Source organism: Chelon labrosus (genome assembly GCF_963514085.1).
Source record: "Chelon labrosus genome assembly, chromosome: 1".
NCBI lineage: Eukaryota > Metazoa > Chordata > Actinopteri > Mugiliformes > Mugilidae > Chelon > Chelon labrosus.
In genome coordinates this window covers 8,913,521-8,985,310 of record NC_140337.1, presented here as the reverse complement: position 1 = coordinate 8,985,310, position 71,790 = coordinate 8,913,521, and the positions used below count along the sequence as shown (strand labels likewise).

Here is a 71,790-nt window from a genome sequence, read left to right as displayed (position 1 = left end):
AGCAGAGTGGATGAGCATTGCCCGCTGACCCAACATGTATTTATGCCACTATTCAGAGAGAACAGCGAGGTTTCCCCTGCGTCTTACCTGTGGGTTTCATGTAATAAGCCTCTATGTCAGCCATGTCCGTGTGCAGAGCACAGTCCAGATAACCCTGGATAACTTTCCTGCTGTAGTAGTAGCGCGCACCCATGAGAATGAAGGGCGCACAGCAGGTCAGCGTGACGGATTTGGTCACGAAAAAGCACATTACTATGGAGAAATGGAAGAAAAATAAACGAAACCTGTCAGAAAAGAGAATCACATGTTTGATTTTGGCGGAATTTGACCCCACACAGACACAGAAGAAAAAAAAAAGAGCAGACAATAAGACATTTGTAGGCATCATACATCAACATTTTGATCAGGAGAGATTAGTTCTCACACAAGCCCCGCATTCTTCAGGCTGCAATGTAAGGCACATAAGAAGCTGCAGGGGCAGAACCATTTTTTTCCCCCCACTATGTTTTCAGAGGGCAGCACATTAGAGAATTCATCAAACCAGTGCAATCCATGATGGAGTTATTAGTCACATGTAACGCTGGGGGGCGCAAAGGGAATCGGTAACAAGCGGGATGGATGGTGCGCAAAGCATGTTGCGTGGCATGCGATAGTTAGTTTACTCCTGTGCACCGCGGTGTATACTACAAAACATTAGACGTTAAATGGGTAATTAGTCCTCAGTCAAATCTGAATTAATGATAATAATGGATTAAAATGCGTCATGGGTTCATTTGTGTGTCCTGCTTGTGTGATTTCAACGTGCGTAACGTTGGTGCGACGCACGAGGCTTTGATCGGCGCCGGCAACGTCAACAAAAGCCAAACGAGAGACCAGTGCGCGACTGTGGCGCATAGGCAGCTGTGCAGAGGCGGAGGGTGCGTGTGCGCGCCGCAGGGGTGGAAGGACTTTTTATAATGTGTGCGTCGGGCCGGTGCTTTTTTTTTTTTTCGGGGGAGCGTGCGCGCACCCCCCGTGGGCCGATCCTCAAAATTCATTCTGTCATTCATTCACGGCACCGGCATGTCATCACATCATCATCATCATCATCATCATGAGCGGCAGCGGTAGCAGCACCAGGGCCCGCCGGTTCTACACATGCACCATGCGCCTGCCATGCCTTTTGTTGCGTGATGAGCAACATGCCGGTGCGCCGGCGGATAAGGGAGCCGCGCTGCAACAGATTTCGACTTAGCTGTACCTCGTCTACAGGGTCAGATAGTGCAGAGGGAACGTTAGATTTTTATTTTTTTTTGTGGGATTTAAGACAAGTTTCTCAGATAAATCACTTTACGGTGAAGACATCAAAAGAAAGCGCAACATTAGCCCACAAAAGAATTCATTTAGAAGTTTTTCATTTGGAAATTTGAGCTGAAACGTACAGTAAACGACACGATGCAAAGTCATGAGGGTACTTACCTGTCAGAAGAGCATATATAAACTGGGTCTTCGGCTGCTGCCTGAGCCCCCTAAACGCCGTGTTGGGTATCCTCTCCATGATACCATCGTAAAAGATGCGCCGCACCTCCTCCTGATCCCCGCGCTCGAACTCTCGGATAAAAACCGCATCTTTCCTCACATCCTTGGCTTCCGCGGGGTTTAGAGCCGCGCTGGACGGAGGGGAGCTCCACATGATCGCCTCTTTTTTGGTCCCAGGTATAGCATCGTGTTCGTCCGCAACAATTTTAGTCTCGCAAACCATTTTGGGAGACGAAAAATGCATGCAACTGGCCGCGATAAAAACTACAGCAGTTCGGAAAAAAAACTGGGGGGGAGGGGGGGCGGGGAAGGGTGAAGAGTGAAAATGGATGATGCGTGAGATTTCCTTAAAAAACAGCGAAACGATGAGGGGGGATAAGACGAAAGGGGGATGTTCTGCTGCAACCCTGAGCGTTTCTGAAGACCAAGACTCGCCGGTGTGATTCAGGCAGTATTTATAAGCGAGCAGGGCGGGTAGATTTCGGGTTCAGGGGTTGGGGTGGTCCTCTCGCTGCGCAGATTGGTGGAAGCGCTGCGTCGTTAGATGCTGGCGGACGAGGGAGGAGGGAGAGACAGACTCACTGTTCCCTCTCTGCGTCTGAACCGGCTTATGTATGTGTGCCGGCGGAGTGTGTATTTTGAGAAAGTGGGCCCCGTGAGGAGGGGTGCGATGGCGAGTTTGCGTAGAGAGGTTGTTTCTGAGCAGGTTTGCCTCCGCGGTGTCTTTACAGTGATGAGGATCCCCGGGTTGTTGAGACACTGTGGCTAGGGGGACGCAGTGTGCAGGACAAAGGCGCAAGGTAAAGCGAGGTGCGTCAAACTGGAGGAAACCTTAGCATCAGGGCAGGTCATCAGAAAACCTTTCTTACAGTGTGTGTGTGTGTGTGATCGCGAGCAGCGAGTTTAACCATTAGGAATGATTCAAGTCGAGGGGAAACAGTTTGGCAGAGCTCATAAATCAAACTAATCGCGGACGTGTGCGTTGTTGCGCACATAAATGGCTCTGCGTGGATGGGAAGGACGCTGATATTGAAGCCTGCAGTCATATGCTTGATGATTCGACAATAAAACGACCCCGCGGAGACTTAAACTCAGCCGCTGCGGTCGCTGACGTCTGGGCAGCGGCTGCACAGTTCAGACCGGGCCGGGGCTGCGCGCAGCCTCCTCTGCCGGTTGACTGACAGCTCTGCTGCACTGCAGTGATTCCTCTCACGGCTTCCCTCCGCTTTGTCGCCCGGCTCCTGTCATACATCACCTCCCGACATGGAGATTAAATCTCGCCTTACTGCGCACTTGAAGCCTCCCATTAGCCTATCTGCTGACGACTTGTCGCGCACCGAGCAAAGGCGTCGACAACACCGGCTATTACGCACGGCCGGTGCCAGCGGTAGATGATGATGCTCGATCCGGTCCTTTGTTGTCGCCCCTACACTCCCCGTGTGTGGGGCTGTTATCACCCCAAATAACAAAAACGTTTCCATTATTTACACTTTTATCTATGCAGCTTATTAAATGAGTTCCATAATGTTCTAAGTTTCACCCTCATCAAATAAAAGGAAAAGATGGTCATAATGGATACATGTGGGTGCCATATATGGAGCTGGAAACCATATACATATTAATATAAAATGTTTTAAAGAAGTCTAAACATTTAAAAACGTTTTTTTTTTTAATTTTTATTTTTTTTTTGGTTTCTCTCTCAGCTCTTTGTAGAAATGTAGAACCACTCAGAGCCGCAGCCGCATATGTAAAGCAGAACCAGTTTGAACTGGATCATCAGAGGCAACCTGCTATTGATAAGGCTGCATCCACCCCCACTCCATCCTCCTCAAGGTATCCCCCCCTCCTCCCAGCCAGAGCAGCGGCGGAGGAGGAGGAGGATGAGGAGGAGGAGGAGGAGGAGGAGGGCAGACATCCTGCGGAGTCACAAAGTCCTCGCTGCTCATTCCGGACGTTTGCGCTACAGAAATGCGGTAGAAAGAGGATTTTTCTACACACCGACACCTCCTCTGCAGCGGTTTCTCACTGCTACCGACCGTCTGGAGGATGTAACGAGCATGCGCAGTGTCTCTTTTAGGTTGACTGTAGCCGGTGCTGCTTTCAAAGGCTGTGGGTAATGTGACAACGAAATGCACTTGTGAGCAAAATGATAACAAACAATTACACATATGCCAATCCTAAACTTAATATCAGTGTATCTCCAGATGTTTCACTTTGTTTCCTCAGCTTTGCAGCACAGTGCGGTAGCAAGTTAGGGCCATACATTTAAAGATGAAACCTCCAATAAAACATCTTTTTTTAATGTTCTAGAGTCTGTTTTCTGTTTCTTCCACATCTCCACAGTAAAAACACAGTTGAGATTGATTATTTGTGTGTGTGTGTCCCGAGACTGTCCTCCTCGAAAAAACGACCACATAAGTCGTGTGTACAAGCGGCGTTTTACGACCAGGTTTTACGTTTCAAAATTTAGCGACCTCTAGCGGTCGAGTAAATATCGCCACTCCGCACATGAAGTTTAACGGGGGAGGAGTTTCATCATTTCGCGATTGAACGTAGCATCGGTAAGTCCGACAAGTTTGTATATTTAATTTTATTTGCTGATGTTTTATATGAAAGTAATCTATTACTTGCAATTCATATGTAGCCGAGTTTATTTAGTTTAAAGTTTTAGTTACAGATCAGTTGTGAATGATATTAAAGACATGATTTTAATAATAAAACGATAACGTTAGCTAACATGCTAATGTTCTAGCTAGTTTAAATAATCCCTGAACGACCCTGAATCTCAAATAATACTCAAACTTGTAGGTGAAGGTGAATATGAAAGCACATTGCAGGTGCAGCACTGGCTGGATTTACAGACTCGAGTTGTTATTGCTGATTTAATAGCCACCATGCCTATCAGTGGTCAAGGACCAGTTTTTGACAGTTCCTAAACTATCTAGTTTGTTTGATGAATGTTCTTTTGTTTTAGCTTTTTGTACACACAACTTATTCCCCTTAGACCTTTTTGTGATAATTCACTTTGCATTTAGCTAAATGTTCATTTCAGTGGCAACAAATTGAAGGCATGATTGCACAACTAATCCTAGTTCATCCGTTTTGTTAATTTTATTACTGTTTTTCAGGTCTTGTGAACATCAAACGTCAGTAACAGTATAATCCAACGGTTCTTATAAGAACCAGTTTCTTATTCCTTCTTTTACTGGTTTCCTTTTCTCTCGCAGCTTTTGCTTTGTCTTATAGTGTCTCTGTCTTTCCCTCGTCATCTTTCTACTTTGACTCTTTCCATCCTTCTTTCCTTTCTTCTTCCTTTCGTCTCTCCAAAATGGCATCTGAGAACTTCAGACAGTGGCTGGATGCAGGGAAACAGTTGGCAGATGAGTTGGAAGCAAAAAAAGTATATATTTTTCTCTGTTATTGCACTTACCTAAATTTTTCAGAAAACACTTTTGTACACACCTGAAAAGGATGTGTGTGCCCCAGTAAAGGCAAATATATCTTTTTTTCATTCTTTTTTTTCTTTTTTTTTTACTTTCAGCCATCAAAGAAGAGGAAACAGAAGAGGACTGGAGGCTCCACTGTCTCCTGGAGGACGAGAGACCATAATGGGTACATTGTACCAAAATACATCCCAAAGAATCGATCTGGTCAGCAAAATATTATAGTTATTATTCTAAGTTGATGCTGTTGGTCAGCAGTAATGTTTCTTACGTCATTGTTTGCAGTTAAACCCACTCACACTCTGGAGGTGCCAGAAGGTGAGGCCTCGCAGATGGATGAAATTCCTCAGGAGGTCCCAAATCTTGGTATGCATATTGAAATCTGACAGCTCAAATAAAGTCAGTGTTAATCTTTGAATTTGGAAAATGTCAAGTATGTTTAGGCATCTGAATATTGTATTTACTGTAGCAGCCATGTATATGATGCATTTGAAATGACATTCCTTTTTGTTTTGTTAAAAAAACACTATTATGACTGTCTTTGACATTTTTGTATACTTTGTCAATTTAGATCAACATCTTCAAACACTGAGAGACCTGCTGTGTTCGGTCACCGTCCCTGCATCAGAGGAAGTGGAGGAGACAACCAGCATGTCTGTGTGGACCAGGAGGCAGCTGACCACAGAGAGAAGATTCAAGGCTGCAGTGCCAGAGCTCCTGAGTTGTATGCTGGCTGCAGAAAGCGTTCCCCAGCATTGCTGTCAACAGTGCAAAATGGTCAATGCTGTGGTCAGGTGCTTGGACTGTGTTCCCTCCGGAGTTCAGTTTCTCTGCGCAGGATGTGACTCGGTGGTCCACAACACACTTATATTTCATGACAGAGAAGTCATGATTGATAATTTTTATAAACACATTCCTCCCACATCCTCAGTGAAGATGGATGAAAGAGGTCATTATGAACTGGTTGAACAAGGTGTGTTCAAAAAATGTAGCTTTCTGTTTTTGTTATGTGTCCATAAAGTGCACTACATATACAGTGGCATAATATGAGCTATGTCTGAAGTTTTCTATAACTGTTAAAGTGTTTTATTATCTGACTGCAGGTATTCATTTCTGAACTTTTCATTACTACAGTATGTCTGCTGCCTATACCTCCACCAACACAAATCTGCTCCTGTGGCCAAGACCAAGATTATACCATCATGCCAGGAAAGCAGACTGTCTTGGTGACTATCAATGGTATATTGTCACTTCATTCTACTGTTTGTGTCCCATCACAAGGCAATAATGGCTCACTATTATCACTTTGTCCTGTTTTGTACGGATACTTGTGAAACGGTATATGTATTTTGTTTTCAGGTCCATACAACCTTTGTCTGCCTGCTGTGTGTTGCCCACGTTGTTCCTGCAAGTGGACCCCAGGGATCAGTGACCTGATTAGTAGCCGATACTGGCCAGCAACAGCAAGCTGCCAAATGCTGTTCAAATTTGATGTCTTTACATCATTTCAAGAGATGAAGTTGGCCAGCCCAGCTACGTCCCAAAAAGCATTTATCCGAATGCTTGAACATCGGGCCCATCGCACGGGACGGGTAAGAACTCTTGTCATTCGAAATCTTGAATTCCAAACTGCGAAGTTTTTAATTAACCAAAATAATACCATCCTTATTTTCAGAATGGAAGTATATGTAGTGATACATTCCACAGGGTGTATCGTGAATTTTCCTTCTGCAACTGGAAAAAAGAGCATTTGTGCCTGGTTGAGCCCTTCAAGTGCCCTGCATGCACACCAGACATGCTTGCTGTATCTGCAGATGGTAACAGAAAGCACTACCGCTTCAAGAAATCCAAAGGGTTAGCGGACTAATTTTCTAATTTTATTAACTGATATATTAATTATAATGAACCTCATTGCTAAGAAACGTATCTTTCCATGTATATACAATTCATATTCCATTCATGGTATCTAAAAAAAAATTCTAATTTGAAAATGTTTCTGGACAATCAGAAAACAATGTGGTTTGTAATTACATAATTGCATTATTGTAATTCATAATTATAATCCTAATTTATAACACATTTGAAGTAACAGTGTATAAAAGCCTTAAATGTTCAACATAACCAAACATTAGTTAATACTGTCAGCCCACATTTGAAATAGTGTTTTTTACAATTGGTCAGATATGTTATCGTTCTGTTCAAAACAGCTTGTGATATCACAGTTCCATGACAACAATCCATTAAATTGTTCAGGAACCTTTTGTCTCAGTTCCATAGCCGTAATCCATGCCCAACAACTTCAGTAATGTGATTTATTTTTACCTCTACAGTAAAGCAATACTTAACTACTCATTTAATGTGAACTACCAGCATTAAATTCCACAGGTGACATAAGGGCTGTAATAAATCAAGGACATTTTTTGTAATTTAACAGGACTGATGAGCAATCTCTCTTTGATGGCCTGTTCATCGCACAAGATGCCAAAGTGTCTGCCTTTGTTGATCAGATAAGAAGCCAAATGACAATTGTAAGGTTTTATCCAAACATGTACCCCTTCATTGTTTTTTTTTTTTACTTGTCTCCAGGCTACACGTAACAGATTGTGTCTCCTTTCAGAGGACTGGTCATGATGTCTGTGGGCCGGCAACATTTACAGCAGGGCGGGAAACCTCACAGAAGTCCAAGGCCAAGGTGGACGAGGAGGGCCTGGAAATTGCTGTTTGCAGACACGGACTCTTGCTACAAGGCTTAAATCACTACCGTGGTGAAATATATGCTTACCCATTGTTCCTGCATAAAGAGCTGGCTGAAGCTGCAAACATAACGTTTTTTTGTATGGACCTCACTTGCAGGTAATCTTAACCCTTGCCAAGTCATGCCTGAAGTTTTTACTGGTATTTTACATTGTATTAATTTGTTATAGTTAGGGACAACAGGCCTATAATCATACCTCTGAGACATTATGGCTGTAGAAAGTTGATATGACTCATGTGGTATCACCTCTATGTCCAGCAGATATAAGGCATTATTAGCATTAGCATTCATTTTGCTCTTTGGTTGATAACAGAGATTTTACTGTTGTCTTCCCCTGATTTGTCTCCTAATCATTATGTCATTATGCTCCCCAATGGTTTTCTCATTACAGGTATTGGCCATATTTGCAGAAGATGGCAGAGAAGTTGCCTGAGCTTCAACCACTAACAGTGATGAGGCCTTTTCTCTCTGTAATGCATGCCAAGGCTCACACTGGCAAATGTGAGGTACAGTGAGCAAGTTAAAAGTTTGTGTCATAAGAAGATTGACCACGTTAGTGAAATCACTTCATATGTTGTGACCATGTTACAGCCTTGTCAAAGTTCCTGGAGTGTTTTCTTCTTGGTTCAGTTTCTTTTCACACAGGAAAAATTCTAAGCCTGCCAAAATTCATTACTATAATCATGTGAGGACATTCAGTCCACATATTGGTCAGATATATCTTGGGCATAGGCAAGAAGTCAATATAGGAAGTCTATAACTAGTGCATATATTTGTGTGTATGTTTGTTTTATTTTCGAGCAGGTGAGGTGGGGTGGCAGAAACCAGGAAGGTGCAGGGAATACTGTTGGTGAGGAGGTGGAGCAAGTAAACAGCTTTCTGTCAAGGGCAGCTCTGACCACTAAATATATGACCAAGACAGGTTGGTTAAAAAAATGGCATGCTTTGACACAGCACCAGATGATAACATTGGTTTGAATTGACATATTCTCTGTTTTATTTGTACAGGCAGAGCAGATATGTTAACAATTCTTGCCATGGGATGGAACAGCAGGAAGGTGGAGAGTCTCCACAAGACATTGGCAAAGCGATTTGTCAAAGTAAGAAGTCTACACTGTATTTTAATGTTTAAATGGATGGTAAATGGACTGAATTTATATAGCACAGATTTCTAGTGTTTGCAGTCACTCAAAACGCTTTACAAAGCTAGTCAACATTCACCTCATTCACACATTCACACACAGGTGACTGAGGCTACTGTACAATGTGCCACCTGCTCATCAGACTATCATTCACATACACAGCAATATTGGGTTGAGTATCTGTCCCAAGGATACTTAGACTGAAAAGTATTAAGCATCTTTCAACAGCAGATAGATAATTGAACAAAAACTATTCTCACATGGTATTTTTTCTTCTGAAAATATTATAAATAGACTACACAGAGAGCTGAAATCGAAGCAGAAAATCTTCAGCGTCTCCAGCACAACCTCAACATCACTCAGGATGACACAGAAAAGTGGGTTGAGGATGTGAAGCAGTGGGCAGCCACCAGTAAGTAACATGGTTGCCGGTGTGTCGGTTTGGTACTGTCATTAATTTGGCTACATTTGCTTTTCCAACTCTGCTTGTTTCTGTTTTTCAAGAGAAACACAGTGCTCATAGTAGCCAGGAAGAGCTCCAGACAGAGATCGAAGAGATCATCTATTCCCTCAGAAGGAAGAAGCATGATCTCTATCGACAAAATGGTATTTATTATTGCGACACTCAACATATAATGCTTGTTTGTTGTTCCTACTAATAATACTTTTTTAACCTAACAGACAGCAATCAAACAAGGCAACGGAAACGGAGGAGACTGGGTGAGCTCAAGAAGAGACTCAGAGAGAAGGTCATCCAGCACAACACTGTTGCTGCCCATGAAGACAAAATTGACACAGAAGCAGCATGCAGTCTCTCTGATGATGTAGTTCTGCCTTGGGAAGCGCAAGGAGATGGTAAGCAAAGTGTTGGCATTGGTGTGCTTTAGAAAATTACAAAATTCAGCTGAAGATTAATCTAAGTAGTACCTTTAAGTCACCATGTTAATACTGAGATGAGAATATTGGTTTAACATACAGCATATAGGTAAACATAGCAGTAGTATGACAACAACATCAGCATTGATCCAATAACATATCAGCATGAATCATACATACTTTATTACTTATTTTGTAGTATGGAATGTTAGAAAGGCTTGACCAAGTGATATTACTCAAACACAACAATAGTCAACAACAGTAGGTATGAGAACAACTGACCCATTTATTATTAACCAGTGGGTTCCATAAATTATAGCCTTAAACATAAGAATATTCTACAATTGACTGATATCGGAGATTTTAGACGCATGCCGATGTAATCCAATACTTGAGGGTTTTTTTTGCTGATGTCGGGCCGCTATCAATATCGGATTGGAACACCCTTAGTATCTTAATACTGGATTGAGTTAAATCATACATTTTTTTTGATTTTCTCCATGTTGTATTTGCATTGTAATAGTTAGGGATGGTATCATTAGGCTTTCATCGCTGCCATTACTACTCTGATATATTTTATAATGACTTGTAATTCCAGCCACCTGTTAAAAAATGCTGAGCCACATTATGAGCAGTGAATTATGGTGGAACATGTTCAGAAGTTCTGATTCTGTCACATCTGTTCTCTTTTCCAAAACAGTGGTGAGCCTCTGTTTGAAGAGGCGACTTTTTGACCAGGTCATGCTGGTCAGACGCATGGAAGAGGAGAAAACAATCATTGTGAAGGAGATGACCCAGCATTATCAGTGCCTAAGAAAGGCATTGGACAAACTAGACAACCTCCTTCATCATACTGAAGAGAACATCACAAATCATAGTATGTTCTGCAAATATTCTATTTGTAAAAGAGGAGCATTTCCAGTGACTGACATTTTTTATCAAATTTGAAAGCCTTTTTAATAACAAATCCAGCTAGCTGTTTGTTTGATTTTTTACACAAAAACACAGCCTCAGAGTTGGGCATTCAAAATGCATTACATGTTTCCAACTGTATCTGCCTAATTTTAAATCTCATTCTTCTTCAATTTTCACTCAAGCTACTCCTACAGATATGACAGAGGCCGGATACAGGGGACTGCACTGCTGTCTTTTACAGAAGAAAGACGTTCTACAAAAGAAACTGAGTGCAGTCACCAGCACCTATGCTCGTGTAGACACAGACCCTGGTTATTTTAACATCTTGGAAGAAGACGTGGAGGACTGTGAAGAGAACAGCAGCAGTTCAGAACTCTCAGATGAAGAAATGTAGTTTGGCTGCATTTATTTATTGAATGTTATTGCAGTGTGTCTGCCAGAGCGGGGGGGGGGGGGGGGGGTAGTGACATCACAACACACCTGGACATACATGGTTTACGCTGTCGTTCGTTCTTAAAAACATCTAAAGTTTGAGTTTAATTGCACATTAAAAAGGAAAATGAAGCTCATTATCTACATGTTGTACATTCGAATTGACCATGAAATCGGTCCAAAGTACACAGAGAAGAATGGGGACAGACAACTTTCTGTCGTCTCAATGCCCCCTTGTAGTATCTTCACAAGCGGTAACGTTGAGCTAACAAATGTTTATTATTAAGCGATCTGATTGATTGACTTGTACGGGGCACCGTCTCGGTAGGAATCCACATTTTATTTAAACAAACTTTAAAACACATTATTACTCCACAACAACAACAACAGATCCAAGTTATGATCCCCGGAAGTTCTGTTTTCGAACGTTGCTGAATCAGTTCTGCCTTTGAAAATACCCTTTTTAGTCGGCGAAACAGAGCGACTGGAATAAGTGCAAAAATAATGCGAATAGATGATTATGTTAATGTTTTTATGTCAACAAATTTCTCAAAATAAAAATATACATGATATGGTTTGACTTTTTTGTTGAAAAACGAGTGCATGGATCATTTCTAAACCCTAATGTCACAAACCTAAACCTAACCTGGAAGAATGCTTGAAGAACTACAATTTGTACAGGGTTGCAATATGCAGACGTGTGGTGCGGCACATTTTTTGTAGTTCTGAAGTCTTTGCTCTATTATGTGACAAGATTACAAGGGAGGTTGGAGGCTCTCTGGAGCTTCTTGATGATGGAAAGCAAATATTTTTGGTCAAATTTGAGATTTCTTATAATTTAGGGGGTTAACTTGTGTTTTTTCCGGGTTTTTACCACACACAGTGGCGCCCCCTGTTGGATTACCCTCTGTTATGGTAGTAGAGGTCAAGAGCTCTCCAAAACTGTTGACCCCATGTTTGTAACACATTTTGTTCCTGTCCTGTAAGCATTCATAAGTGTCTCATTTTCAAGGTTCAAAGGTCACTCCTGAGGAGCAGGAACCTCACGCTGTTTTCATTCTGACATATGTTACTCCCTAGACCTTTCCAACGATGTCTTCATTGTTGTCCTACGACAAAGTTTAATTTCAATCTTTGCTCCAAGCCAGCCCCTTTCAGATGTAGTTTCTTTCACCCTTTTCAGGGAGCAACTTGGATAAAATTAGAAAAACCTGTTTTCACAGGTATTTACTAGCCAAATGTGTTTAAGATATTGATGACTGACCTATGCACAATCATATTTCTCATTTTGGATCAGTTTACACCAAATTTTTCCCCATTATCAACATAATGTTCTAGGGTTTGGCCTAATGAGGGTTAAAAGGTCAATGAGACTGTCCTCGAAAAAACGACCACATGAGTCGTGTGTACAACTGCGAATTACGACCCCATGTTACGTTTCAAAGTTAAGCGACCCCTAGCGGTCGAGTAAATATCGACACTCCGGTCACAGTTGTCGTTTTGCATGCACCCAAATTACGACTCACTGTTACGTTTGAGGGTGAGTAGCTCTAGAGCTGTTAATACGTCACTTAATTAAGTTTTAATATTTTTTTCATGCGAGAAAGTAACCGTGTAGATCCCGAATATGTGATCAGTTTATTCAAATAACGCCTGTTTAGAAGTTTGCTCGGACGTTTTCGGAGAAGTGAAGCGCCACCTGTGGAACGAGCCGACTGGGGGCGGCGGGTCATCAGAGGCAGCAGCCGGCCTCCTGAGGTGATCGACCGGTCAACCTCCATCGTCATCCCGGGGTAGAAAACGAGCCGATTAGGGTGAAAATACTACCCACATCCTCAAAGTGAATGCTACTAATGCCGTATTACTCAATGCATTCGTTAAACCTGGTACATTTTAAACTGTATTATTAAAAGAAGGCTTATGAGATCGGCAGAAAGCCTAGTGACGTAGTTGGACTCATTCGATTCCTGTCTATAGCTGTCCGCCGTGGATTGGCTGCGTTCGGTTTCTGCCGCTCAACCAAGCTACAGCAAAGCTTCATAATATTTTCAAATAAACGACTCAAATGCAGTGTTTGTGTCATTTCTTAACTGAAAGCAACTATAATCACTGCCATTACAAGTTCGGCTGTAGTAAATATTTCATGTGTTAAGCAGATAAACCAATCCAAACCCTGCCTACTGTAAGCCTGCTGAAGCGGGAGAACCAAACTGCATTGCTGTTTGGCGTAAATCTATATTGCGGGGTTCTAAACACATCTTAAATAAACTATCTTTACTTTTTGTTAAATATATCTACTTAAAGCAATGTCATCGCTAGTTCGGCAATACTAGATATTCGATGTAATCAGTATATATCTTTTTTACAACCCTATTTTAACGTATGCGTTTGAAAAACCGAAAAACTACAAATGCCACGTGACTTGGTATCAAGCTACATGTCGCAGCTCAAGGGATTTGTAGTTTCTACCACGATTAGTGATTTCCTTGAATAGGAGGTTATAAATAATAAAATGAATACATAGCCAGGGTTGAAGGGTGTGGGAAACACATTTCTGGGACCAGAATTTAAGTATATTTATATATATATATATTTATATGTATATTTATATACTTAAATTCTGTTTACCATTTTGAACAGCACCCCCACTTTCTGTCTATATCCACTAGGTATAGTCACACAGCTGAGTTCATAAGCTTTCTAGAACACTTTGTCCCATGTCTATAGCCCCTTTTGATGCAGAATAACAGCCCTTCAGAACTTCTCAGAAGTCAGAGTTCAGAGGTCAATAGTTCAAAGAAGGAGCCATTCACAATCCCCTAACTGACATATGCAATTCCCCAGGTTGAGCCCTTTCCAATGATATCTTTATTATAGTCCTACAACAAAGTATGGATTTTCACATTTCATGGACACAGCTGTGCTCAGGCTTAGATTCAGAGAGCCTTTTGCGGGCTCAGCCCATGGAATAAGGATATATATATTTTTTTTAAAATAACAATGAGAAAAATCATGTAAGGTAATCATATCTGACAGATTTACAACTGAATTAGTAATTTATATTGTATCTGCTCATTTGTTTTTGCCAATTAATTCCACCAGACATCTTGAACCTGTGTGTAAACTAACACCACAACAGCTATTTGTCAAAGGACTTTGAGTAAATCAGTTACACATACCGTTGTTATGATGTCCAATAGGTACTTTCTGACATCTGTGTGTTTCAATGAAAAAACAGCATCTCAACAAAACACTAATAAGGATATGCGACAGGGGCATTCCTTGATTTCAGAATATTGTAACTTCTATCCTCACCTATAGTGTAACTACAGATTCACGGCTTATGCCTTCAACAATAAATGTTAATCAAAACTAAATCAATTCCGAGTAATTAACAAGCAATATAAGCACAAAAACTCAGCTGATGGGTAAGAATATACTTCTCGATGACATGGGCTTGTCTTTTATGCTGGCTAAGCTACTGTAATGGGTGTGATTGGATGAAGTTGTCTGTTAACCCCTCACCCTTTTTTACTGAAAACAAACCTATTCAGGCTGCTAATTTATAAACTGTAAACAATCATGAAACTGAATTGAATGGAAATGAACACAGACAGAGACAGGTGGCAGGTATTTTATTTTAAAACATTACCAGACATTAACATTTATCATTCATGTAGCCTGCCTCCTCAAAGATCAAGCAAAATAGATCATAAAGCAGTTACAGTATATCAAAGAATATATAATAACTGATTTTCACTCTTGTCATCAATTAAATACCAGTCTGAATCAAACAACAAAAGCTAATTATTAAAAAAGAAACATGTCTATACTTGAACGTTTTTGATTACCACAGTATGGCATAATCCCCTGTCAGTCTCCATAACTGTCATACAACACAGCAACAATAACAAACAATACAACACAGCAACAACAACAAAATCAATATGACACAGTAACAGTCTATTTCAGGATGTTAGCTTTGAATGTTGTCTTTTGGCTCCCAGGAGTTTTTCCACTTTGTCCCACTGCAAGACAGACAGATAGACAGCATTAAGTATTACTGTTAAATTGTTTGAAAATTATTGGAACACAAATCATAGTAGTTGTTCCTTAGTGAAACTGAGGGTCTAAGGACAGAGGATGTCACATACTGTATAGATTGTAAACCCCCTGGGACAAATTGAATTGATTTGAATTCGGGCTATATAAATAAAATTACATTTGACTTTAAGTCCTTTTGATGCTGGATGGCATCAGCAAAACTGTCTAATCAAGGAGCTACCTGTCTGTTTAACTTCATGTTTACCCCTTATTTTCCAGTCAATATCTTACTGTTATATGCATGTTATGTTCCTCTGTAGAAATCATGGCCAATCAAACAGTGATGCAGGCTATGGGTTAAGAGAAGGCTAGAATGAGACTGTTCTCACTGAAACAGTTTGACAGGTCTTCATATAGTGATAATAAAATTACTGATGACACTTTTAAATGATCCAATGATCACTCTGACCTGTCAAGAGGGCCTCTCAGGGACCATGTCTGATTTCAGACATAGGCCAGTTATAAATTAATATATTACTTAACTACTTCAATACACGCTTTCTCTTCAGAACAATAGATACTGTGATTGGTAATAAGTATGTAAAGTATGATAATAGCATTTGAAAAGCATCTGTACTTTTCCATTCCAGGCTTTCACCTGTGCATGTCCTGACGTCTTCTAGAAGTCATATTTACATAGCTGTTATAATGCTAGCTAGCTAGCTAACGTTTGGCAAGCGTTGTTTTAATGTAACGTTAGCTCTTATAACGTTGATTTTACCCCCCGTAGTAATTCTAGATAGTATACTAGACAGCGAAACAACATTAAAACGAGCTGACAACATGTTATATTGTTCTCAAATGTCAATTAAACACATTTGCTGTACTTACCTTAATTCGTCCAACTATGACATACCGATATAGAGGATTAATCCCCGCAATCCGCAATACTCTCCTGTTACCGGTAGGGGCGCTAATACAAGAAACGCTCCCATGGGTCGTATTCCAGGGCATGTACACACGACCTCTATGGTCGTATAAGTTGGAGGACTTCAGGGGCTATTTACAGTCTTCATACCGACATATGTTACTCTCCAGGTCAAGACCTCTCTATTTATGTATTTCATTTAGTCCTACAACAAAGGTTTGATTTTCACATTTCATGGTCACAGCCTTGCCCAGGCCAAGTTTCAACCGAGCCGTTTGGAGGCTCAATGTATGAACTCTGTAATCAAGGTTCCAAGGTCAATATTTCATGTATGTATAAGAAGGAACACAGCAGCAAGTACTATATGTTATTTCTAAAGATTTTATTACATTTTATTATCTATCCAGATATGAAAATTGAGGTGATACACTTCATACAGCAGTTACATAAAATCATTTCCTTCTCCTTGCTCGGCTTTCTTTCAGTCATCTGCTCAGTGACTCTCCGCTCTCCAGCAGGTTGGGGGGGGGGGGGGGGGGGGGGGGGCAGCAAGAGGAGAGAGAGAGAGAGAGAGAGACAGAGAGTCTGTCTTGCTTCATGAACACAATTAATTTACTGGACATATAGGCAAGAAAATGCAACTAGTATAGTATCAATCCGATACCAATACACACCTTAACATTGATACTATCAATATTTAGATCAACACGCCCAGCCCTTGAGCCGATCAGAAATTACATGAAATGCATCCAACTCTACAACAATAACAATATAACAGAATGACACAGTGTCGGTAGAGTAAAACAATATATTTAGGGTTACTTAATACATTTTTATCACCTTCCCAACACTGGAAACAAACAATTTAGCAACAATTTGGGTCAAGTCTCAACATTGTCCTTGGGCTCCCAGGAGTTTTTCCACTTTGCACCACTGTAAGACAGACATAGACAGCAAAAAGCATTACTTTCACATTCTACTATCACATTATACTATCTGAAACATGTACCATGCTGACACTGTACTACATACAATGAGACATGGAGTCTTCAGTGATGTATGCATTCTGTCTTATTATCATCCAAATACCCAGGCATAATGAAAGTTCAGTTTAAGCCCATTTTTTGAAGATGTAACTGGGTAACTAACGAAGTTACTAAGTTACTGAGTGTGTATATTGCATTACAATATATGTATATAGTGAAAGACATGTATTGCAAGACCACTAATATAAGGTAAATGTTTATTTTGGGTTAATGATTAATGTTCCCATTCCTTTGATGTTATTGTGACATTGATGCCAAAAAATATTTCTATACACATACTATATACAGTTTGATATGAACTGAAAATTTGCTTTCAAACATCAGAGATATACAGTATATAGTAAAACTGAACACACCCCAGGTCAATGCCACTAAAATGTAGTGATGTAAACCCTAACCACCCTGAAACTGTGTTTGGGCTTCAGTTCAGCAGCCTACTGATGATCTTGCATAAGTCTCACAATCTGGTGTCTTTTGTTCAGGCAATTCCTTACAATGTGGAGTGACGTTGCAGTTTACTTCTGCATATTAGACAGGGAATTAAATTTATTAATTAAATACATAATTAAAAATGTTAATATTTTTTGTAGTTACGTACTCCTAACCCAATCACCATCAGTACAGTAAACTACAGATAACATACACACCATCCAGAGCAAGGTTGCCACTGCACCAACACCTCGACACAGCCCTTAACAAGACAAAAAGACACAAGGTAAACTTAGTTAAATTTTCTTTCAAATAAATGAACAGCAAATACACCCTGAAGTCCAAGTGATATCAAATAACAAAGTGCAATATGGCTAAAGACCCTCTTTTAAACAAAACACTTTCACTTATTTCTGTGCGGACAATTACAGCATATGGTTCAAAAGAGTTATTTTCATCATCAGTAATTTCTTATGCTTCTTGAAACAAACCTCTCTGACTCTTTGCTTCAGTATTTTCTTGTAAGGGAAAATGCGTGAGCCTTGATGAATGGGGCATTCTGAAATGAATGAAAAGATAGTAAATCATTTGTTAACAGACATCCTCTCAATATTGCCATGAGAAAAAAGTTAAAAATAAAGCTAACACATCCAATAACAAAAATGACTGGTAACTGTTATCTGAACAGGACCTTTTTTCAAAGATGATACAGTAACATGACATGGAAGGAGGACATTTTGGAGATAAGAAAATTGGCCTATGTTTTTGTTTATTTTTTATAAATTGCTATTTAAAAAAAATGCTATGATTATTATTTTTTATTATTTTATGATAATCTTAAACAAACTTATTTCCTATAGTTCAGACAAATCTGGGGTGCATTTTTCCAGGTAACATTTTTCATGGCTCACTAAACCAGAACCAAGAGAGATACCAATTTGATTTCACATCTGACCACTACTAAAATACAACAGTGCATTATCTTCAACCCTCGTTGAGCCATCATGCAGGTGTGAAAGCATCCTTAAAAGTTGGCTACACATCTATTGGATATTTCAGCTACACTACAATCATGTTACAGAGGGATGTTTTATGGATAGTATTAACATGAGGAATGATCACAGCAACCAAAAAGTCTTTGCATGTAAATATGAACATATGAGTATTAAGCTTAGAAATACTATGAGGCTATCTTAATTGCACTTACATTACTCATCTTTTATTTTAACCCAAAAGAAATATTCTGAGGTACTATATGATCATTCAATAACTTGCTATAAAAATGACTGCTGCATTTTGCGATCATTTGTAGACATATTGCCTGATCAAACCACATTGAGGCAGGTCCTGTTCCTTCATCTAAGAAAAAGCTAGAATGAGCCTGATCTAACAGAAACTGATTGACAAAGTAAATTCAAACACAGTTTGGATTCACAGAAAAAGACACGTACCACTAATGTCTGCATTCCTTCTTAATTTTCTTTTCTGCTGGGAGCCGGACGCTGGTGGAATAACGGAGGTGGACAGAGGCAGAGAACATGGGGTGGACAAAGGAGGAGAACAGGGGGTGGACATTGGTGGAGGAAGGGAAGTGGACACAGGAGGAGAACAGGGGGTGGACATTGGTGGAAGAAGGGAAGTGGACACAGGAGGAGAACAGGGGGTGGACATTGGTGGAGCAAGGGAGGTGGACACAGTAGGAGAACAGGGGGTGGACATTGGTGGAGGAAGGGAAGTGGACACAGGAGGAGAACAGGGGGTGGACATTGGTGGAGCAAGGGAGGTGGACACAGGAGGAGAAAAGGGGGTGGACACAGGAGGAGGACTGGGGGTGGACACAGGAGGAGAACATGGGGTGGACACAGGAGGAGAACATGGGGTGGACACAGGAGGAGAACAGGGGGTGGACACAGGAGGAGAACATGGGGTGGACACAGGAGGAGAACAGGGGGCGGAAACTGGAGGAGCAGAGGAGTTGCTTATAGCAGGATCCTCACTGGTCTGTGCTGGAGTCTCCTCCATCCTGGTTGCCACAGTCACTTTTGAGAAGAACAAACTGTGTTGTGAATATTGGCATAAGCAGTTGCAAACCAAACATACACATATCAAAGACTATTAGTCTATTGAAGCTGCACAAAGAAATGACTGATGTGAAATATATAAAAAACAGTATACACCATCTACAGTATCAATTCATATGATAAGCTCATATCTTGACAGATAATTAATAGAATGCAGAGCTTTTAGGTAACTGAGTAATCTGAGTAATCAAACTCTTAATTTTTATTAAAGGCGTACCGTCCATGAATTGTTAGTTGTTGTTTGTAAACACACCATTCAAAGACTGGCACCTCTTAAAAAAAGAGGAGAAAAGAGAGAGAGATAGCTAGAGTAGTTGAAGATTTGTTGTTTCATTTTAATCATATTCTTACTCACACACTAATGTGAAATGTCTGCAAATCTCCACTAGGGATGTTCAGGAAAATGTTTCACAAGAACAAGCAATGGCTGAGATTTAGATGTAGATAATAAACAGTGAACATTTGGCCTTGGCAGAGATCTACACTCACCAAGTGCCAATCTAATGGGGGCTTAGTCCCTGAGTTGTACTGTTTCCTCCCTCTGTTTAAGCATTATGTATCTACAGAGAATTAACTGAATTATTGGCTGAGATACATGTCACTGCAGGACCAGAGGGGGTGGATATCGATACGACAGACAGACAGAATGTGTCAATTGTTCAGCTGTCCGCTTGCTTTTTGTGGTTTTAAACAGAAGAGATGGTTGGCAAGTCTTGAAAGCCTCCTTTAGTCTCTTTATCCTGGTTCCTGGGCTGAGCTTTGCCATGCCCTCTGTCAAACAGACACACAAAACTGCAGCTCTGTACACTGTCCATCCACGACACTGCCAGAGAATAGGGATGCCACAGTGAGATCATATTCCTACCTGTTTTAACACCGGTGTTAGCACTTACTTAATCATTAATCAAAAATGCATCTACAAGACAAGACAGCAGTCATCTTCTGCGTCATCTGATAGTGGATTAGTTTAAAATATCGCAGTATGGGAGTATAAGAACAAGACGGAGCAGCCACAGTGCCATTAGATTGACATCTGCAGACAACACATTGAGCACCAACTTCTTTTTTGCTTTTTGCTTTGACTCCAATTCCTCCAACACTGTCTTGTCGTTCCAAGTCTTATGACTTTTCAAGAATTACTAATAAAACTAAAATGTGACTTCTGCTACTCTGTGCTGTGACTCTGTTACTGCTGTTGTGCGGAATAGTTTCATTCTCAGTTTATGAATGAATGTTGTCTCACTAAATATTGGTAAAACAACAGATAACAATACCAGTAACACACTACTGCTGCATTACCAGAGGGTGAAGGAGAGATGCAGAAAGCACGTGATGTAGTTTGTGAGAGTGCAGAGTAAAAGGTGCCAACTAGGATATGATGAAAAAATGATTAACAATATGATATTACAATGTTACCCTTAACTATTTTTGGTACCTCTATTTTTCACCAAAGACGTAATCCCTTAGAAATCTCTTTACATTAATGTATGAGAATGATTCAGAGTGATGGAGTGATGTTGCTCCTGGGTTTTTATCATAAAAATGTTCATGCACCACAATTAGAGCACAAAAATTTTTGCTGTGGAAAAACATGTCACTACCATTGTAAGAGACAATTTTACCACAATGGGATAAATCAAGATTAAATATTTAATCAATCTGTGGGGACACAGTTAAAAACTAAATATTAATTTTACTTTGCTATAAACAAATGTATGTAATTTTTTCTTTTTAAATTCATCCTGAATTCACTATGGATTAGGTGTAACTATGACGTCAACATGGTATACATTACCATTAAGAAGACTTTCATAGATCTTCTTTATTGTGGCAAGGGCATCCTTAGCGTCCACTGTGTCCATTTGCCATGGACAGAGGCACTCCGCCACAAAGCCGCCTGTGGTTCTCTTGGCAAGGAGGAGGAGTGGGTGTCGCTCTAAAAGCTCCCATTTGTGAAGCTGGAACAAAGTTGACACAAAATCATAAGACTGAAAACTAGAAACATTTGAAGTCAGACTAATACTGAAAATGTATGTTTTATGCTTTGGTAGAAAGCTGTACATTGAGAGTCAGAGTGAAGTAACAATTTCTGAGTAGCAGTGTCAATAATGTCTTAAGCAAAAAACAAAACACACACTTAAATGCTATTCAAATTCAGTGAGGGACAAAAGAAATATGCTTCTGTATATCCATACATGTGGAAGCACTGCTACTAATACAAACTATATCAGAATTAATTGTGGACATGGAACAACCTCACAGTTACATTTCTAAAATGAAAATGTTCTTTTTATGATCTGTATTTTTGGTCAACTACATTGCTTTCTTGTTAATGTGGATACGACAGTATTTTTTATTCTTTCCAAAGTATTAGTGTTTTGATTTTTTCTTTATGCAAAGTCAACTGTGGTCACATCTGTGCAGTGTATTACTTTATACATACAAAGACTATTTGTGATTTTCTTTGTCTGAAAATGATCTGATAAGGATTCATCTCATATCATTAAGTGTAGTGTAGTGTTATTAAGACACTCGTTTAAGCTGTCCCCTCTCTGCTCTCTCTCACTGTTTTCAGTACATATTTTTTTTGGGGGAAAAAAAGTCCTTTTTACTCAGAGATCACGTAATAACACTGCAACTAATCCACCTCTTTACGCCACCTTTATTTATTTACACTGAACTAGGTAAGTTCACCTAGGTAGGTAATGCCACTAAATAATAATAACAGGTGATGAAAGTGCATCATTTTGTCCCTTGTTGAGCCATCATGTAGGCGTGAAAGCATCCTTAAAAGTTCTTAAACATATGTGAAACTGTGGATTTTTTGGCTACACAGCTATTGGCTATTTCAGCTACACTACAATCATGTTGCAGAGGGATGTTTTATGGATAGTATTTATCCCATTTAGCAATTGTAGCGTTTATACAGAACAACGGTGCAATAGTCCCGCTTTGAACAAGCTTGTGCTTGTTACTTTTCATGTTGAAAAGTAACAAGTTGTTGAAATACAAAAACATAGCATTAAACAAACAAAACAACAGGGGCAGGGGGCCTTAAACCAAATCAAAGTTGAAAGTACTTCTTTAGTGTGCACACCGAGGAATGCATAACTGAAAATATCCTAATTTGGTTGAAAATTAATGTTTTATTAATACAGGGTGTGCAAATCTTTTTTGTTATGTTCATTTAGTGCTCTTCCTTCACTGAAATCAAATGTGGTATTACAGAAATATAATGTAGCTTACGACATATTAAGTACATTGAGAACTCAGGATTTCATGCACAGTGAAGGACAAACAAGAATAAATGTTAGAATACTGAAAAGGTCAGTGAAGTAACAGCATTATAGCAATGTGTATGTCAAGATCAGAGATTCCTTACTTAGTATTCTATGACAACAATCTAAAAGAAAAAAATCTTACCAATAAATTTGTTGCATCATGCACTTTGTTGATGCTGCAGTTTTTTTTTTGCCGCTCTTTCCAGTCCAGCGTGATTTTCTCCTTCTGTCTCTCCAGCCTGTGTTTATATGGCTGCTTGCTACCACAGTGCTGGCAGGTCTTGCTGGCCACCCCAATCATCCTCTTGCATATCGCACAATCTTTTTGTGTAGGCATCTGGGGAAAGAACCACGAATAAGGATAAGAACAGCACAGGGATTTCTTTTTCTCACTCATACTTTGTTGACAGAGGTCAGGGTCCATTATAAAATCTTGTCAACACAGTAACCAACATATTGGTTTTCAAAGCAAAGTGCTATACTAATCGAGATCAAATTAGTTTTATCAACTCAACACATGAAAACTATAGTCATGATAGTCTCATAGAGGAAGAGGGCTATAGAAGAGGTCTGAAATCAAGAATAAATTCTTGTTATAGAATTTACAAGTACATGACATATGTGAGGTGGTATTCCTGTAGTATCTAGTATCTGTCAGATGTTGCACAAAATTCTGTGATCATCAGATTTTGGCTTTATTGCTATTGGAAAGGTTTTCCTCCCCACTTAAGCTTGGACATTTTTTACTAAACAGTACAGGTTTTGGACAGGATGATATATATTTACAGATATTGTAAAGAAAACACTTATTTTACAGAGACACAGAGTTTTCTAAATGATCCAGTGATCACTCTGACCTGTCAAGAGGGCCTCAGGTTCTCAGGGACCATGTCTGATTTCAGACATAGGCCAGTTATAAATATATTACTTAACTATTTCAATACACGCTTTCTCTTCAGAACAATAGATACTGTGAGTGGTAAATTAAGTATGTAAAGTATGATAATAGCATTTGAAAATCGGCTTACAGACACCAATGGACACCTGTCTTATCTGTCTGTCCTTTTCCATTCCAGGCTTTCACCTGTGCATGTCCTGACGTCTTCTGGAAGTCATATTTACATAGCTAAACGTTAACGTTAGCTCTTATAACGTTTATGTTATCCCCTGTAGTAATGTATACTAGACGGCGAAGCAACATTAAAACGCGCTAGCTAGCTAGCTAGCTAGCTGACATTTCAAAAATATAACTTTTGGAAAGCGTTGTTTTAATGTAACGTTAGCTCTTATAACGTTAATTTTATCCCCCGTAGTAATTCTAGATAGTACTAGACGGCGAAACAACATTAAAACGAGCTGACAACATGTTATATTGTTCTCAAATGTTAATTAAACACATTTGCTGTACTTACCTTAATTCGTCCAACTATGATTTATCGATGTAGTGGATTAATCCCCGCAATCCGCAATACTCTCCTGTTACCGGTAGGGGCGCTATTACAAGAAACGCTCCCATGGGTCGTATTCCCGAGCATGTACACACGACCTATGTGGTCGTATGAGTTGGAGGACTTGTTGGTGTCCCAGAGAGGCTAAACCGTGGAGTTAACTACTATAAAGTGTTTTCAGACCTGTAATAACAACCACTGACGTATGTTTTAACAGACTTGGTACTTTGAAGATGTACCTAAAGCCAGTGGTGGAAAGTAACTAAGTACATTTACTCACACACATCTGTTTGAGTAAATGTTAAGCATCTGAGCACAGTTCAGATGAGCTCACTTGCCACTTCATACGGTGTTCATCATTCCTGACTGTTATAATGTTCAGGTGATGTTGAAGCAGCGTAAGAAAGGCGTTAATTCACCTGGATGATGATTTTAGAGGATGTAGTTTGTGGTGCTGGACAAACTAGAATTTAACAGCTCAGACGAAAACTGATTTCCCCTCTAAACTCGTCTCATTTCAATGAATGATCTAATGCCTCACCAGAACATATTTGTGTATCTTTCATCTCCTTTTTATCATCTCAGATTTTTGTGCTGTCCCCAGCTCAGACTGACTCCACCTGCAGCTAAATCTAATGATCTAGTGAAGTCATGTATAATAATATATCAGTCTGAACAAATTTGCTTTAATAGTTTAACTACATTTTGCTCCTAATACTTACATAAGTTGCATTTTTCATGCAGGACACACACTAGCTTACTTTATTTTTCTGGAAACTGTCATTATACACCGATCATACATAACATTATGACTTCCTAATATTGTGTAGGTCTCCCTTGTGCCTCCAAAACAGTTGTGACTCAGCAGAGAATGGACATGGGCCTTCTGAGGGTGTCCTGTGGTGTCTGGCAACAGGACGTTGTTAGTGGGGGCCTTTGGGTCCTATGGGTTGAGGAGAGATCCTTCTCATCCGCATCTGCTTTTTGTGTGTGTGTCTGTGTCAGGCTGCATCCTGATGGGGATGGCTGCTGCCATCAAGGAGTGTCATTGCTATGGGGTGGGGGTACCTGGTCTGGTCTAGGTGGGTGGTACATGTCTAAGTAACATCCACATGAATACCAGGTTCAAAAGTTTCCCAGCAGAACATGAAATTGTCACAAGATGGTCAATGTTATTTACTTCTCCTGTCGGTGGTCATAATGTTACGCCTGATCTGTGTATATTGCTGTAAAGTGGCCTAAATCTGATGTTACTTCCAAGACAGTATCTTAATATGTAATATACTACTGTTTAATCCGAGGTCGACGCATTTGCCTTCTATATTATATAAATTTTTAATAAAAGATTAGTTTGATTTGTTTATCTGAGTTAACAGATGGTACGGTACAATACTAAACCAGGAAGGATCATTATGGCTGCTGTTCAGTGTTTATATCAGTAGATATTCTTGAAACCCCAGAACAACCAATGGATTATCACTAGTTTGAGCTGACTGCTGGTCTCGTGTCAGATGATGCAGCTTTGACCTGATGGAGACAAACAGGAAGTAGTTAAAAAGTTGAAAACACTTTGAAACTCGCTGGCTAATGACACACTCAGCTATCCAACGTGGATGAGAATAATATGATTTACACCAGCTTTTCAACTCCGTTAACATTAATGGAAAAGCAACATATATTGTTGTTCATACTCTCCAGCAGAAAAATGACTATTTTCTAACCAACATCAAATGATTTATCTCCTGTAGAGCCTGCCTCGGCATTAACTTGTGAAGTCATATCAATCTCACATTTCTCATTATAAATTCTGTCTGCATAATTAGCATTCTTCAGCACCATTAATCTTAAATTACTGCTTAAGAATTAACCATATTTCATGGCAGTCCATCCAACTTAATATGTCTCTAAATACTGCTCCTGCTTCTTAGTAGTTGTGAAGTTGAAAATCCCCTCACATAGACCCACATATTTGTCTAATCATCTCACATGTGACCTCTGGCCCTTTGTGTTTCCTCGCGGCTGAGGAAACACCCCTCTAAAGGTCACACCGCTGCCTCTGCTCCCGCCGTGACCTCTGACTCCTTGCCGCCACTGGGAAGTTTAAGGCTGCGGCACGTCTCCAGCGGTGTGCAGTTTGCTCCAGCATGCACCTCTGTATGATTTTTTTAGTCTTTAAGATCTTTAAGCTTAACATTGTTATCAGCATGAGGCACAGTTGACTTTAAATAACGTTCAGTCTTTTTTTATTTTTATTTTAACACATATGCAGCTTAGCCATGTGTTGTGTTCCTTGATGTGTTGTATAAAATAACAGAGAGCTGTTGATTCATTTTGGACGCTGTGGTTTCTCGTGCAATAGATTTGTATTGTTTTACCAGTACATGTTTCTATTATGTCCTTTATATTGGCTTAGAGTATTTCACCATGCTGATCCCAGTCATTCCAGTTATCTGAACCCTGAAGAAAGTTCTCAAGATAAAATCCATACAGGCAAAGAGAAGTACATGTGACCGTATACATATCTCTGTCTTCTCCTGCCGAACAGTATGTGCATTCATGTAGGACAAAGGAGTTAGTTCAGTCCGTTCAATTTAGGTCATATAATCAGCTTTTTGGCACGGTTTCAGACGCGCGTGTTTCTGCCTATGTGCTGGCTGCAGTGAGTGACTTACCAGAGGCCTGTCTCCCTCTCGTGGCCGCAGGACGTCTCTTCTGAGAGATGGAAACGAGCTGTTCTCATATTCATGAATTATTTTATCCCTCCACCAGGTCCCCTGCCAAAACACACGAAATTGTCCTGGTCGCGAATTCCCCTTCTGAGAGAGACTGACAGAGCTGTTCAGAGCCGCCCTTAATGATGGGAGTGAATATGAAGAACTCCTTTTGACCTCATTTGTATGGAAGACGTTGACCTCTGGATGTGTCATGAACACGCCCTGTTGTTGAGGAACATGACGTTTCTTCACCTCGAGGTGGGATGGGGTCCTCTTTTTTTCTAACCAGCAAAAAAATCTGAGCTCAAATTGAAAGAATAGAATAGTTTATGTATATTTTTTTGCACTATTTATTGTGTTCTGGGTTTTATTTTAAATTTAAAAAATGGCGTTTTCCATCAGTCTGCTCCCAAAAATTTAAAACAACACTGACGTCTTTGACCGCGTGTCATCCATTATTCAGTTTAATCGAATTTTCACTCCAAATATGTGTATAGTTAATTAATTTCTGTGCTCACGATGTCTTGTTTTTAAGAGATTAAGATGAGGACCAGAGCAGCCAGAGCTCAGATCTGCATCATTAGTGTTCTCATCACTGAATAAAATGGAAATAAAACAGAAGGACCTCCAGCATCCTCAGGACAGTATATCTACGAGCAGGGGCCTTTGCTCTTTATCCATTTGTTGTGCTTCTTTAGTAACAAATTGATTAAGAGCAAATGTCGACTCCACCAACAATATGTAACAGATACGCTACCAGGTTTCAAAACACTAAACAAGCCTTCAGACTTTGTATCAGGCTTGCAAAAGTTCTTATAGTAAAATCCAAGTCAACAAAAACTGAGTTTCAACCTTTTTTTTATTTTTATTTTTTTTTATTTTTTTTACTACAGCTTTGAATTATAGCAGGATATTAATCCCACGCATGTCTTTTGCATGTGCTGCTTGCTGACAGTCAGCGAGCACAGAGTCTGTATGTATCTATTGCGTGTTAGTCAGTCTGTCACGTTCAGCTAATGCAGTAAATGGTATTATTTTGAGACAGCAGCAAGAGAACGCTTCCAAAAATTGCCCGGGCCCCAACTGCGTGGTCAAATCTCTGCTCTAAAGTCGGCTCTGAAAGAATAGTACGAGTTTAAATATAGACTCATTTGAGTTGCTGCCCTTTCTATTAGCTTGAACCAGTCTGGCCATTCTCCTCTGGAACCGGTCTGGCCATTCTCCTCTGACCTCAGGCATCAACAGGGCATTTTAACTCTAGAGATGGTTGTGCGTGAAAATCCCAGTAGATCAGCAGGTTCTGAAGTACTCACACCAGTCAGTCTGGCACCAACAACCATGACCAGACCGACCATGTCTACGAGCCTAAATGCTCTCAGTGGCTGCCGTGCGATTGGCCGATTGGACATTTGCGTTAATGACTTGAACGGGTGTACCTAATGAACTGACTTCAGAATGGAAGTTCATGAGCGTCAGGTTTCAGGTCAGCGAAACGAATAGACCAGGAGAATGGTGACAGAACCCCCAAAATCCTGAAAATGTGTTTGAGAAACAAAGGAAGCCTTCAAAGCATTGTTTTAGTCTCACAAATTTTTAATGTCAAGCTTTCAAAACATTTTTTGCAGTTTTGAATTATGGGATGATTTCAGTCCTAGACTGTACGGTTCACAGTGGTTCCTTGGTGCCGGGAGACCTGCTTAGTCACTGCAGGCGCTTTATTAGCCAACATAACTTCTCATTTTTCTCTTTTTGCATCTATTTTCAGTATTTCTACCTCATCTGCATTTCCAGCCATAGGGGAAGTAGAGACTGCTGCATTGCTGCGACACAGCTAGCAGCCTGTCTTTACTTAGGGCTCCTCCTGCTGGTGTAGATAAGACCCTCATAAGGATTTTTCTTCCACGCAGTCATCCCCTGCTGTAAATAAATAAAAAGGTGTGTGTGTGGGAGGGGATGAGGTCAGCTAAAACAGCAGGACCTTAGCGCATCACTTTTGTGACCGCCGGCCCAGACATACAGACGCGCACAGCTCGGATTATGAACACCTAGGGGAAGCGTTGTCATGATTCAGTGTGACACTCTTATACAGCCAGAGTAAAATGAAACAGGAAACCTGTCTGAAACAGAGCTAAACTCAGGACATAATCTGCTAGCACTGCCCGGCTGATCTGTAAATACTGAGACACACACCAGTCGGCTTCTAAATCTATGTTTTAGTCGACTGGACCACCGAAACGCAGCCTCTAAATAACGCATTATCTGCCGCAAAACTTTTTCATTTCGCCAATATTTTGTTATGATACGCTAGTGCTCTCCCCCATTGAGTCCAGAGTTACCTGTTAAAGAACAAGCCGACCGTTGCGCGGGTGCGCGCGGCGCTCAGAGATGACATCATCCAGATCAGAAGACATCATCCGGGGTCTGTAGGTCAATCTACAGACCTGGATGATGATAACAGGCAACTGCGGACTCAACGGGGAATAGCACTAGCGTATCATAACAAAATATTGGTGAAATGAAAAAGTTTTGAGGCAGATAATGCGTTATTTAGAGGCTGCGTCTCGGTGCCCCAGTCACTCCTGCTATATGGATATACGCAGATCTAATTATCTCCTAAAGGAGTGCAAATGACGCAAAAGTTATATGGGTGAGTAAACGATCGTATTTGTAAAAAACAGTAATCCCCCTAAGGTCTGTGTAGACACAACAAAATCCACTTCTCTCACCTTTTTGAAAATATGTAACTTGAAGTAGACGACACATTAAAAAATCACATTAACAGACATGAGTGGAAGAAGCAAATCTTTGGTCATCACGGTTTGTCGGTTAACTCAACTCTTTTCATATTAAAGGCATATATGAGTTTCTTCATTAACTAAGCAGTTAATCCTTTATGATAAGTCACACCAACTATCAGTAGGCAACTCCACGTTTATTTATGCAGCACAAACTGTTATTTGTACTGCTGTCTTTTTCTTGTCTTTGTGCCAAGTTGGCTAACTGGTGCTGGCTGTAGCTTCATCCCTACTGTGTGGATATGAGAGCGAATAAATCAATAAGCACATTCCTCAAAATGTCGAACTGTTCCTTTGAAGATCTAAAGGTGAAGAACAGGGTCCATCAATGCGGGGTTTTGCTTCTCCAGTATGCTGTGGAGCCCCTGGGTGCATTTTAAATCCGTTTAAATATTTGTATACCCTGAAATAATGGGATTATTTAACTGGGATTACGTTACCGGAGGACTGTCTCCCTCTTGTGGTCACGGGTGGTGCTTTAAGCAGCTTCTGAGAAAGTCTGTTTTCATGTTCCTGGTTTATTTTTTTATTTATTTCACCGCTAGTTATTCTGCCAAAAGACGCTTAAGTTCATAGTGAAGATTTCTCTCTTTCGGCACACTCACAGCTGCCGAGAGCCTTAACAATGGTAGTAGCAGGTAAATTATGCAGCTGTTACACTCGGTGTGTGTATGCAATATCACTTATGCATACAGTGCATGTAGATAGGGTCAATTCAGTCTGCTGAAGTTCAAACGGAGAATCAAAATGAGGAAGAAAGGTGACTCAAATGACTTTGAACATGCCGTGTTTGTTGGTGCCAGTCTGACTGGTCTTGATTATTTCAGAAACTGCTGATCTATGGTGATTTTACAGTACAAGCATCTCTGGGGTTTACAGAGAGCGAAAAAAGAGAGATATTCAGTGAGTTGCAGTTCTCTAGGAAAAAAAAAAGCCCTTTTTGATGCAAGAACTCACTGGTTCATGCAGAACCAAATAAACCCCTGCTGCAATACAGAGGAACTCATTGTGATCGCAAGTCCATGAGAATGGAAGTGTTCAGAAGTGTTCCACGTCAGCACACCAAGGCAAACACAACACCTAGTGTCCTACCACCTAGAAATAAGTTCTCAAAGATTAGTGTGTGAATATTATTTTTTATTGAAATATTTATTTTAGCCAAATTTACCGTCACTAAATGCTGAATCTCATTTCTTCCCCGAAGACAATTCTAGAGAGATTAGTTTTAGGTAATGACACCACAGACGGTTGTCGGTTGTTTCTTCGCCGGATATCCATTTAAATGTTCTGAACAATGATCGAAGAGACTTTGTGTTTGCATGCTCAAAATTTTTTTTATTATTTTTTATAATGCACATGGAATTTAAAGAAATCATCAGGATGATACAGTAGTCAAAGCACTTTGAATGAATTAACTGATGTCAGCCTTTTGCAAATGAAAATAAACATACAGATTATACTTAAGCTTAAAAATGTTAGAAACTGAAGAAAACATTTGATTTCATGTTTTTTTTTTTTTTTTAACTATTATCTTCTGCAATGGCATGCATGATTGCCTCCAGCCATTTCTTCACAAGCTCCTTGTTGCTCAAGATGACATCCAGGATCTCTTTCAACATATTTCTCGCGAGCTCCTTGTGTTCTGACAGGAATTCCACCACCTTCTTCATCACTCCCTCGTTCTCAATGACCTTTATGAGGTCATCTGTGTTTAGGGTATCGATGAACTGGTCTAGGAGTGCTTCGTCTGGAATACCCTCCTTCAGGTGAGCATTCTTCACCAGAGCAGCAACGTGATCATTCTTCACCAGAGCAGCAACTTGATCATTCTTCACGTAATCATTCTTCGCCAGAGCAGCAACTTGATCATTCTTCGCCAGAGCAGCAACTTGATCATTCTTCACGTGATCATTCTTCGCAAGAGCAGCAACTTGATCATTCTTCGCAAGAGCAGCAACTTGATCATTCTTCACCAGAGCAGCAACTTGATCATTCTTCACCAGAGCAGCAACTTGATCATTCTTCACGTAATCATTCTTCGCCAGAGCAGCAACTTGATCATTCTTCGCCAGACCAGCAACTTGATCATTCTTCACGTGATCATTCTTCGCAAGAGCAGCAACTTGATCATTCTTCACCAGAGCAGCAACTTGATCATTCTTCACCAGAGCAGCAACTTGATCATTCTTCACGTAATCATTCTTCGCAAGAGCAGCAACTTGATCATTCTTCGCCAGAGCAGCAACTTGATCATTCTTCACGTAATCATTCTTCGCAAGAGCAGCAACTTGATCATTCTTCGCAAGAGCAGCAACTTGATCATTCTTCACGTGATCATTCTTCGCAAGAGCAGCAACTTGATCATTCTTCGCAAGAGCAGCAACTTGATCATTCTTCACCAGAGCAGCAACTTGATCATTCTTCACCAGAGCAGCAACTTGATCATTCTTCACGTAATCATTCTTCGCCAGAGCAGCAACTTGATCATTCTTCGCCAGAGCAGCAACTTGATCATTCTTCACGTGATCATTCTTTGCAAGAGCAGCAACTTGATCATTCTTCACCAGAGCAGCAACTTGATCATTCTTCACCAGAGCAGCAACTTGATCATTCTTCACGTAATCATTCTTCGCAAGAGCAGCAACTTGATCATTCTTCGCCAGAGCAGCAACTTGATCATTCTTCACGTAATCATTCTTCGCAAGAGCAGCAACTTGATCATTCTTCGCAAGAGCAGCAACTTGATCATTCTTCGCCAGAGCAGCAACTTGATCATTCTTCACGTAATCATTCTTCGCCAGAAAACCTGTGGGAGAAAATTAGATACTCAGAAAACTCTTTCAGCTAGCAACTTTGTACATCTTGACATCTACATGAGAGAGTTAAGACAGAGTTAATACACCAGATTTGATCGGCTACTCACCATCATTCTTTGGTGCTGCTCTGATCCCAGCCACGACAGAAAAGACCAGGAACAAAACGTTGATCTTCATTTTCTACAAGAAAACACGAAACTTTACAAAAATCAAATCAAATACCCTTTACCCTTTATTTACCAGCTGATTCCAGTGGATATATGACAGTTCAAGTTGTTTCACCCACCTTTAGTTGGCAGTTCTTGTTGACCAGATGATGTCTCCAGTAGGAATCAGGTGCAGTCTGACTTTCTGACTGATTCACTTCAGATTTATACACTTCTGAGCAGAGCTTATTTGTTTGTATTGTGACTACAGCACAGAGCTCATCCAATGAACAGTTTCCACGCTTTGCTTGTTTGTGACAAACAGCTCGAAGGCTTTTGATGTAGTGCACACTGGCACAGAGGGTAAACACCTTCATTCTAATTTTAATTCAGTAACGCAAACATTGATCAGGTGTATATTAAAGGGTTAAACGGGGCTGAAGCCCTCTGGAGTTGAGCTCTGGGTCCTAAGAGACCTAAAAATAAGGCAACAAATAGTCAACCAGCAAATGAATGGAGTGTTGCAGCACAGGCTCTGTATTATTTTCTTTACTTGATTAAACGGATCAAATGAATGATTTTCAGAACAAACAGTGGTTCAGTGGTATCTGGCCATCTAACTATTAAGATTCAGTCTGAGATATCTGTCTCTGAAAATGACATGGAATTAAGTTTGTGGCACAGCATTACCAAGATGACAACTCATTAGAAACAGCAACATCTCTGCCCAGCTGCTGAGAATCGTCTCTTCCTGGCACCCATTTGTTGTTGCTTTGTAGTTTCATGTTTTATCGGCAGACCCAGACTTTTATCGAGAACTTATATTTAACAGAAGCCTCGCAGCATTGTTTGTCGCCTGAAAAGCTAAATACAAAACAAACTGAACACGTATACAGCAATTATCATAAGCCCATGTGTAAATATCCATTTGTGCTTTCTAATTGACATGTCGGTTTATTTGTGTGGCCCTGAGGGCTCCATGATAGTGTGCTCACGTTTGAAAGCCAAATATCTGAAAGCAAAATGAGGAGGTAGTATAAAGTATATTAAGAAACTTTCCGGTGTATATTAACAAACAAACAAAGAGCAGATGCAGATGAAAATTCTGCACCGTCCTACACTTACGTAGAGATGTTTCTATCCCAAGCAAAGGCGTTCAAGTATCTCAGGGTGCTGTACATGGGTGATGGTAGAATGGAGTGGGAGATGGACTGGTGGGTTGGTGTATCGGACTTTTAAGGTGAAGAGGGAGCTTAGTCGCTAAACCTCACATATTGTCGTGAGGTGACGTCTACAGATATGAGTTCTGAAATGAGGTTGCTCTGCAGGATGACTGGGTTCAGCCTTAGAGGCAGGGTCAGGTGAGGACCCTCGACATTCGGAGATAGCTTGCAGTAGAGTCACTGCTCCTTTGTATTGACAGAAGCCAGCTGGACATCTGGAGAGGATGCCTTCTGGCTGCCTCCTTTTGGTGCTTTACTGGGCATTGCCAACTGGTAGGAGGTAGATCCAGAATTCACTGAAGGGATTTTACATCTTGACTGGCTTGGGAACACCTTGGGATACCTCGTTAGCAATACCTGCTAACTTCCATTCTACTCACAGTGACAGCCTGCATCATTATCTCCAAGGGCAAGGAGCTCACCATTAACTCACTGGTTCAAACCTCACAGATGTGGAGGAGAAAATCGAATTAACAAAGCTGCTCTAAGATTACAATGAGTTCATTGCACAAAAGAAGCATGACATTCAGGGTGAGCCGACATTTATACGCTCTTCATGCGTCATCATACGATGTTTTCCTAATTGAATTGGTTTCTTAGCAGCAGTCTCCAAACTTAATATAACACAATACATAAGGTAACTGGAAAACAGCCCCCTACCACAACACTCCCCCACACGTGGCTTCATGTAACACGAGGGCTGAAGGAATTTCTTGATTTTAGTCTGATAGCAAGCCTTCCGCCGAAGGTTTAACTGAGAACACATGTACGTTTTGGGAATAACACGCACACAGAACTTTTTCGGAGAATAACACACATTATCAAACTCACTGTACATACTAATATAGTCTCTATTCTAGTTAGAGCAGTGGTATCAGGGCGTCTGCACGTGATCTGATTTTCTGTTATTGTGTCTTTTGAGATGTCACCTAATCAATGTGTTCGAGTAAAACGTAATTTCAAAACCCTTTAAATCCGGTTGCAGATACAGAGATACAGACACACGTATATTTAATATAATAGTCTTGCTCTTACTAATGAAAATATATTAATTGTATTATAACTAGTACACATGCCGTACAGTATGTGAGTTTCTTATAATAAAAATAGCTTGTGTATTCTAAGTTGTGTCAGAGTTTACAAGATAAATCTGTCGGCCTAGATCATACGTGTCAAACATATGGCTCGGGGACCAAAACCGGCCCGCCAGAGGGTCCAATCTGGCCCACGGGATGAATTTGTGAATTGCAAAAATTGCACTGAAGACATTAAATGCAATTTTTCCAATAAAAGTAATTGCTATTCCTAGGGTTCACACAGATTTAGTAAGAGTTGTGGACATAAACCAACACTGAGACCTAGAACTAAACAGAAATTGCATTTCTTTTTCTTAAGAAATGTCCAGTCACTAAATGTAAATTGTTAATGGTCTGGCCCCCTTGACATCAAACTGGGCTGTATGTGGCCCCTGAACTAAAATGAGTTTGACACCCCTAGATGGTCAGCTAGAGCATTTTAGTTTAGTTTAGTTCAGTTTGGTTTAACTCTGTCTATTTTAGGTAATGCAGAATATACTTAATATATACTTACTTAATACTTAATACACTCCTTGCAGTATATAGTTAATTTGTTTGGTTGATTCGTTGCCTATTTTTCTGATGTTTTAATGTTTAAGCCATTCAGACAAATCCCAGAGCATTCAGAGTTCAACTCCAGGGGGCCTTAACCCAACTATTTGCCAAAAGATAATATCTGCACACTCATCTACAGGCTACCCTGAGGTATTTGTCATAAATCTCAGAGCACATGGCTGAATTATGAATTCCCACGCCTCAGAGTCATGATGGATGTGCTGCTTAATAAGCTCTACAGTCGGAAAGGGTGAGAAAACTATAGTGGTGAAGTCAAAGTCATGTCCAAGTGAGATAAAAGGGGAAAGAAAATACAGAGGTTTTTCTCTCGCTTGCCTGCGCCAGAGAATTTCAAACGACCGGATCAACAATACTTTTCCGGGAGCAGATGAAAGAGGAGTCAAAAGGCCTCTGCAGAGACTAAGCCAGTGAGAGAGTGGGAGAAAGAGAGTGACAAAGAAAGTGGAGGCTGCTTGACAACGAGGAGTGATTCAGCGTATAATCGCTGTGCTTTCGCACTTAAACCTCAGTCGCTGCCTCCAGGACGAGCCTTGCAAGTTAAAACTGCCTCGGCAATAAGAGGTGCATGTGCTCGTGTTTTGGCTCTGTAGCGTAAGCTCACAGTGGTTCCTCGGGGCTGAGAGTCCTGCCAGGTCAGTGCAGGCACATCATCAGCCAATGTAGCTCCCCGTTTAGTATCTACTTTCACTATTTTGCAGCCATGAGGGAAGTAGAGACTGCTGCATTGCTGCGACACAGCTAGCAGCCTGTCTTTACTTAGGGCTCCTCCTGCTGGTGTAGATAAGAGTCTGACAAGGGTTTTTCTTCCACGCAGTCATCCCTGCTGTAAATAAATAATAAGGTGTGTGCGTGTGGGATGAGGTCAGCTAAAACAGCAGGACCTTAGGATATCACTTCAGCGACTGCCAGCCCAGACACACATACACACCGCTTATGGCTGCTCTCCAAAGCTGTGTGAACAAATCGAGGGGTGTTGCCATGATTCAGTGTGACTCTGCACAACTGATCTTTAGATACTGGGACAAAGATGTGACCACATCTAAATCTACATTTTTACCGGACTGCGATTTTGTCATTTCTGACTGATTATGTCCAAAATTCTTGAAAGTTTTATTAAAATTTCCAATAAAGAAACATGGCACAAACACTGGTCTGACATCTGTTACAGTCTCACAAGTAGATGACTCTAATGAATGACACGAAGGAAAGAAACAGAGATGTGCCTGTAACTGTCAGTCAATTAACTGAAAATTAAATGATCAACATGAGTTTATCTTAATGCAGAAACAGTGAATAAATTAAGGAGGACAATAAAAAAGCAGCTTCATCAATAAAGGCTTGGCGCAACCTTAGAAATAAGCTTTGGAGAAGAAAAAAAGTAAGCTGTGAGACCAATTAGTGGATTATCTAGTGTTTAAATGAATGCAGGTCTCCATGACAAATGATGGGCTGGAATCAAAGCCTAAATATTATGCAAAACAGCTAATGATACCTGATATAGATACAATATTATAGCCTACTCACCTTTAATATGATGGCCGTCATCTCTTAGTTTTCTGCATCAATGCTTTGTTCTTATAGCACTAACTTTACAATGAATCCTTTGAATGCTGGCGCTGTCCATTATCCATCTCCCTATCACCGTATCACCTCAGTACTCTTGTTTGGATTATGTATATAAACTGAATGAATGCTCTACCCAGATGTATACCCATCAGGCATAACATTATGACCAGGGCATTGTAGGACACATACTAGCTTACTTTATTTTTCTGGAAAATGTCATTATACACCGATCATACATAACATTATGACTTCCTAATATTGTGTAGGTCTCCCTTGTGCCTCCAAAACAGTTGTGTCTCATCAGAGAATGGACATGGGCCTTCTGAGGGTGTCCTGTGGTGTCTGGCAACAGAATGTTGTTAGTGGGGGCCTTTGGGTCATATGGGTTGAGGGGAGGGGCCTCTGTGGATCATCCCACAGATACTTGATCAGTTTGGGATCTAGTGAATTTGGAGGCCAGGTCAACACCTTGTGCTGTTCTTCATGTTTTTTTGAGTTGTTCCTAAACTGTTTTTGTGTGTGTGTCTGTGTCAGGCTGCATCCTGCTGGAGATGGCTGCTGCCATCAAGGAGTGTCATTGCCATGGGGTGGGGGTGCCTGGTCTGGTCTAGGTGGGTGGTACATGTCTAAGTAACATCCACACGAATGAATGTCAGGTCCAAAAGTTTCCCAGCAGAACATTGTATTGTCACAAGATGGTCAATGTTATTCACTTCTCCTGTCAGTGGATTTAATGTTGTGGCTGATCGGTGTATTTCTTTATGTGCTTGCTTTGTCTCCTCTCCTTCCTTCTCTCTTTTCTCTGTCTCTGTACCCAGCCAGTCTTGATTAGATAGGTTCCTTCATATGATCTGCTCAAGATTTCTTCCTGTTCTTTCTTAACACCTCACTGCCTCAATTCTTGATCTCACAAGACAAGCGCCTTGAGACAATTTGGATTTTGCTGCTGCCGTCTGGATGAAATTAAACTGAATAACAGAATAAAAGCAGTTAAGATCATTAATTATTTTTATTTATAGGTACAACATTAAGACAGTAAATGTGGCTCCTTGTGAAAACAGAGTACGCTGTTCATGAACAAGCAACAATAAGACAATTATTTCACCTCCGCCGCTCCTCCCCTTCACCTGCTGAAGGCGCAGTACATCTGATACCGTACGGTTCATCACTATTCTTGCCTTTGTCAGACAGTGAAGACAAAGTCTGTAGACACCTCTATTACACGTCCCCGTGTACATATACAGTACATAATCTATACATACAATCTATATTAACAATAGATTAACAGAAAGTGCCATAAATTCATGCTACAGTGCTTTGCTAAATCAATACCTACAAGTATTCTTTTGTCCGCCTAAAAATATGATAAAACTTCACATTTATATCAATTTACAAAAACAATCTCCATGGTTATTTCATCAGTCTGTTTAAATCCGTGAAATTACACTCTAATGATTTCTAATTAGAATTTAAATTAAAACTGAAATATTACTTTGAGCAGATAAATAAACTCAGTGTGATGCTACAGTTTGATGTGTGTAATCGTCGTAAACATTGATCTCGAACACATTCAACAAGTAAATGTATGGACACATTCTTCTGTATTACGCGGTCAAAAAAAAAAAAAAGTACAAAAAGTAGTTTATGCTTCGCAGGAGACGGATGAGAGCTGTCGATGGAAACCAAACTGAAGTCCAAAGTCATGTCATTCACAATGTAAAACATTCGTGGTAGAAAAGTCGTCCTGAATAAGGCAAAACAAAACCAGGCCTCGTGAAGACGCCGACATGAGAGAAAATAAAATAAAGTGCCTATTGTGTGAAGAAGATGAGTCGAGGTTTTAGAACAGGGTTGTTTTATAGTGATGGGAGGAGGAAGTGTCGAGCTCAGCGCAGTGAGTTAGTGGGCATACAGTCGCACAGAGCCCTCCTCTCCGCCCTCAGCACCAGCGTCTCTGTCTGCAGCAGGAAAAACGACATTAAAGCATTAGATATCCAGTTAAAGGGTGTCAAGCATCCATTATCTTGTAGAGGTCACAGTTTAATCCTCAGATAATGACAGTTAAGAAAACAACCCTGCTCCAAAATCTCTATTCATCTTATTTGTCATTATCTGGAGGCTGGAGGCTTCACGTCATATGCAATGTGCTCGATTTAGGTTTGGTTGCAGTGTTTCCTGCAGAAGTAGCTCTTCTGTTGGGGAAGAAATATGAGGACCAAGTCCCACTGTCAAAGACGGAGGTTTGTGTTCTCCAGACAGACTCAGATCTTTACTGACTAAAATACAAAATTCAAAATCTGAATCAGCAAGGTCCTCGTAGCTGAACTTAGTTAACTACATAAAGTATGCAGATGATTTTATTTTCAACCATCTATGCAGTAAACTCACCTGCCCGGCATACAATAGCTGCTAAAATATCAATCATATTTCAGGGAGACTTCTAAAAGTAGTTACATGTACAGGCTGTAATTGGTCTTACCAGGCGTCCTCTCTATAAAAACGTTCTCTTTTTTTTTCTTTTTTTTTTTTTACAGAATTAGTGAAACCACTTTACTTTTTTCCATTTCAATGTTGATTCATAAAGATGTAAACAATTGGGGCTTGCAAATTGGTTTCAGCTGGATCCCCTATACATTTAACATCACCTAAAATGAAATAATCAAAAGGTTTATTACACAGATCCTGGTCAGCAGAAAAAAAATAACACGATGCTCCAAAAGTGTCCACAGACAGAAGGGCTCCACTTACCCTGGCATCAAGGTTGAAAGCGGTCTTCTTTAGATCTTGCAGCGCCCTCTGCATAAACTCAAAGGCATGGCAGTCCACACAGGGACGACCTGGAAACAGGCGTTCAGAAATAAAGATGCAGGTTTAGATTTATAGCATATATTCGCCTTATCATTTAAGAGAGATATGTTTCCAGTTAGATTTTATTTCAAAGCAAAGAGTGACAAGTGAAAATCACAGGACAATAGAACATATTTAAATGTAATGTCTATCAGAAGCATAAATAAAGAGGCTCAAAAATCTCAGATAGCTATGGCAATATTATCTGACATCAGCATGTTATATTAGACCAGTTTGCATATAGCATAGAGCCCCAGAGTCTATAACGTGTGGGAAATTAGGTTTTATTGCTTCAGAATTCAAATATGAAAAATGTAGTTATTTCTTCAATGAAAAACACACAGTTTTGCTTTAATTTCTTATATATGGGGATTTTGATTTGGCTTTAAGTTATGTCTACTTTGTGATTATGATGTACGTATAATTAAGCATTTCTTCTTAACTGTAGATAAGTTCATTAGGTACACAAGTAAAAACAAATGCATTCTAATGTCCTGCACTATATTTTATCCACATATGAAAGCTCTGGTTCACAATTTGCATCCTCCAAAATCTGATGCTGTTTCAACATAAACTGAACATTATAACAGCCATGAAGGAGGATTTAGTGCAGGAATGTTACATTAGGATGCATTTATTTCCACTGGTGTACCTTATGAACCAGCAAGTGAGTTATATCGGCAGAGGGCTGGATTAAAAAGGTCAAATATGCAATAATCTGCCATAAAATAAAGTTCTGAGTATTTCCCCATAGTGAAATCCAACAGAAATGTCGCGCAGGCCCAGTTTCCTACAGTGAAGCACACATTAATGAGGATGACCTATAATTCTCACTATGACAGCCCTGTGAGACCTGCACACTGCCACTGTAGCTGAAGGATTTCCACCCAAATACATTTCAAAACGCACACTGGATAGATGAAAAGAACAAACCCCATTTTTAAAAATCCACCTACTTTCAGCGGGGATCACAGTCCCAGCCTCCTGATCCGCATCAGCTGCACCGAGACAGAGCTGGACCGCCAGAAGCAGTACCACTGCCTGCACATACCCTCTGGATGCCATGGCGATGATGCGATCAGCTACCTTTAATTTACAGACTAACATTAATCAGCTTTTCACACATAAAAACAGTGGAAAATGTCCTACACGCCAAATAAATCACGAAATCTGATGGGCTTTGTTTGGAAAACGGTCAAATATTCAGCGGAAAATGTGTGTATTCGTTTCTAAATGAAATGTACAAATAATGAGGGTTAATTTGTCAGCATTTATTTTTTTATCTTACCGTAAAATAGGCGACGGTGTTTTGCGGAACACAAGATGCCCACCGAGGACTGTTGTATGTAGATTATAGGAGTGCGCATGCGTGTGGGTCATCTATAATTTGCTTTGGGGACCAGAACCGAGACTTCCGGTGACGACATTCAAAATAAAAGCCGTGGCTCGGAATTAATCCGCAGACCTCTCAGATTTATATTATAATCAAAAACGGGGCGTAATTACAGATTTAAACTGTACCACCACATTTAAAAGGAAAATTGTGTATATTTTCATTCACTGCATGTACTTAAAACAGCTTTAGTTACGGTGATTACATAGACAGAGAGATAGGTATTTGCAAAACACGTCCATTTTATTTTATTTTTTTAATATGTGGTACATTAAAGACTCCAGTATATACACAAAAGTAAAAATAGCTATGACAATAACAAAACAGTAATAATACGTGTATATATATTAAAATATTTTTATTTTTGATTCCTATAGCATTATGCTCTTGCTAAGTAATATTTTGAGAGTTATTTGAGTAAAGACTTAAAGTGTTGGGACTGTTGTATTAGAATACATTAGTTTACCTAATGAGTGTACCTAATGAACTGGCAAGTCTGTGTATGTTGGGCTTGTGGTCACTTTGCTGTTGTGCCATTCAAGTAGTGTAAATCTGTACATTGCAAAGTATAAATATGTATTAAATAGTTAGTAACTCAGATATTTCAGCAGATTAGCAAACATTACATAGTATGTACCTTTCTGTTAGTAAGCTCCATACAAACTGACAATGCAAAACAACACACACCTTTATTAAAACTTTATTATAATAATATATAGAGACAATATGAAGATAACAACTTATCACAGGCGGGATATATACAGTTACGACAGGATGGCAGGTGGAATTAACCTTTTTTTGTTTCAATGTTTAGTTTCCACTGTTAATTTTTAATGAATGTACATGTTTTATTCATGCATTCATTTGTTTTAAAGTGTTGATAAGTGTCCCCCACCCTGGTGTGGGCGGGGTCCTGACTGCTGTTTTCTTAGGTAGCCCGTTAAAATGCCCGAACTCAAAACACTTCTTTTTCCAAGATGGCGTCGATGAAGGACAGCGACACCGGCCTGTGGCTTCACAACAAACTTGGATCTACGGACGAGCTCTGGACGCCCCCGAGCATTGCTTCCCTCCTCACCGTGTCGGTCATCGACAACATACGGCTGTGCTTTTCGAGCTTATCGCCGCCGGTGAAGCTGAAACTCCTGCTCGGGATGCTGCATCTTCCGAGGCGGACCGTTGACGAGGTGGGTCGCCGTACGTTAGCTAGCTGTTAGCCTGACAGGTAAGATAAGCTATTAACTTTGATTCGCGGCTAAGACGGGAGCTCGCTTTGCTGCAGGCTACTCTAAATATAAACACGACTTCTCCTGTGAGTGTTAGGTTTGCTTATAAAAAAGTCTAATCTCCCTATTTAATCTGTTCGGTTAGCGCTAGCTTGCTATCTTTAACTTTACCACGGATAATATCGTTAGCTAGCGCAAGAAGCGGCAAACTGGTGCTGTTTCTGTGATATATCCTAAAGTTTCTTTTACCTCAGTTTCAAGACCACAACTTAATTATGAATATAAATTATCAATAAGCTGCTCCGCGACGTGTCCGTAGCGCATATTAGCGTTGTTTTTTCAACGGTGGTTCACCAGCTGCAACGGGAAACATTAGCCTGGCGGTGCCCGGACAGACATTGTGGTGGGATGGGCGCAGGGCTGTAGAGAGAGATCAGGAGGGCGGTACCAGGCTCCAGTCCGACATATCACCTGTTTAGCTTCCTAAAACGTTACACAGCCGTCATCAGTGTGTCCTGCATATTCATTCATACTGCCTTGTTACTGATAGGTAACTGTGATCAGTGTTTTAGTGTTATAATGTTGCGGATCGGCTTATTATTTTCTTCCACGTGTTATTCGCTTTCTATAAAACCACTGGAAATAATCTGAAATGTCCCCGAGGGGACATCTTTAAACTTGTTAGTTTTTTCCCCTCTAACAACTGGAATAAAAGACAAACAAAACCCCCGAACTATAACTGTGGAGGAGTTACACGATACAAATATTTAAACAGTTTTGCTGAAACGATATTGTCATTATTATTTTTGTCTCTTGCCTTGGAGACTTAATAATGATTGTACAGAAGTGTTTACGTCTATAGACTGATCTGCATAAAGTTGAAAGTTTGTGATAGACACCTCTCTAATAGACACTTAGAACAGCAAAAACTGAGAGTGGCCTTTCTGTGATTTAAGAGACTAAAAATAACTGGATACCAATTGATTCTGGATGTTACAGAGATGGAGTGTGTAAAATCTGAAGGTCCTCCAGAGTAATTACCACTCAGAGAAGAATGTTTTTATGTATTGTCAAAAATATGTGAAGGCATTTTATTTTAAATCAGCCATTCAGTTGTTTGTCTATAAAATGTTAAATAATTGGTAAAGACGATACCTTCGGATGTAAAGCGGTAAGCTGATGTTTTTAAATTCAAGTTAAGAATAAATTTTGTTAATTATCACATTGCTAATTCGTTTTTTTATATTCGAATATTGTTGTTAAGAGTCTTCAGTCTGTATAGAGTTTAACTACATAGTTATTTCACTGCCCTCTGTTTTGCCAACAGTAATAAATTATAGAAACTGACTCATGTGCTTGTAAACATTACCCAACACTGGGTCAGAGTCCGTCTCATTTGTGTAACAAAAAGGTAAAGTATTTAGTAAAACATTTCTTGTTCAGCAGACGGCGTGTGTCCTCCAACACAAGTTAAAGAGGCCTTATAAACCTTATCGTACCTGTTATACTTAAATAAACTGGGAGCAGATGTGGTGTCACTTCAGCCGATTAGGTAATGACCACTGAAAACATTTGAATATCAACAGTCCTGCACTAAATCCTGTCTTCATGAAGGTTTGGTGTTCAGCATGTGGTTAAAATAACGGACTGAATTACAGACACATGTTTCTATTATTACGTCAGCCACATTTTAGTCAGTGGGCTAGGACGAGTAACGGAAACACTTCACAATGTGTTAAACTGGTCCCACTAACACCACCCGTCTCTGTTTGCCAGATGAAGGAGGCCCTGTCGGAGATAATCCAGCTGGCTACAGTGGATTCGGAGCCCTGGGTGCTGATGGTTGCAGACATCCTCAAGTCCTTCCCAGAGACCGGTTCTCTCAATCTGGACTTGGAGGAGCAGAATCCGAACGTGCAGGACATTCTTGGAGAGCTCAGAGAAAAGGGTGGGGAATGGTTATTTCTTTTTTTTTTTTTAAAGCGTTTTGTCTGTGACTGGATAAGAGCTGTTTTATTTACACGTGAGCCAGATTTGAACTAACGTGGAGAAGTCGCAGCAGCTCAGTAAGCACTTCCCTTCTCTCCTCCTCAGTGGGCGAGTGCGAGGCGTCTGCCATGCTTCCTCTTGAATGCCAGTACCTGAACAAGAGTGCGTTGACCACTCTTGTGGGACCTCTTACGCCCCCCGTCAAACATTTCCAGCTCAAGAGAAAGCCCAAGAGCGCAACCCTCCGAGCAGAACTACTACAGAAATGTAAGTCACTCATAGACACAGCCACAGCCAGGTTTATACCATGTCAATGTGTTGGGTTTCCCTCCTTTACTATTTAAAACCAGCCTTTTTATATTTTCTTCATCTTTGTTGTATGTTTCTTATTGAAGAAAATGGATGTTTTGCATTTCATGCCAAACTTATATTTTCTTACTTGTGTTGCATATTCTGATTGTGGCTCGTAATGCTCTAGTCACATTTTCTTTCTTTGTTTCTATTGCAGCCACAGAGACAGCCCAGCAGCTGAAGAAGACAGCCGGAGTGCCTTTTCATGCCAAAGGGAGAGGACTGGTCAAAAAGATTGACACTACTAGTGAGTTGCAGACACATACACGTGTATCTGCTCATTAGTGAGGCCTTAGGGTTGTAAAAAAGCTGTGACAAACTATCAGTGTTGCTGATGCATGTGTTATTGTTTGTATCTCAGCTCCTCTCAAGGGGATTCCCAAGGCCCCGTTTCGAAGCCCCACCGCCCCCAGTATATTCAGCCCTCCCAGTAACCGCACACCTATTGCACCCCCACGGACGCCGCTGCGTAAGGAGAGGGGGGTCAAGGTAAGTCTTTCCTCGTGCTCTTACCTCTTTTACATTGTTATTACATACGTTGTGTTTTATTTTCATTTAGTTCTGTGGACTATTTCTGGTTCACGTATGTGTTTTTTTTGTTTTGTTTTTCAGTTGTTAGACATTTCAGAGCTGGACATGGTCGGAGCTGGAAGAGAGGCTAAGAGGAGAAGAAAGACTCTGGGTATCTTAAGATATCAGTTTGCACAATTTTCACAGCCACATCATAAATTTATAAGTCAAGAAAATGTCTGATTATGTTTTACTTCTGATGTAGAAACGGAGGCGGGAGAAAAAGCAGCCAAAGAAGAAGCTGTGGTGGAAAACACCACACCAGACTACGCAGCTGGCCTCGTCTCTGCACAGGTACTTCACTCTACAAGTGTTCCTGTTGTGTTTCTTACTTCCTCTTGGTTATCTCTAAAAACCTGCAACTGCATAAACACTCACTGTTTTTTTTATTTTCAGAAACTGGGGGCGCTGAACGAGAATCCTCTGCCATCAACCAGCTACCTACCGGCCACACCCAGCATGGTTCCCTCTTCCTCCTACATTCCCAGCTCCGAGGCACAGCCAGGTAGGCAAGGCCGCTAGGTGCAGTCTCTTCTCCTGCGTCCTCACTTCAGTTCTTCCACAAACCTAAAGAAATCACTCTCAGAGCTAAAGCTCACGTCTTTTCGTCACCGTCTTCTTGTAAAGCCAATGCTGGCGGTTCAGGTCGGGACACGCTGCAGGCAGCTCGCCAGCCAGAGGAGTCGGCAACAGCAGGCACTGGAGCCAACGCCAGCTTACCGGGCCAGTACAAGCAGAGGACGCCCATGTACAACGCAAACACCACAGCAAACCCTGCAACCCCCACGTCCCCCAGCACGCCGGCCTCCACCCCCGCCAGCAACGGGCCCCCCGCAGCTGCGACCGCCAGCCAGCCAGAGACCCCCACCCAGCCTCCCAGCACACCTCAGACACCCACCCCAACGCCGGCCCCTACGCCACCACAGCCCCAGCCCAAAAAGAACCTCTCACTTACGGTAAGTGAGGAAAACGAGAGCAGCTGATTACATAAACGCCCTCCAAGAATTAAGTCGGCTAAATTCTCTGCCCCGTGCCGTCTTCTGATCCTCAGAGAGACCAGATGTACGCTGCCCAGGAGATGTTCAAGACGGCCAACAAGGTCACCAGACCGGAGAAGGCCCTCATCCTGGGCTTCATGGCTGGATCCAGAGGTATGAGACTAGTTGAAACTCGCTAGCTGAGCATCCGTTTCACACAACGTGTTTCTGTTCCTGTTGTTAAATTAGATGATTTATTTTGCCTACATGGTAAGCGTGTTCCCTGTCAGACTGTTTTGATCCATAGGTTATTTTTTGCAGCTGAGCCCCAACTGTGTGGCCCTGCTATGAGTGCAGTACAGTTTCTATATGACACACACAACGGTGTAATAAAGTGTAACTGAAAATGCAAATAAAGTCAGTGCTAAGACAGAATCACAGAGGCAGATAATGCTAACTGAAGCTCTAGGGTGTCCACTGACTCCAGATGAAAGGTTTCAGTATAGTTAAGTATTTAGTTGCTCCAGAGCTGTATGACTCATGAATGTGTTTCAGTTGTCTCTGACACTTGATGGCCCATATGTTGACTGCTACTGTGCATTCTTAATTTACATTTACACAACTATTTTCAACATGCAAAGTGTCATGCCTTTACTGGATGTTAAGGAAGTGAAAACACATGCAAAGCTGTTGAGAAATCGTGGAACCTAAAAAAAATTTTACCTAAAAAATTTGTCTGATTTCACAGGAAATAAAATTATCCTGAGTTGCTGCTCCTTTTCACAACTTTGTCTTTTGAATGTAATGCAGATTAAGTGGCATAAATGCTCTACTCTGTACAATGACTGATTCGTAAAGCACATGAACAAACCTGATGAGGACAAAGCTTAACCCACCCCGCTGCTCCCCTCTTGCAGAGAACCCGTGCCCGGAGCAAGGGGACATCATCCAGATCAAGCTGAGCGAGCACACAGAGGTTCTGCCCAAAGCCGACGGCACCGGCAGCACCACCATGCTGGTGGACACAGTCTTCGAAATGAACTACTCAACAGGACAGTGGACCCGCCTCAAGAAATACAAACCCATCACCAATACCTCTTGAGGCGCTTCACTCGCCCTCGGTTACACACCCCAAATTTCTTATCCACTTCAAGAAAAAACATGTTTACACACAAATACAAGTATTTGCAACACATTTGGGCCAAACGGAGCACTGGGAGGAGGAGGGATTGACAAGGAGAGAGAGGTCCTCCCTTATTCCTGCCCCGCCAAAATGCAGGACTCTTTGAAGAATATTTCTGTATTTTTTTTTCTTTTTTTTTTTTGTTGTTTCCCTTTTATTGTTTCTGTTTTTAAGTCACCTCTGATTCCTTGTTGATGCTGTGGTCAGGAGGGGTGAGAGCGCTACGAGTCTGAGCAGAGGGGTTAATCTCACAGCGGGCACCTTTCAGAATTTGTACCGAGGTACAAGCATGTCGCGTGTCTAGAAAGAAGACGAGCCGTCTGTATTTTTCTGTACAAATGTGATGCGTGCAGCTTATTCTTCTACCCACCAGAGCAGAATCGTTTTCTGGGACAAGACAGAGACAACAATAATGACCGTCGTCGCAGAGATGACCAAAAAAAAATAACAGGGGTGGTGAAAAGCTCTCAGTGCTGTCACGTTCTGTTTGGAGCCTTCTGGTAGATATTTAACAGTTTTTCATCCTTTTTCAAAAGAAGGGAAGAAAATAAAGCGACAACAGACTCCAGAGGGGTGTTTCTCATCTTTCTTTATCGCGTAAGAGGGATTCGGTTGTTAGGAAGAGCTCAGAACTTCCCAAGTCCATCTGTGTTTCCTAAAAACTGAAAACGGTACAGCAGGTTTTTAGCATTATTAAGCCTAAATGTGTCTTCATAGCTGAAGACCAGTATTTAAACTAGAGTAGTAAACATAGGAATAGTCATGAAACTCATTCTCATGTTTGAAAGAATAGTCCAACACATAAACCCACATCAAGTTGTTTTTGTACAGACTGAATGATAGACACTGACCGGCCAAAAAAGAGTCACCAGCTGGATTTAACTAAGCTTAATTAACTTAATAGGTGTGAGCCTCCTATTGGATAATTACTTCATGGGTGATTATCTTTCAGCTGGCAACAAGTTATTTAACCCCAACTGATGCAATGAGGGTTTGCATGTTCTCCCTGTGTCTGCATGGGTTCTCTCCGGATACTCCGTCTTTCTCCTACTGTCCAAAGACATGTTAGTTAGGTTAATTGGTGATTCTAAATTGACTGAGTGTGAATGGTTGTCTGTCTCTCTGTGTTAGCCCTGTGATAGACTGGAGACCTGCCCACGGTGTACCCCGCCTCTCGCCTGATGACAGCTGGGATAGGCTCCAGCAGACCCCGTGACCCTTCACGGGACAAGTGGTTACAGAAGATGAATGAATGAATGATGTAATGAGAAGTAGCTTCTCATTTCTTCAACAACCATGTCTAAAGACACATCCTGTGGTCATGGAAAAGATGTTAGTCTGTTTGAGAAGGGTCAAATCATTGGCATGCATCAAGTAGAGAAAACATCTAAGGAGACTGAAGAAACTACTAAAATTGGGTTAAGAACTGTCCAATGCATTATTAAAAACTGGAAGGACATTGGGGAACCATTGTCTTTGAGAAAAAAACATGATTGATTACTTAAACGTTTGGTGAAATCAAAGAAAGACAACAGTAGAACTCAGACTTGTGTTTAATAGTGAAAGTAAGAGCATTTCCACACGAACAATGTGAAGGGAACTCAAGGGATTGGGACTGAACAGCTGTGTAGCCTTAAGAAAACCCCTAATCAGTGAGGCGGGGGTTGCTGCAGTTGCTCAGGTCTAGGTTCAGCAACATTATGTGTCCAAAGAATGAGGTCAGCTGACTACCTGAATATACTGAATGACCAGGTTATTCTATCACTGGATTTTTATTCTTCCCTGATGTTCGTGGGCATATTCCAAGATGACAAAGCCAGGATTCATGGGGCTCAAATTGTGAAAGAGTGGTTCAGGGAGCGTGAGACATCATTTTCACACATGGATTGTCCACCACAGAGTCCAGACCTTAACCCCAGTGAGAATCTTTGGGATGTGCTGGAGAAGGCTTTGTGCAGTGGTCAGACTCTCTCATCATCAGTACAAGATCTTGGTGAGAAATTAATGCAACACTGGATGGAAATAAATCTGGTGACATTACAGAAGCTTATTGAAACAATACCACAGTGAATGTGTGCTGTAATAAAAGCTAAAGGTGGTCCAACAAAATATTAGAGTGTCTGACCTTTGTTCTTGGCCAGGCGGTGTATGTACTGAGAAGTGAAGATATAATTGAGAGTATAAGTACCATGATTATCTGGTTATCATAACACCTGTCAGTGGGTGGGATATATTAGGCAGGAGGTGAATATTCTCTCCTCAAGGTTGATGTTAGCAGCAGGAAAAGTTGAAGGATTTGAGCAGTTTTAGTGTCTAAACAACTGAGTCAAGGCATCTCCATAACTGCAGCTCTTTGAGAGGTGTTCCTGGTCTGCAGTGGTCCGTACCTATCAAACGTGGTCCAAGAAGGGAAAAGCAGTGAACCGTGGACAGGGTCATCAATGTCCCCTTTCTTTATGTGTGCAAAACAGGCCTGCTGTAAAAGCGGTTTTGTACGAGAAGTAACAGTTATGAGAGAAAATATTTAGATATATTTTTATTAACTGAAATGAGTTTGAACATAAAACAGGCACTGGAATTGTGCAGCATTCACGTTATCATACAGCTAAGGTTTTCAGCTGCTGATGTCGTGTGAGTCGTCTTATCCTTTTCACGCCGATGTCTGTTTAGTTAATAGCAGCTCAAACCAGCCACACACTCTGGTGTTCAATAGACCGTCTCGTCTCATCTCTGTAAAGCACTTTGGTCCGTTTGTTTTTAATGTGCTCGTAAATAAATTTGATGTGTGAGTGCGTCCTGCCCACATTTGATTGTCATCTATCCGACTGGCTGCGGCAAATTAAACCTTTATGATTCTTTAAAAGCACTGAGGCGATCTGGGCAAACGTGAACCTGAACGGTCTTATCAGAACAACAGCCTGAGTGTGTGTGTGTGTGTGTGTGTGTGGAGCAGCACAGAAACCTTGTGTGATAATGTGAATGCTCAAAGACAAATTCACTAATCTTTTTTTAAAAAGCTTGTGCTCGTAAAATAAAAGTCTCTGAACGGGATAACTGATAAAATCTTGAAAGACGCTGACTGAGATGACCGAGGCTTCATCAGTGCAAAACAAAATCAATCTCTTGGACTTAAACATTCAACCAGTGTACCTCTTCGTGTACTATAGCAGGCAGCAAGGCAGACACAGTGCACCGCTGTCTTCAATCCGACCAGCTCCAGTCTGGATGTTTGGTTGTGGCTGATAGTGTGTGGTTTTAGTTCGCTCCGGGGTCCCTCCAGCCTCCGAATGTCTTCTCCAGGTACAGAGCCACGGCGAGGGTCAGGCGATCCTGCAGCTTCCCGGCAACAACCTGCACGCCCAGAGGAAGACCTTCCTCGCCCAGACCCAGGGGGCACTGTGTGACCGGCAAGCCCAGGATGTTCAATATACCTGAGGACAGAGGAGAGGGTTTAAATACGGGGGAAGTGAAAACTGGAGGGACACAGATATAACCGTGGCGTGTATTTTGACGGGATAAGACGTTTTCTGTTCTTTGGCAGCTATTTTAGGTTATTCTGTGAAGTTTTGTGATTCTAAAAACTCAAAAAGACAAGAGGCTTGACAAAAAAATAGTTTAGACTCCACCCAACAAGCTGTGCATTCAGGGTCATTTGTTATCTTCCTGCTTTATGATGTTTTGACTAACTGTGCAAACAGATGGTTTGGCCTTCACAGACACCAAAATACCCTGGAGTCAGTTTAGGTTCACAGCAGCTTGGAGCGAACGTTTTAAAAGACGCCTTTGCTTTGCTCCTGCTGTGTCGCCGCCGTACCGTATGAAACGAGACCGTTAACTGACCGGTGTAGGCGAAGTCAAAGGGTCTGAAGAGCGGGTGGTGGTGTTTGGGTGCCACTCTAGGATGTGAGGGGTAAAGGACGATCCCGTCAGCGCCCAGCAGCTCGTCCATCTCCTTCTGCAGCTTCTCCTTCTGCTGGATGCAGAAAGACGAGGGTTTGGACTTGTGGGTCATCTCCACCAGGGACAAACCTGAAGACATCACACACACACACACACACGCTTGTTCAGTTCATGGGAACAAAAGAAATGTAAAATAAATCAGTGTTTCTTTCCCCCCCTCTTACCGATAGCAGCCATGGTATGGTCTGACCTTCCCACCATCCATTTCAGCAGCTCCCACAGAGGCCACACTGGCCGTCCTGGTTCCCCCATCAGCTCAGCAAACGGCAGAGGAGACTGAGGACACACATTAAACACAGTACCAAGTAAGTTTATTATATTTCTGTCCTGTGAGCTCATTCAACCACAGACACAGTAATACGGTTGATATGTCAGACAGATTACCAGTACTCTTGTATCGACACACAAATATCCATCCATTTATCCATTTACATCCTCTTATCCGAGGTTGGACCTGGTGGCAACAGGCTAAGCAAGAAATGACAGGCGACCCTCTCCATAGCAACACATTCCAGTTCCTTTTAAGGTATCCCAAGGCGTTCACAGGTCAGTGGAGGTAACAAATTCCAAGTCTCCCTTCCTCCCAGTTGGCCATGCCCAGTAAACCACCAAAGGAAGGCAACCAGGGGTCATCCTGACCAGAGGCCTGAACCACCTCATTTAGATGCAAAGGAGCAGTGGCTATACAGTACCTGTACCATATATGGTCATACATGGCTCTACCATGAACATAGGTGGAACGTAGATGGTATTTCTTATGGCAGCCTTATGAGACACGAACATAAGAGAAACAAATACTCGCTTCATAAAATTGTCTGCACCTCTGACGTCGCATTGAGATCGCATTTGAAAGATCCGATCTCTGACCACATTTGGAGGTGGTCTGGCTCACATGTGACCGCCTGCACTCAACAGGGGTAAGAGACTGGATGCATTCAGTATCTTTTATGGTTTTATTGCAGGAAGGGAGATGGAGAGAGACTCTCAGAGCCTGCTGGATATCTGCTGATATAGAGCATCATATGTACCTATATAGGTTCACCTGAACAAGAGGAAGGGCAACGTTGAACAGTCCCATATAAGGAGTTGTTTTTCACTAGAGGTCCTTACTAGCCGTTAATGAACTTCTCTAATCTATCCTGACCGTTATACCATGTGCATGGTAGTCATCCCAGGGCCAGGTGTACCCTGTCTGGGTCCCACTGTGTTATACTCATTTAAAAGAGAATACAAAGGGAAGATGAGACTCTAGAGATTATTAGTAAAGTTCAATTACATGTGCAGTAAAATATTTAACTGTATAAACTGTTAACTGTGTAGTCCAGTGGTTACTAAACTCATCTTATCTAGGGTTGTAAATTAAATCTGAGCTGGTATGAACTCATATACAGTATGTGTCAGGAGATGTGTCAAGGATCAGCCAACAAATTGAGGACTAATACTATTACGATTAAAGCAAGACATGCGCACGAGGTGAAACATTTCAAACATATATATATATATAGATACAAGGGAAGCATCATTCTAGACAGTCCATTTGTTTCCCCAAGTAGTCGCTCCAGATGGATCGGGAACCACCAGTTTAACCTAAAATTGGTGGTTTGATGAGTGTTTTGTAAAAAAAAGTACCTCAAAAAGTACTTAAGTAAATGTTCTTTGTCCAACATTAAATACAAATTATCAGTACATAAATTTCACAGTCAGGAGGTGGGACAAGGCCACGTGGGTAATAAGGTAACTCTTATCAGATTAACCTAAGGACCCTGCAGTCCTCAGAGAATTATGTGAGGCAACATAAATGTGTTTACAAAGGCACATTGTGGGGACTCAACTCCCTGTTGAAGGACAAAAAAGTCTCCACAATTGAAATCATTAGATGTTAGTGATAACGTTTGGTTTAAGTTTATTGTTAGAAGACTGTTATTCTGCAGCAAATGGATGTAAGGCAGTGTAGTGTCCTCTGAGGTGGCGTGTGTTTGTGGTATGCCGTGCTCTGGCAGCTAAACAGATTAGTGAACCATTTCCAGGCAGCAGACTACAATAGCTGCTGTGACTAACACTGAGCCTGCTTTCTTTCACTGTGAAACATGTCTTATTAGATAGAGAGTCCTGGCAACAGCAAAGAACTAATGCCTGTTCCCTCGCTGCCTTTTCTCTGCCTGCTGTGCGGTAATTGTCCAGGACAGACATGCTGGGAAGCGCTGCACTGGATCAGGTTATCGGGTACACCTACTTTTCCTTCTTTGTCAGGAAGACCCATGTAGGTGTCCCAGATCTGGAAGCCAAATCGGAGCCCAGGGAGTCGCACTTCTTGGACTTTCACTCCCAGGTCGGCCTCCAGACGCTCCACCACCTGTAGAACATGTGTGTGTTTCAGATCTGAAAGCATCCCAGTGGCAGTTCTTCTTTTGCAGACTCGTGAAGGTCAGAGGTTATTTGGTGATTTGAATCAACCCACCTTCCTCTGAATATCTCTGAGCTCTTTGCTGACAGGGAATGTGTAAGGAGAGCCGCCGTCATGAGGGATGGTGAAGAAACGCAGCTTCTTTAGGTCCACCTTAGTGTTTAAGGACAGCCTGACGTGAAAGCAAACACCATAATTAGACCACTGTTGAACAACCGCACACCAATGATTGGCTTGACAGTCACCTTTAGGGTTTGTCAACTCAAACCTGATCGAAGTCCAGGCAAACAAACCTGATCTGACAAGAAAACCACCTGTTCGACTTAAGGAAGTGTATCCTTGGGGCTCGACAAATACCCAAACAACAAAGCTCAACCAAATGCAACTGGACTTGTTTGAGTTTTCTCAAAGACGTTCATCCAAGTAGCTTCTTCAGTTCTAAGTGACTGGTGAGGAGTTCAGGTTTTTACTGGAACGTCTGTGGGTGGTGTCAACTCACATGACTAGTGTCTGTTAAAGACTGTTACCTGAAATTAGACTACATTATTCAGATGGAACTGATGTCCTGTTTTTCCACAAAATGGTGGAAAATCAATGTGAATGGATAAAAAGAAGTAATTTAGAACTGGAGACACCATTTGGATGGGTTGGATGGAAATGTCTTAAAGGAAACTCTAAAGAGTTGAGTTGCCTTTGTTTAATATACTAAGACCAAGTCTCTGAAGACACTAAGCCTCTCAAACACTCTGAACATACTCACTTCCTCATAAATCAAAGATATATTGTTTATATCCACCTTCACAAGCTTCTCCTGCCTTCGCCGGCACGTCACCGCTTATGTTGTCACATGGCCGCTACCATTTTGATTTAACATGAAACCATTGGTGAGTTTAATGAGTTTAGTATCACCTGTATAACTCTGATAAATGCACAATAGTCTCTCAGCCATGTCAAAACAATTAAGGCATGCAAATTTATTGAGCTTTGTTTTAGATTTTAGGATTTTTATTGGCATGTTTGAGCGCATAGTAGTCAGGAACTGCTTTTGCATATCACTGCATTGTTGGCACTATATACGCATTCCCAGTCGGACACCCGCATGAAGTAACAGCCCAGTAAAAGCAGAAGAAGTCCAGTAGAGGATTATGAAAATGTTATAGCATGTGGCCCACTATCACTTCTATGGAGCATAAAAAGGACTGAGATAGCGGTGTGGTTATTTTACCGTTGAGCTCAATCTTACCCAAACACCTATAATGAATTTTTGGATGTGCTTACATCTTGATTATCGCCATATTTGCATAACAACTATTTGAATATACACTATAGAAATACACTATAGAAATACACTTCACAAGGATGCATTTTCCTACCTGCTGCCTCCAAGACAGCCTCTCAGTTACCACGTCTGGCTACATGATAACTGCATATGTGCACAGGGAAATTTAACACTTTAAAGAAAACCTACCGTGTGCCGTGTCAGCTATAAATGTATGTGAATGAAGTGGGGTGGCGTTGGAAAGCAGAGTAGGTTGTTAGCAGAGCTCTTACATGCGAGCTTTGGGTCCTGCCATGATCTCGAGCATGGGCAGCAGGTCTTCAGCATAGCGGCACATGGGACCACTGCTGAGGTACTCCTCTTGTCTGCCAGAGGCGGGAGGGTACTGGTTTTCACAGGAGACGACACCTGCAGAAATACTTCAGTTACAGTGATATGTTCTTAAAATCTGCAGTATTTTTCTTTTACTTTTTTTATTTTTAGGTCACTTGGGGACTACAAATGCTTAAAATGTCCACCATGATATCTGGCAGATGACACACAAATGTGGTTTTCCAGTTTAAAGGGCCAGTGTGTACAAATTAGTGGCATCTAGTGGTGACGTTGTAAATTGCAACCAATGAAGGACTCAGCTTAAGCTAACAAAAACATAATAATTATCCATTAATGAAAGCATAATAATAAATACTATACTGATTTATGCTGATAGATTCTATATTCTACCACTGGACATTTAACAAACATAAAAATTATTTCTTATCATTAAATGATGGGGGGATGGAGTCTGTGTTTTTCACCTATTAGAAACCAGGTGCTAAAACTCTTCTAACACTATTCAGTCTTTCATACAATTCCGTATATAGTTTAAATAAAGTTTTTTTTAAACAATTTTAATCTCATTAGACCACAAATCTGTGTTAAGAGAGACGAATCCAAGACATATAATTATTTTCTTAGCTCCGTCTTTGGTGGCCACTGACTCCAGAGGAAAACAAAAAACCCACTAAGTATTATGGCTATTACAACAGCACCAACCAGAAGGATTCTTTTCATAAATGAAAAAACATCTGATAAAAATCAGCACTCTCTTACCTGGAGTGGTTTTATGGCCAAATATCCCATTGAAAAAGCATGGCATACGGATGCTGCCGCCAATGTCTGAGCCCACACCTATGACTGCACCTGCTCCTGCCACTATACTGCCCTCACCCCCTGAGGCCACAGGAAGAGAGGAGGCAAACAGAGGGACAGGTGACATAAGGTGGGGTCCAAAATGTCTGCAGGGTACCTGTAACTTCTGCTCAGAGCCGCTGTGAGTGACAACTAATCAAGAGACTCCAAAGACAGTAAGTATTTAATTATATATTCGTACTATTTCTAAAACAAAGGCAACTAGGCGTTTGAGTTTTATCTAAACACATGTACAATGTATCTTATGTTATTTAACTTTCATGTAAAAGTAAAAGTTGGAACAGAATAAATAAACCAATGCTGAGCCAAGACACATCACATGAGATGTACGAGACTCCCTGTGCAAACACAAAAGCCTTCATTCAACTGTCTCAGATGCAGCTTCTCTTTGACCTCTGAACAACCTGATGTGGAAAATCAGCGTAGTTCCCCTTTAAAGACCCAGAGCCTTTACCTCTGTAGTTAATGACTGACCATTCACTTGTTAAACCGACAGCTGCTAACCTGAGCTTCCTCCTGGTATCCTCTCCAGGTCGTACGGGTTGTTGGTGATGCCGTGGAGGTGGTTGTGTGACTCGGACCACATGCACAGCTCGCTGGTGTTGGTGACGGCAAGCGGGACGGCGCCCGCTCTCTTCAGCAGGGCCACCGGAGGAGCGTCGACCGTGGCCACAACTCTTTGCCTGGAGATCATGCCGGTAGTGAAGGGCATGCCTGCAAGACAGAAATGTCTATTTTCAATTTCAGTCTCATTTTTATGTCTCACTTCTTTTTTTTTTTTTTACTTGTATTTCCACAACAAGTCTTTTGTCTTACATACAGAATGCGTGTCCAAGTAGCTGTTCACAGTGAGTGGGTGCAGGTGGTTGTATTTTAACAATATCGGCTGTTGACTCAAATACAGGTCAACAGACGTATGTAACCAAGGTAAAGGGCCCGGTATAAAGAGGCCGACGGGAGATTAGATTTACCCTGCAGGGCAAAGGACTCTTTGACAGAGAGTGGGACTCCCAGTAAAGGCAGTCGGTCCTCCAGCACCTCCTCTCCTCCTGTCTCCTCCTCAATCAGCTTATCGACCTGGGCCGCCTCCTGGAGGGCAGCCGCAAACCTGGAGAGAAAGAAACCAATTGTTTGCCCCAGTTCTGTGTATTTTCTGCTTGACTTGAAGATTATGCACCATAAAAGAAGCCGTGACTATGGGAGAATTGACCCTTTGTATAGTAAAGATGTGTTCCAGTAAAAAAAATTGTAATTTTCAGTTTGGAAAAATATGCAGGACAAGAACTTTTTGTGCAGAAGAGAAGTGAAACAATAAAAAGTCTGGATTAAAGTGAGTAATAATTCATCTCCAAGGAGCTTATTTATTGACGTAAACACAAAGAAACCTGATTATTATATTATCAATTAACCAGACATTTCATATTTTTTAATAATCTAATTTAGAAATCAAGTCTTATCCATAAAATGATAGCGTCTTTAAATTTATCGTTTATCTGAACGACTGTCCAAAACCTAAAGATACCCAGTTTGCTATACTGATAATTAATAACTGAATTAAATCCTCGTATATGAGAAATTAGAACAAGTCAATATTTAGCGTTAGATTATCAAAATAACCACAGCTGAATTAACCAAGTAAAGAGAGTAAAGACGGTTCTTTCTTGCCTGTCTTTTACAACAGCGTTCAGTAACGGGTTCACTTCTTGAATCCTGTCGATGTAAGCCTGCACCACCTCCACACTTGACACCTGCACAGATAAAACATTCAGACCACGAAGGAGTGAGTTGGGATGAGTTAAACACTCGGAAAAAATACGGAAAAGAGGAAAAGAGGAGAAGAACCAAGATCTCCAGCATTTACAGGTTTACACTTGAAAGATCTGTTTCCCAAACCGATATCATTTTAACATCTGAAGTGCTGCTGCTAAAGACAATACCGAGCGTGGACATGTACACCAATCAGCCACAACAATATGACCACCAACCGAAGACGTAAATAGCACTGATGATCTTGTTACAATTTAATGTTCTTCTTCTCCCCCAGCCCCATGACAATGACAAGAGGATGTTCCTTGCATCTTGGTGTCATATCCTAAGCATCCGGCCGTCCACGTGATGTAAAAGAAAACTTCAGACCAGGAAATCTTTTTTTCATTGATTAGTGGTCCCATTCTGACGCTCACGTGTCATGTGTATTTCTGCAGGGTTCTTTCAGAACCAGCATTAACATGAGCTATTGCTGTAGCTCATCCTGTTGGATCAGACTAGCTTTTGACACCCACATTCGTTGACGAAACCTTGGCCACCCATGACTCTGTCACTGGTCATTAGTTTTCCTTTCTTGGACCACTTTAGACAGCTGCAGTTTTAGAGAATATCTGACCCAGTCGTCTGGCCGTCACAATTCAGCCCTTGGCAAAGTCACTCAAATCCTTCCACATTCCCATTTTTCCTGCTTCTAGCATCAACTTTGAGAACAAAATGTTCACTTGAGACAAGCTGACTGGTGCAATGACATCTGTCAGTCATAATGTTATGGCTGATAGATGTATTTCTCAATTAAACCTATTAATCATTTTGTTTATAATGAGAGAAAAATCACAAGAGGATTTTTATCAGGTCATATTTTAATATTATTTTTGTCATGTCATTTAATATGAATGTAACTGATATTACATTATTATTATGTTATTAATGTCACATGATCAGTGTATTACAGTCTTATTTCCGTGGTGTTTAACCGTGTTTCTCTCTCAGCCACACACCTGTCTGACCCTGTCCAGTAGAAACATTAACATCCGGGACATACAGAAAGCACAGGTGTATGGTCATTCCACAGGTGATACACGGCTAATGGAGAGACGTGGAAACTGAATTCAACTGTAATAAAAAAAAAAATATGCATGCACAACGGTTTTAGCCACAGTAAGGTTTCTAATTAAAAACGTCCTGTCATGTATGGAGGAGTCAACCTAAAGTGTCACAATGCTAAACGACTAGCTAACTCCCAAAGAGCGCTAACTGCTTGTGCTATAGTCTGTCATGATATTAGTTTGATAAGAGCAGACTCTGTGTTGGACTGAAGCCGATTAAAGGAGATAAAACCTTTATTACAGCTGCGGCGGTGGTCTGACCGGGTACACACCTCTTTCCTCCGGATCTTCTTGGCGAGCTGCGTAGCTGACACGAGCAGCAGCGGGTTTGTGACGGGAGGCAGCTTCTTCCCGGACACCGCGGGTCTCCGGGGGGAGAAGAACCTAAAAACCACCATCAAGACTCCCATGACCGTCTTGGCGAGCCATACCTGAGCCCTTTCCAGGAGGCTCAAAGCCATGTTTCCACCGCGGTGAGAGGACAGAAGGTCAACGGCTGCTCGACCGCTGTCAACACCACGGAACACCTCTGTCACCGGCGGCCGTTGAGCCTTATATATACGTAGCGATCAAGTTAACGCAGGTTAGTGAGAACGATGTTGTAACCGGAAATACAGTTTCCCTTTCTCATTAAGCTGCTGTTTTGTATTTAAGTACATTTTGGGGCAACTTGTATTTTATTAAGTATTTATATTCCATGCGCCACAAAGATAAATAAAGTTACACGAGATAACTTTTTAATCCAGTATATTTGTTTCATCTGAAGTCACTTACTACACTTCAAATTGATTTATTTACATTAAAACATGTCCTGTTAGGAGAGTACTTATATTTGTATAAAGATTTTTATGCGAAAGAAGCGTTAATTACATTTATCAAATAATTAATCATTCTATTTACATAAGTTACAGACCTTTACATTTTTAAGCAAACTTAATGTTTCTGGTATTTCTTCAATATTGCAAATATTAATCAGTAAAAACAAAATAAACGGCAAAATAAATAAAAAAAAAAAAAAAAGGCTGGACACGGCGTTTAGTTTTATTTTGAAAATAAAGACCGGAACATGTATTGTATCTATCCTGGCTAAATTGTCGATGACCTATACCGGTCTCCATGACAATCAGGGGTAATGTTCAACAATGACAGAAACATAAATGTTGTTGCTCAATAGCTCCGTTGTTCGTGTTTCTGCTTGCTGGGAGATAACATTCATATCTTTTATTATTAAATAATAAATCATGTTGACTTGAGTGTTTCGTCAATGCACAAACTGGAAATTGGAAGTTAAAACTTTATTGAGATATAAGTGAGTTACAATTAACAGTTAATTTAAGATACACGTTTGGACAAAAGCTTTTCAGCTTTCTGGATTTTTGCAAAAAAAAAAAAAAAAAAAGTCTCCATATATGTCATATCACATCTGTTTATTTACAGTTCAGTTACATTTTCCCTTTTCTTTCTTCTTTATTCGAGTATTTTGATTTTATGCATCTTATTCTCCACTTTCAGAGAGACTGCATTTATTTTATAACTTTAGTGGCTTTCAAAATATATTCAATCATAATCAATACATACACGGCCTATTATCATTTTATATCTTATATTATAAGATAAATATCACAAGAGACACTGCTGTACATAAAGTGATGAACAATGGCACCATTTCTACCAGCAATACAAAAATATAATGTATATATATTTATAACAGACAATTTTAAATGAATAATGTTTTTGATCCTGCACTTTTAGCTCATTCCAGTGCTGATCCTCTCATATAAATAAGATATAAATGTAAGTATTTTACTTGTAACACACTAACACTCTACTTCTTAACTAAAGCAATTATTTTTATTTATTTTTTTCGCCCTTTAAAAAAGCATCAGCGTCATGTTTCACTCAGACAAAACTCCAGTGAGCTAGCTGTGTCTGAACACTAGAGGGAAGCACTGCTAAAGGAGACACAGCCCATTTTACTCCTTATTGAAAATCCAGAGCACGTAGCACAAAAGAGGAAAAAAAAAGGCCTCTGCAATGCAGGTCAGTGGGTTAGTGGAGAATCCATAGTGTCTGTCTGCTGCTGCTGTGTCACACTGCAGCAGCAGCAGCAGCACAGTGCAGAGCCTCACATGATGCACACGTATATTATTTAGTTTGAGCTCCACACAGATGTCCTTAGCTTCTGTTATCTTGCTGTGTCACTCTAAAAGCCCAGACTGAATGAAAACAAAGATGGTAGGAGGATTTACTCCACAACAGATTTCAGATTCTAAGCTTTTACATTTATACATTAGTTTAGATTTCTATTCCAGTCCACTTTTAGGAAATTCCGTAATATCTGTGATGTATTTTTATATCAATACATTTAATTGATGGGAAGTGTTACTTTTCAAGACAAAGCAAAACATATAAAACGATCATCTTATAAAATATCACCAATTCACACTGATTTAACTCTGCAGACACATAATAATCTCCAACTCAAACGACCATCGCACTAAAACTCCACATTAATCTTTTATATTTTGTCCTTATGGTGTTAATCCTTCTTTTGCTTCCTTAAGCTTTTCAGTCGTAGTATTGTTATAGCTGCGGTGGCTGTGGAAGAGCAAGATTGTTCACAAACCGGAGAGTTAGCAGTTTGATGCCCGGACCGCCCCACACGCTGAAGTGTCCTTGACCGAGACACTGAACCCCCATTTGCTCCTAGTGCTTGCCACTGGCGTGTGAATGTGTGAGCGAATGGGTCGATGTGTGTGTCTACAAAGCAGTTTGAGTACCAATAGGTAGATAGGCGGTATGAAAAACAAGAGCATTTACCATTTATATTCTCAGTAAACTCGTGTATACTTTTACTAAAATAAAATATCTGAAATTAGCTATGTAACCCCTGTCTCCTGCATATATTTGACATTTTTGTGCATTTTATGACTGATTTTTAGGTTAAAACTAACATCTAATAGAGCATCATTAAACTGTATTCAGTTAAATCATCAGTATTTAATGGACATGCCAGTTCATTAGGTACACTAGAGAGATCAAACGCATTCTAATATAACAGACCTGCACTAAATCTTACCTTCGTGATGGTTATAATATTCAGCATTTGTTTAAAACAACTGGGAGAGCTGTTGTTTCAACTGTGTTTTCATTTCGGAGGCTGTGGTTTGCAGTACTGTTGCATTGTGTTATGTTGTACCAACACATTTCTATTTTGACAACCCCATTTTGGTCAGTGGGCTAGGATGAATAACATAAACACTTTAATTCAGTACAGTTTAACAGCACCACAATTACATCCTCCAAAATGTCCATACAGCTGATTTACCACCTTTCTTAGTTCTAAAACAGCCATGAAGAGCGATTTCGTGCTAGTTTAGTGTACCTAATGAACTGGCAAGTGGGTGTATATTTAAGATTCTATGGTGTGCGTGCAGTGGCGGTTTCTGTATTTTGTTAAGCAGTTGGTAGAACTTTAATTAGTGAGAGGAGGTTTGTGTAGTTATCACACTGCAAAAAAATGTAATATGTAATAGGTTTTACTGTGTGACTAAAAGAAATGTGAAATCAATAGTACCCATAGAGGGGCAGTAGCACCCTGCCGAACTATTTATTGATCCTCTTATTTCAGGAGGGACCTAAATTCCTGGCCAGTTTTTGGGGTTTAGGAGACAACGCTCAGAGGCAAGAAAATTCGACCAGTCCGCTTTAAATCACGTTGGCCGAAGGAAGTGGATGTTTTGCACTCTTTAAAACGCTGCAACCTTTTGAACTCAGACGCTGACCTACAACCTGTTCACCCATTAACACATAGCTGAGAGGCAATCATCTGTCTTCAGCAAATGAAACACATTTTTGTCTGTTGACAAAATGAAGCGACGAAAAGATTAATCCTCCTGTGCGCGGAGCACGCCCTGTCTGAAAACATTACACAAACATATCGCGCTTCCAACCGACTGAAGAAAAACAGACAACCTGATCACCTGTAAGGTGAAACCTGATGCTCAGACGACGAGCGGGCATGTAGAGACAAGAGAGGGAAAACCAGAGGAAATGGTGTTTGTGTTCTTAAGTGAAGCTGCAGGAATAACTCGGCCGTGCGGGTTCACAAAGCAGTTGTAACTGCATTTAACTGCCTATTATTTTCTGTTTTTTGAAGGGAGTATATGTGCACTGTCATGTTTTATGAGAGCCTTAAAGCCTTAGTGAATGCACAGCTTCAGGGTAAAATGATATGGGGTCAGCGAAGAACAAGAGGATGGCTCTGGGCCCTTTTGTATTGATTTCCATCTCTGTTTTCTCTGTTGTCACACGCCATCTACCTACAGCTCATTACTTTTACACGCAGAGTGGAAACAGCTTCCACTAAATGTTCCAGGCCAACATAAATGTTACTGAGCCTCTAGTCCCAAATGGCTCACATGCAGCATTTAATTCTTCTAATGAGATCACTAAATAAACCCCCTTCTGGTTCCTGTCATCTCTGAGTGGACAGTAATTTACTTTACTGTTTGTTTTGAGCGGAGCACTTCGCTCTCATCCACTTTCCAGCACCTTCACTCTGCCCAGGAGACCAATGCAGGCTGACATGTCTGTCCCTTGGGGAGCCAGAGCAGAGTATCTGTTATTTTATGTGTCTGGGTGACCATTTTCATTAGTTAAAACTGTAAATATTCAGTGTTTCCTCTGAGTTTTCTTTGCAGGGTAGAAATAGCTTCTAAAATGTCAAGAAAAATGGCAGGTAATTTATTGGGTTTATGCTGCTATTTTGCTCCTTTTGTAAGAGTTATCAGTGCTCAGCATAAAAATGCTTTTGCTTTTTAAATAAAATGTGCAAAGACAGACTAAAATCCTAAATTTTGCTTTGCTGGTTGCACAATCCGTGCAGCACATGACAGCATTACTGCTGAAATGCTCGGTTTTGATATGGAAAAACAACAATGATTAATCTTAAAGTGGAAGAAAGTAAGGAAACCACAAGAGGAACTGAGAGACCTGCAGTTTGATGTTGTCCAATGTAGCGCAACAGTTACAAAATAAAGACACATAGCGAGAATATTAAAGGGTCAAATCACACTATAGTATTCAGTAAAGCAATGATTATTCAGCATATGCATAGATATATTTCAAAATAAAAGCATATAACCTTTGTCTTACTAGATATAGCATCAGGCCAGTAGTAGTGTATTGTCTATGGTATATATTGTGTAGTTTTATATGAGGTACATGTACATGTGTCAGCAGCACCATCCTCTCTTGTCTATTTTGCTAGTTGGCAGCCATCCAGGATGGGTGGAGGAGGAGACTGAAGTGGAATTGGGGGGATTCTGGATCCCATGTGGCAGCCTCTACTATCTCACCCCTCACCTCACCCCTCACACTCATCCTTTGGGGACCACAGTGCGGGCACATGGAACAGCTGTTGTGCTCCGAAAACCAATTATAAAGGCCCCTGGCCCCCCGCCTGGCTGCCTGTAAGACGTGGCGGGGGGAGAGCGTGATCGTTAGCGCCCACAGATGAGTTTTAACGAGGGGCCACCGCCAGGACGGTCAGTCGGGAGGCACAGCAGGCTAATATGGATTTGAGCTGTCCATGCCTGAATGTGTATTATAGGTGGAAATTGGATTTTCAGATACAGGAGAGAGCCCTGTTTGATGTTTTATTTACACTGAAGTCTTGTTTTTGAGCGGCCTTGACCAGAAATAAAATGTGCATTATTTATTTTATTTTTTTTCCTGACTCAAGCACAATTGTCAAAAACTGCAACATCCAAAAACTCAAAGCTTGTTTTTTAGAGGCAGTCCTGCATTTCCTATTGTCCTCTGTGTGGACTGATCTGTCCCTTGAAGAGAACATGAACAGCTCAGGTGTTAGCTGCAGCAGGACTGTGTTATCAATTCTCTTCCTACCAGGTGTTGTTAAAACTTTTCAGCAGGGGATCTGAATGAAAACCACACAAGTCAGCATCATTTTTTTTTTTTTTTGTCCCTTGTGAGACCACAAGAATTGATTCATATTGATTTGAGGCCCTAACACTGAGTGTTGTTATAATGGCAAAGATTGTGTAGTTAAGATAACTGGCCATTGCTCTCCTAGCTCTATAGGCTGAGGCTTGAAGAAATGATGTATTGATTTGGGTCTTTGGTCTGGTTTATTGACGGCGGTCCATTTATCAAGACGGAGACAGGCATTGAGTGACATTAAAAGAGTACTCCACCTAACACTCACAGTTCATGTCAGTGATTATGCTGGCTTGGCAGATATAGCCTCGAGCCACTGAATTCAAGCACAGAGGATTACCGGCCAGTTTTTCCAACTTGAAATGAAATCTAAACAACTCAGACTTAAATTATTTCACTTAAAGCAAGTGAATTGGCACTAATAATAGAGAGAGCTCCTGAAAGACGTGTAAAATGGGCCGAGCTGTTAGAAATTAAACCATGCTTGCGACACGGTGATGCACATTTGCCATCTTAGTTTAGTGTGTTAGCAGGCTCTTGACTATTGCTTATTACCACCAAACACAAAGTAGCTACAGTCAGGGTAATGAAAAAAATATTAATTTTGCAAGCTGAAGGATTACCAAACTGTAACCTAACTGAAGCTAACGCTGAAGCGCCAAAAACCGCAGTTCCCCAAATGGCCACTTGAGGCTTTCTCTAAAAGAGAGTTAATAACTGTTTAAATTTTTTACTTTACGCAGAAATAAACATGTTTACAGCTTGGTACAAAAACAGTTTTGCTCTCTTTAGATAATTAGTCCCTTCATGACAACTGTACGGTGTTGCATTTTTATGTAACTCACCTGTTTAAAATTATATCAAGGCTTAAATTTATGGTTTTGAGTGACAGGTGGGTGTCCTCTCCGGTTGCTAGGTGTTTTCTTTGATGTTAGCTGTTCACCTCAGCACCAACCACTTTCCACCTCTTTGCCCGTGTTTGAATTAGCGGGGAGTTAGGCGTGATCAGGCCCTGCCAAGATGGCAACTGCCGGTGACACCCATGTGGAGCTTCAGAACCGCTCCTAAGAAACTGACGTCTCAGAGGGCTGGACCATCATTGGGGATCTGTACAGTTTGATCGTCTTAACTAAATTTCATTGTGATCTGACAGTAGTTGAGACATTTTATTAAAAGACGAAAATGTGAACCTCGTGTTTGAAATAAATGAGTTTCACAGTAAGCTTTATCCTCTGGAGACCATGAATCTCTGCTCAAAATCATTCCAAAGGAATATTTCCATCTCAACAAAAGTCGACTCAAAACCATTAAAAATTAAATCGGATGAAACACAATTGATCATCTAAGAGGCAAACATCAGTGAATTAAAAACAAACACATACGTCTGTTTCTATTAATGAATACTATCTGTCAGCCATTGCTTAACGTTTGCCTTGAAAGCTGGAAGATTAAGATGTTTGTCTCTGTGTTTACTCTCCTCACAGAGTTTATCAGACACCAAAGGGTCATAACAGGAGCACATAGAGGAGTATATGCTGTGCTAGGCGAAGGAACTCAGAAAGTTCAGCGGGGCCAGAACAATCCCTTTTCACACACATGCATGAACGCTTGCACGTAATCCCCACAACATGCCCAGCGAAGCCCAACTTCACAACAACTATAACAGTCGTCGCGATGAACAGGTGACGGGCAGCTCGCTAAATAATAAACAGAACGTATTATAGTTTGTGACAGGGGTGTGACTTTTTCCCCTTGCTTCTTTAGGACACGGCCAGCGATGGTAGACTCGCCAAGAGCAGCTCGGGGAGACTGAAACACCTCCGGCTGATTGTGTTAACGGCCGCTCAGAGTATGTGGCCGTGGGGTGTGAGGTGACTCGACACACTTTATTATGGCTCCCTGGCATCTGGCACCTTCGGCGGTCCAGATAATATTCACAAGCAACTGTAAGGATGACGAACGTCCATGTCAGAATCAGGAGCAACTCAGGAGCAACTCTTAAATCTCTCCAGCAAGCATCTGAGTTTGATCTGTTTAATCTTGTTATCACCTTTTTTTCTTTTTTTTTTACCAGTAAGTTCTCCGTTTGATTCAATTTTATGCTTGATAGTGGAAGAGTTTAGTCTGATTTGCTAATTCTGCAGTAATGAATGAAACACCTAGGATTTGTGGTTAGTAGTCAAATAGACACACAAGCAGAAAATTAAAAGTCCTTACACAGGATTCATTTTATATAAAGTCTTTTCAATAATTCATCTTTTTTTTTTTCAGGGGCCAGTTTGGACTAATTCCAGCTAACACATCCCAGCTGCACTCATTATTATTTATTATCATATCCTCATTTAAGTGCTGCTAAAAGGCTCATTTGAAGTAGTCCGGCTATAAAGCGTCTACTCAGCAGGTTTATGGGTGGACAGATGGGTGGTGTGAGGGGCCTCTAAATGTGTTTGCTTTGGTCCTAGTGTTAAAATTCATATGATAAATACGAATTTGGCTATATTTGTTTTCAGTAAATGATCACGCAGACCGCCGGTTTATATAAAAATCAGCTGAAACAGATTTTCCTTCTTCTTTTCAGTCTTGTTAACCAATTTATTTATTTTGCATCGACATGAAGGATCACTCAGTTTAACCAAGCGTGGATTGCAGGGTTCACATGTTGGTTTAATCACTTTAACAACTGCAAATAAGTGAAAGAATATGCACCACAAATACAACAGCCAAGAAATTAACTACCGAGGCTGGTTCTGCTTTATCAGATCGGTTTATGTCTTATAGAGCAGACCATATAAAATAATGAGATTTGGCATCCTGTATAGTTTTTAATTGCTTGTCTATCATCATAAAGTCTCTCTGTGTGCAGTGGTTGGATGTATGGTTAGCAATGATGTTTAACTGACAGTTAACAGCAAGAATATGCTCCAGGGGTCCCCAGGGTGAAAAGCATTCAGATCTGGGAATAATCAATATACTGTATATGACATAATATCTTAAAATAAAAGGACAAATCAGCTTAAAAGGCCAGAGAAAGTGAAATCACTAGTACTATAAAGTGTAAGGCCCCTTCAGATGTCAGTGGAACAGCTGGACATACAGCATAGGTGAGGTCTGGGTCGTTCAAGCGCCCCCACAGGTGCATTTTTCACGGTGATCACGTGTGGACCCGCCCCGCCCGCCGCCTCCAATAAAGCGCAGCAAAAGTCACCGCTCCTCTTCCTGCGTGCAGCCAACCCACGGCGAGGCAGCAGCGGAGGCGACGTAAAACGAAACCACAGAATCCTGCGTGTGAGAAGGCGGCTCGAGTCGGCGCGCAGGGATGATTAATTAGTAAAATAAAGCTCTCTGTAACCGGACGCCGCAGCTGATCCGGGGCTCGGGGCTTCAACAGAGGACACCGACGCATGCGGAGGTTATGTCTTTTTAAGAGAAGGCCAGGTAAGTCACGTCCTCCTATGCGGGCAAGCACGCGTCTCTCTGCTCTCTCGGTCTCGGTGCAGTTGTGCGTCAGCGTTTTTTTTTTTTTTATTATTTATTTATGTTTTTAATCTGTTTGAATCGTAAAGCCAGAAATGTGCGCGCTGGGTCCACTGAGACAGACGAGCTCAGAAACTCGGCTCAGTTTGGCATCCATAATTTACAATCCGCAGTCAGGCTTGTGGGATGATCCGCGGAACGCACGTTTCTGCAGGGCATCAGGGACTGCGAACATTGCCGTCTGGGGGTTTAGGAGACCCTCCAATGCAACCGAGCGACAGTGACCTGTGAATAAAATCACCCACTGTCCGAGTGATTGGATCAGCATTAACGAGAGCCTGTGTGTGCAAAGTGCAAGCTATGAGAGTGAGCAGCGATATCTTGCTGCATACACGGCTCTTATCGTTGGAGAACATGATAACAAACGGCCTCATTTGCTCTCTGATGGATTTATTTTCCTCTTAAATTTAGACTTCACAAGGAGATGTGGACACAGGCATAAAAAAAAAAGACTCGGTAAGGCAAATTTTTATTTTAATGGTAGAGCATTATTTTCAGAGTCGCATTTAATCAGCGTGCGTCAGTGCCTGGTAGTCTTCGTGATCCATCACTGAGATATTATCACTCCAACAGGAGCTGCAGGAGTTTCCATGACAGATATGTCACATCAGATGCACACACTTTGTGATATATGCTGAATTAACGCCCCTGTACCCGCCCCCCTCTTCACTCTGTCTCTTCAGTTTTAATAGGCTGCAGTGCCAGTGAGGCAGCTCTGTGCGCACTGGAAACCCGGGATTCAATTGGTGGAAGCAGGAGGAGAGCCCACTGCAGGAGGAGCAGACTTGGAGGAAACTGAAAGACGCCGCTAAGACAGGAGCAGCAGCAGCAGCCTGCGCAGTTAAGAAAGAAAGCGGCCTCCTCTGCTGCACGGCATGAGGGACTTCTCCCAAACTGCGCTCCGACTCTGTGATGCAGCGCTGCAGCTGCGTAGTTAGTTGAGGACAGACGGACACAAGCTTGTTCCGGACCTGTGCAGGAATTTACCAGTGGGGAATCGGGCCTAACTGGTTGTTGACCACAGCTGCAACATTTGGTTTCCCCCCCACTGAGCGTTTATCATCCCTCCCCTCCGGAGAGCCCAGCGCTGTGGCCTTGTAGCGGACATGGGAAATGTAAACAGTAGTCGGGCTGGATTTTAAACTACGCACACGTCCCACGTCCTCCTCCCGCCTCCTCCTCCTCCTCCTCCTCCTCCTCCTCCCCCCGGGCCGTCCGAGATGGAGACGGAGAGGGTCGAGCCGGAGCAGGAGGGAGAGGCAGAGCCGCCCATGCACAGCGTGCACGGACCCAACCGGATCAGACCGTCGTCCTACCGGGCCCTGCGCAGCGCCGTGTCCAGCCTGGCCCGCCTAGATGACTTCAGCCGCGAGAAGATCGGCGCAGGGTTCTTCTCAGAGGTGTTCAAGGTGAGAGAGATGGAGTCTAAACAGGTTGACCAGCGATCAAATCATGCACAAACAGCTTTATTTAAAACTTTAGCATCCTTCATATCCTCAAGTTAAGTCATAACTATGTGTCTGTATTTAACAAGATAAGATTGAGTGCAACTTCTCAAAAGTCCAGAGTGAGTTGTCAACTGTCACTCAACTTTAACCATGTTAAAAAGAAGTGGTTTCTATGGCAACCAGTGCACCCTAAATCAAATCTAAGGAAGAAAAATGCATGATGCTGAATGTCTGCAGGAGGAAGGTGAAGGTGGCACCAAGGTGGAACTTTAAACCTCCCTGTCCCACCTCATCGTCCTCTGCTGTCCACACATGTTTGGGGTGACCCATATGTTGGGTTGGATGCGCACTGTTTTTTGGTGTGTAAGTGGATACCGCGGGGACAAGTAGTTCTGGCACACGTGCAGGAAACACTATGCTTCACCGTCTGCTCGCCTTCAGCCGCCTTCATCCCTTTGTCACGCTGCTGTTCACTTGTATAGAGCCTAATTCCAGGCAACGCCTCATTAAAGACTCTGAGTTCCTATAGTGTGATGGTGTGAGAGATCCCACAATACAAACTAGATTGGTTTTACTGGGTGGAAAAAGCTATTGAAGTTAATTTCTGGGTCCCGGAAAGTTTTGAGTTGAGGTTGAAGAGCATGAGGACTAAAGATCTCAGCTTGTTTTATATTGAGCTTAACAGGGAAGCATCTGTTATTTTCCTCACAGTTTGTTTTCTGATTGTTTTATTGGTTAACCATTTGTCCTCAGAAGTCTGCTTTAGTCCGATCAGCTGGATGCAGCAAATGTTTGGATTTTGTTTTCCCAAAAAATACCAGATTATTTGCCGAATGATACTTCTCTCTTGACTCTCGGATTAATATTTGCAGCTCTCGATCGTCTGTATAGATTACAGTGGCATTTGGCATTAACTGACAGCAATGTTAACCAGCCTGTTTTTTTTATTTAAAGAGGCTCATGGCTGCACCAGTGCACTGTATATGTAGCTGGTAATCCAGGAAGAACACCGAGGCACAACAAGTGAATTTTTCTCTCTAGTAAAAATGTCAAGGCACGTGTTGATTAACTGCATTGTTGAAGGTTTTACTACTTAAGCTTCCTCCCTTTTTTGACAAACTGAACCATAAATTGCGCCAAGTTGTGTTCGGAGATGGACTTTAACACCATTAATAAAAAAGTAAATAAATAAAGTGTGACGCATTTTACATTTTGAGTTGAGGAGGATGAGATTAAAACATGTTTCGTTTCAAAATAAGAGTAAAAAGCAGTGCTTTTAAGGCCGTCTAGTCAAATTTAACCCTTTAGCTGCAGTAGCTTGTAATGCTTCCTTTTTTCATATTGGCTCTTAACT

General features: G+C 41.1%; 5 protein-coding genes across 6 annotated transcripts in view; 2 read left to right on the top strand and 3 right to left on the bottom strand.

Annotated features, from left to right (window-relative positions):
* nat8l (N-acetyltransferase 8-like) overlaps positions 1–1,762 on the bottom strand; it is a gene marked incomplete at both ends in the record, with an annotated part of 12,512 nt that extends 10,750 nt beyond the window's left edge. The window contains 2 exons of the mRNA XM_084555349.1: positions 88–252; positions 1,459–1,762. Of these exons, the coding sequence (XP_084411475.1) occupies positions 88–252; positions 1,459–1,762 (469 nt within the window). The remainder of the gene's footprint in view (positions 1–87; positions 253–1,458) is intronic.
* Positions 1,763–38,397: 36,635 nt separating this feature from the next.
* nicol1 (NELL2 interacting cell ontogeny regulator 1) lies at positions 38,398–41,174 on the bottom strand. Its single transcript, XM_084553272.1, has 3 exons — positions 41,054–41,174; positions 39,999–40,087; positions 38,398–39,208 (listed from the first exon to the last, which is right to left on the bottom strand). The coding sequence occupies exons 1-3, from the start codon at positions 41,160–41,162 to the stop codon at positions 39,137–39,139; spliced, it is 270 nt and encodes an 89-aa protein (XP_084409398.1). The 5' UTR covers positions 41,163–41,174; the 3' UTR covers positions 38,398–39,136.
* Positions 41,175–42,133: 959 nt separating this feature from the next.
* nelfa (negative elongation factor complex member A) lies at positions 42,134–48,360 on the top strand. Its single transcript, XM_084552039.1, has 11 exons — positions 42,134–42,677; positions 44,493–44,664; positions 44,811–44,972; positions 45,214–45,303; positions 45,418–45,545; positions 45,669–45,738; positions 45,832–45,920; positions 46,023–46,131; positions 46,254–46,582; positions 46,678–46,777; positions 47,521–48,360. The coding sequence occupies exons 1-11, from the start codon at positions 42,468–42,470 to the stop codon at positions 47,703–47,705; spliced, it is 1,644 nt and encodes a 547-aa protein (XP_084408165.1). The 5' UTR covers positions 42,134–42,467; the 3' UTR covers positions 47,706–48,360.
* A 1,016-nt stretch (positions 48,361–49,376) lies between these two features.
* Positions 49,377–60,047, bottom strand: faah2b (fatty acid amide hydrolase 2b). Of its 2 annotated transcripts, XM_084552054.1 has the most exons (12): positions 59,766–59,902; positions 59,386–59,500; positions 58,286–58,368; positions 57,592–57,728; positions 57,125–57,334; positions 56,522–56,641; positions 55,702–55,837; positions 54,205–54,322; positions 53,980–54,099; positions 51,911–52,022; positions 51,627–51,815; positions 49,377–51,217 (listed from the first exon to the last, which is right to left on the bottom strand). In XM_084552054.1, exons 2-12 carry the CDS (start codon positions 59,425–59,427, stop codon positions 51,042–51,044), a joined length of 1,443 nt encoding a protein of 480 aa, XP_084408180.1. In that variant the 5' UTR covers positions 59,428–59,500; positions 59,766–59,902; the 3' UTR covers positions 49,377–51,041. The 2 variants fall into 2 exon arrangements, with proteins under 2 accessions (XP_084408180.1, XP_084408179.1); XM_084552053.1 differs by lacking the exon at positions 59,386–59,500 and having other exon boundaries at positions 59,766–60,047.
* Positions 60,048–68,702: 8,655 nt separating this feature from the next.
* Positions 68,703–71,790, top strand: part of tesk1b (testis associated actin remodelling kinase 1b) — a 26,481-nt gene continuing 23,393 nt past the window's right edge. Inside the window, exons 1-2 of the mRNA XM_084561216.1 lie at positions 68,703–68,889; positions 69,672–70,397. Coding sequence (XP_084417342.1) covers positions 70,209–70,397 — 189 coding nt within the window. The 5' untranslated portion in view covers positions 68,703–68,889; positions 69,672–70,208. The remainder of the gene's footprint in view (positions 68,890–69,671; positions 70,398–71,790) is intronic.

Coding starts and splice junctions, on each gene's coding strand:
- nicol1 (XM_084553272.1), bottom strand. CDS start 41,162: ATGGCATCCAGAGGGTATGTGCAGGCAGTGGTACTGCTTCTGGCGGTC. Junction 40,088..41,053: donor GACTGTGATCCCCGCTGAAA/GTAGGTGGATTT, acceptor GCCTGTTTCCAG/GTCGTCCCTGTGTGGACTGC. Junction 39,209..39,998: donor CTTTCAACCTTGATGCCAGG/GTAAGTGGAGCC, acceptor TTCCTGCTGCAG/ACAGAGACGCTGGTGCTGAG.
- nelfa (XM_084552039.1), top strand. CDS start 42,468: ATGGCGTCGATGAAGGACAGCGACACCGGCCTGTGGCTTCACAACAAA. Junction 45,739..45,831: donor GAGGAGAAGAAAGACTCTGG/GTATCTTAAGAT, acceptor CTTCTGATGTAG/AAACGGAGGCGGGAGAAAAA. Junction 45,921..46,022: donor CTGGCCTCGTCTCTGCACAG/GTACTTCACTCT, acceptor TTTTATTTTCAG/AAACTGGGGGCGCTGAACGA.
- faah2b (XM_084552053.1), bottom strand. CDS start 59,954: ATGGCTTTGAGCCTCCTGGAAAGGGCTCAGGTATGGCTCGCCAAGACG. Junction 54,323..55,701: donor GCAGGACCCAAAGCTCGCAT/GTAAGAGCTCTG, acceptor CTTTCACGTCAG/GCTGTCCTTAAACACTAAGG. Junction 52,023..53,979: donor TTCCTGACAAAGAAGGAAAA/GTAGGTGTACCC, acceptor GTGTGTCCTCAG/TCTCCTCTGCCGTTTGCTGA.